We start from the raw sequence: 60,948 nt of genomic DNA, 5'->3' as shown, positions 1-60,948 counted from the left end.
TGTGTGTCAGCCTGAGGGTCAGGGGGTGGGTTATGGGGGGGGTGCTCCTGCGCTCTCCGCGGCAGGTGGGGGGGTCTGTCCTCACCACACCCCCGTTCCTGGGGGGCTTCCCCCCCATGCAGGGGCGCTGGCGTGGGGGAACGGCATCTTCTCCAACAGAAGCCCTCCTGAGCCCCTGGGAGCAGCGAGCGGGGCTGTGTTGCCCCTTTCCCCTCCTTTCCCCCCGCCTTCCCGCGGACCGGGCGGCGCTGTGCCGGCGGGGGCGGGCCGGGGGCGGTGATGGCGATGCCCCTCCCGGTGCGGCGGCGCGCAGCGGGGCCGGGGCCGGGGCCGCTCACACCGGCGGCGGCGGCGGGGCCATGAAGGTGAAGAAGAGCGGCGGGGCCGGGGCGGCGGCGGCGAGGACCGAGGAGGAGCTGGGCCGAAAGGCGCTCATCGGGCCCGACGACGTGCTGGGGCTGCAGCGGGTCACCAGCGGTGCGTACCGGGGATGGAGCGGGGGGGGGGGGTGTCTGTACCGGGGAGCCGAGGGGTGTGCAGGGGATGGGGACCGTGTCCCCGTGGGGCTGGCGAGGGGGTTAATCCCGGGGGGAAAGGGAGAGCCGGTCCCCCTCTCCCCTGGGGACAAGGAGTTGGGGATGCAGGGGAAAGGGTCTGTGCCGGGGATCTGAGTACCACCGGAGGACCAGGGATGCCCGGAGCTGGGGATGCAACCCCAGGGATGCGGTCGATGCTCCTCGCTGCTCTCCCCATCACCCCTTTCTTGTGTCTGTGCCCTAAGTGAAGCCCCCCCCCCCTGTGCCCGCAGCAGTGGAGCAGGCTGGATCCCTGGCCACAGCATGGGGGGCTTCACTGCAGCCCATCCTTCAGCCCCCCTCCTCCAGGATCTCCCTCCCCAGTGTAGTACCTCTGGTCTTAAGAGCATCCTGGGGGCTGGTGGGTGGGAGTGTGTGACTGGAGGGTCTGTTGTGCTTGGCAGAACAGCTCAGTTGGGACTGTCTGCTGCCATGGACCTGCCGGGATAGCAGCATGCAGGGCTGGGGGAAGGCCAGGACAAGGGGGAATGGCTTCATACTGACAGAGGGCAGGTTTAGATATTAGTGAGAAATTCTTCCCTGTGAGAGTGGTGAGGAACTGGCACAGGTTGCCCAGAGAAGCTGTGGCTGCCCCATCCCTGAAAGTGTTCAAGGCCAGATTGGATGGAGCTTGGAGCAACCTGGTCTAGTGGAAGGTGTCTCTGCCCATGGCAGGGGGTTGGAACTACATCTTTAAAGTCCCTTTCAAGAGAACCCATTCCATAGTAACACATGTGCCTAAGGTCAGCCTGGTCTTAGTGATGCCCAGGGACAATTTGCCCTGGTTCCCCAAAAAGACCTTTTTACATGTCCTGGGACCTTTAGGTTGTCTCTCAGTAGTGGCAGGTTGGGCAGGAGGAGGGGGCTGGGGGTCTGGCCATGCTCCCCTGTGTCTCACAGCACTCTGTGATGTGGTATCAGAGCTGGTTTTGTGTCACAGGCCAGGACTGTGGGGTGTGACAAGCCCCAGAGAGGAAGGATGTGGCTGTGGGTGCTGGTGCGTGCAGGCAGCCCTGTGGGGCTGCGTGTGTGAGCAGGATGGGAGGGGACGTGGTGTCAGCCCTCAGGAAGGGGTTAAAGAGGCTCCTCTGAGAGAGGGGCTGCTGGTGCTGTGGGGTCCTTGGGTCCCCTTCTCCAAGCCAAGCTGCTGTGCTGGGCTGCAGCAGCGTGATTCACTGCCCAGGCCTAGAAATCCCCTGCCTGTAGCAGGGAGAGCCATGCAGCAGGCACTGAAGCATCCTGCCAGCATCCCTGGAGGTGCTGCTGTTGGATGGTGAATCCAAGCTGTGTTAAGCGCTGTGTGCTCACTTCATGGTAGCCTGTGTGTCCCTACCCTCATCAGTGCTGTCTGGAGAGGACAGGGCCTCCCTGCACCCTTGCTCCTGGGGTGTGCAGACCTCATGTGGCATCAGTGTGCATGGTGCATGGCTCTTGGTAAGCATCTGCATTCCCAGGGCACAGAGAAGGCTGATCTGGTCAACCTGACTTCTGAGCCAGGCTGGGAGCAGAGGTGGTTGTTTTCTGCATCTTCCAACCCTGGGGAAGCACGCTCTGGAGCACAGGGAAGATGTGAAATGCATGAAAATGTTTTGTTCCCCTCCTGCTGTGAGAGTTGCTGGTACCAGGGTAGTGCAGGGGTGCAGATGGGTCATGTCAAACAACAGCCAGGCACTGTGAGGATGTCCCATGTCTCCCAGGGGAAATGCTTTCTGTCCTACTGAGTACATGGAAGCCAGCAAACTGCACCTGAAATCCTCCATGTGGATTTGGGGATACAGGTAAACAACATATCTGCGTTGAGCATATGGTATCTTATCACCTGGGAATGCTTTGCAGCTCCCCTTCTCAAGCTCACTTTTCCACCTGGTGGGTTTAACAGGGAGCAAAGATACCAGAATATTTTTCACGTCTTTAACACCTAATGATTATTTGGGGCATTTTGTGACCTTTTCTCATTTCCACGCTCTTAAAAACAGATGGCCAAAAATACCAACGTGAAACTGTTCCACTCTTCTGCTCTGAGCAGCAGGGAAGAGGAAGGACCGGCTGAGAGAGCTCATGGCTGCCCCAGGCCCAACCTCTCCCCTTGGAGATGCTGAGTCGGAGCAGACACCACACCCTGTTGCAACAATTCTGGCTTTGATGCCCAAAATTGTGGTGCTTCACACAGTTTGAAGTTGAAGGAGGAGTTGGTGGTGGGGCTGCAGCAGAAATGTCCTGGTGCCCTGGGTGTCCTCTCTTTTTCCAGATAGAGGATAATCCATCTTTATCCAAACTCATGGGCCAGTGGCACGGCAGCTCGCGCTGTTGAGGGACTGTGTAGTTAAGATGTGTCCTGCCCAGGGTCCTGGGGTGGCCTGGACATGTTTTAACATTGCTTCAGGAGGGCTTGGTACCACAGGAACATGTGTTTTAAGGATGCTTATGCCATGAGTAGCCTGTGTGTTTCTGAAAGGCCTGCCAGCCTGTGTGAGGGGAGGTGGAATGCTAGCTACAGCATAGAATGGTTTGGGTTGGAAGGGACTTTAAAGACCATCTCATTCCAACCCCCTGCCCTGGGGACACCTTCCACTAGACCAGGTTGCTCCTAGCCCCATCCAACCTGGCCTTGGAGACTTCCAGGGATGGGGCAGCCACAGATTCTCTGGGCAACCTGTGCCAGTTCCTCACCACTCTCACAGGGAAGAATTTCTTCCTAATAATCTTTCCATCAGGAAGCACAGCTGGTCTTTCCTTTCTCACTAGGTACAGCTGACAAATGACCAAATGTGAGATGGCTGGGGCTGGGAGGGTGGTGATGCAGGATGTGGCTCTGTGGCAGGACACCCTGTCTGTGGGCAGCCAGGGGAGCCAGCTGGGCTCTGCTCTTAACGTGCCTCTAATAAGCTTAAAGGAGGAGTTGTGCAAACTGCCCTGCATATGCTATGTCCTTTCAATATTAAATTCTCCAGCATCTCCAGGCCCGTAACATTTCTGGGTATGTGGGGGGTCCAGCCTGACAGTTCTGGGATGCTGCCCTGGGATATCTGGGCCTTTTGGCTGGGCTGGCTCTGGCGCTGCTCCAGCTGGATCAGGTGTAAGGCGAGTGGAGCATTTCCTTTGCAATTAGCAAGATTTGTTACTCGCTCACACAACTGTGGTCAGAAAAAGCGGAAAAGCCTTATGACGTGATTAATTTAAGATTAGTAAAGGAGTGGGGCAGAGCTCAGTTCAAATTGTAATTAATTACTGAAGCAACCAGAGGATCAGGGAAGTCAGATACGTAACAAAAGACAAGCTCTATCCTCTGAGGCTGCCCTGCTTATCACCTGCACACTTTGTCTGTAATACAGGATTAAATCGTGCATTTTAGGTTTTATTCTAAAGCTGATTTTATTTTAGCGAACCAAGGGGTTAAATAATGGATTATATATTTGGAAACAATTTCAAAACAAACCTTATTTTTAAATAAGGAACACGTACATAATCATTTCTGAAAGTAATCTCTTCCTCGAGCTGTCATTGGGGATTTCTTTGAGACTTCTCTAGGCAGCTTTAGCTAAAGGCCAGCCTTGGCTGCCTCAGTGGGTTGAGCAGAGTAGACCTTTCCTGTGTGACTTTCATACCAGTTTCCCTGTAGTCAAATAACCAAAAAGCTAAATAAACCATTTCCCTGCCCTCTGCCTCAGCAGTTCAAGTCCTGTAAAGCTGAACCAGCCAGGATCAAATCCATTTTTAAAGCCATAGGGTTTGGGTAAGCAAGGACCAGGAGGGTACACAGGGAGAGAGGCATTAACAGGAATGTGAGGCAGATGTGCATGAATCAATCTTCAAAGCCGCTCCTGGACCATGACTTCCCTCCCCAGTTAATTGGGAGAATGTATTTTATTAGGAGCTCTGACGAGCTGCGGGTGTTTGTGAGGATGTTAATGAATCACTGTTCTGACTTGTCCAGGGCTGTGATGTGTTGATCTGTTTTGATGTGCTGATTTCTTGTCTCAGAGTGATATCCCAGAGCTCTGCCAAGCTGCTCTCTCCATGACTCTTCCCTCAGCACCCCCACATAGGCTGTGAACCTTTCCAAGGCTGTGTGATGCTGCGTGGCTTGGGGTGTTGTGTAGATGAAGGGTGTTTTTGGAAGTCTCACAATACAATATGGGCTGTTAAGATTCTCAGGGGCAGCACACATGGTGTGTGTGTGTGTGTGTGTGTCACAGGATTCCTCCTTCTGCCGGGGTCGTGGGTTTGGGCCATCCCTGGTGGAAATGGCAAAGGTAAGAGGGGAAACTCTGGCATCCACCAGAGGAGTCTGGGCAGAACTGGATGGCTTTGGCTCAGCCCTGTGTAAGAGCAAAAATAGCTGATTTTGTTAATGTTGTGCACGTGGTTTCAGACTTTGAGTGCAATCAGCATGAAAAGGGGGCAGGAAAAAGTGTTTGGATGCTTTGGAGGTGGGGGAAGAACAGCTCCATCCTTCCTTAACAAGGCCTGCAGGGCTGTGATCAAATTAATTGTGAGAGGGTGAAGTCTGGAAAGCTCTAGCTAAAAAAAAAAAAAAAAGAAAAAAAAAGAAATGAGCAGGCTGCCATAAAAAGCAGAGCCTGGTGAGCTGTGCAGTAGAACTCAGCACTTGAGGGGCTCTGGGGACCTTGGAAAGTGCCCCAGCTCAGAGCCTGCTGGGCTGCACCCCTCTGCTTCGTTCACAGTGTTGGTCAGTAGATGTGCTTCTGTGGAAAAACCCCTGTGGGATCCTTCTAGTGCAGGATTTTTCCCCTGGGGCATCGCAGCAGCCTAATTCCAGAGCTAGATGGGAGGGCAGCTGCCTCCCTCCCCAGTAACCCCCCCAGTCTTTGGTTACCAAACCCCATGGCTCTAGAAATGGAGTGGATTCTGGATCCTGGATGGCTTAGTTTTACAGGACTTGAACTGCTAAGGTAAAGGACAAGGAAGTAGTTTATTTTTTTCTTTAATTGACCTCCTGTCGTCTGGGCAGGTGTGTCAACACCACCTGGAACCTGCCCTGCCTTCCCCTCGAGGTCCTGCACTGTGTCCTGCGTCACTGCTTGGCATCTTCACAGGGTTTGGGCTATTTTTTGCTCGCTTCCTTCTGAGACTCTTCAATCTGATAATCTCCTAATCTCCAGCTCCTGGCAATTCCTCTGCAGTTGTCTTTGCCTTATACCTGGCTTAGGTCTTGGGAGTTGTCTTCAAAATAGCTCCTGACCTTGTTGGTTAATGCATGTTAAGAAATAGACCTGCATAGCTGCAGGAGCCTTCTCATTCATTCCCTAAATTCTTGTTGTTGCCTGTGTTGGGGAGAGAAATTCCTGTTTCAAGTCACTACCCTTCCATCAGTCTCTTGTACAGCATCTCCTGGTTTACACCCATTTTCAAGACCAGATTTTGAGTTCTTTCTTACCCCAGGAGCACTCTGCTTTCCTTTGTGGGCTCTTGAGGTCTTAAAATAGGAGCTACCCAATCTGGGCTTAGACTCTGATGAGCACCACAGAAATATCCATGGTGTCTGTGAGAGGGGACACGTGCTTTCTCCTGATTGCAGAGAAGGGGAAGGGATCTTGAAAAGAGCACAACAAGGAGTGTGAACCCTATTGCCCATAAACTTCTCTTGATAAAACGTGCCTAGTGGGGTGGTTGCAAAGGAAATTTGAAAATATAGGATTGATTTTAGCTTTCTCTGATGAGGATCAAACACCTAATCTTATCCATTGGGTAACTGGAACAATAGGAAGAAGGCCAGAGGAGAAAGTGCCTTTGTTAGCTTTCTTTTTGTGTTATCTAGCCCTGTGTTATCCCTCACCTTTTGTGCTCCTCTGTAACACCAGCTGTTAAAATACATGCCTAGAAATATGCACCAGGGTTCAGGATGTGCCAGTGTTCACAGGCAGTGCCTGCTGGCATTGTCTAGGCTGTTTTGCTGGTTTAGTTTGCAATTTTGGTTGGATTTGGGATGGAAGGAGGGTTTCCTGGATGAGAACTGGCTCCTCTCTGGATTAGGCAGTGGAGGTACCACCTCAGAACTGGAACAGGGAAGGAGCACCCACTGAGTCTGAGAAAAAAGCTAGAGTCCTCTGAACTGTTTGGGGTGGTTTTGGAATAATTTTTTCCTCTGAAGGGAGTAGGAGAATTCATGAAGGAACTCATTGAGCCAGGCTCAGGAAGTCAATCACCTCTGCTGCTTCCTCAGACCACCATGGTGTTGTTAGCTGTGATCCAAACTTTTCAAAACCACAGTAGGTATTAAGATAAAAACCATCTCTAATAGTGGGGAGTTGCAGATCTTTGGGCAGGATCCAGAGATTATGGGAAAGAAGCTGGAGAGGCACCAGCAGGAGTAGTGATGTGTGAATGAGAAGTGGCTGCTAATGCTAGGCTTGGGCAGGTTTCAAGGCTTTGCTGTTTCCTTTGAGATCAAGTTCAACTTGGTGAATGATTTCCAGGAATAGTTTGGGGATGGAGGTCTGGGATATGGCAATTCCCTGGACTTTAGGAAGGAGTAGGAAATGCTCCTCTTTTGTGACCTGCTTTTGCAGTGGGTACTTTGAGACAAAAGCCAATCTGATGGGTTTCCTAGGGCAGTGCTGCTGTGTCTGTCCCTTTATCCCTTGCTCAGAGTGTGCTCTGTCATCCCTAAATCAGGTGAGTACTGAAGGCTTGGTCAGGAACATACCATGATTATTTGGTTATTAGTAGGGAAACAACACAACCTGCTTCAGGGGAAGTGGAAGAAATGAGGAAATATTCTGTCCTGAGAAACCAACCTACCGTTCTTGTAACGATCCCCTCCACAGGGGTTTGAGCTGCCTCATGCCTAACTAAAATAACCATGGATGCTGCCTTCTTTCCCCAAATTGTGGCCATGGTGAATTAGGATAAGGAAAGCAAATGATACATTTAAGTGAGTCATGAAAGTGTGGGCAACTGGGCCCTACAGTAATTTAAAAATAAGTATGGGATGAGATTAGCAAATCTGACAGTGCTCAGCTAAGCAGAAGGATCTGCCAATTGCAAGCAGCCCATTCCCAATAAGACCTTCCAGTGTAGCCGCAGGCTCTTGTTGTGTGTGGGGAAAAAACCAGCACGTGGCTACTTTGATTGATTTTTGAACAGGAATAGCAGAAACAAATATAATACAGACTGAGAGGAATAGATATTCCTCTGGTTTTTTTCCCTTCTAGGAGACTGGGCACTGCCAGGAGAGGAAAAAACACTTGATTGCAGTATTCTGGCAGCTGAGCTTCCCGGATGTCATCCAGTTGTATCCTGACATGTTGATTAAAAAAAAAAAAAAAAAAGGTTTTAAAAAATATTTTCGGGGCAAAAAGAGTTGGAAAATGCAGTGTAGGGGTGCAAACATCAATGAGCAGGAGCCTGGTGGGGATTCTACCCGGGGTTTACTCTTCTTTGGAGGCTCTGCTTGGCTCTCCTCTGCTCCAGATGAGTCATGGACACTGTTACTGCAGCAACGCTGCTGCCAAGAAGGGGGATAAAGCTGTTGCCATGGTGCTGGATGGGCAGGAATTCTGCAGGAGTAAAAACACTTAATAATTAACTTGCAGACAAACGTGGCTTCAGATTTGCCCGCGTGCTCTAGGGAAGGTGTCCCGGGCTCCCAGGCGACTGCCCCCTCTTCTGTACAGCCCCTTGCCTTCCCAGGAAGCAGCCTGTGGCCACAGGCCCAGGGAGGCAAAGCTGGACTGTGGGAAGCTGTGCCTGCTTCCATCAATTTGTATTTTGCATGTGGCTGCCCAGAGCTGGGAAGTTGTGGGACGGGTTAAGAATTTGGGTGGCTGATGTGTCAGAGCCTAAAATCACAGTGTAATTGCAGGACATCTCCCTGAGGAATGCTAAACATCAGGGCTTAAGGCAAGGGCTTGGTTTAAATGTCTGTCCCGTCTTCTTGGCTACTGGTAAAGACAGAAAAGACAATTCTGTGCAGTTCTTGGGCTATTTGGCCAAAAACCAGCCTGGTGTTTTCTTGTGGTAGTAGAAAAGTTGAGCTTTTAGCTTGTTTTGCCTGATAGTGTGGGTGCTGGTGTTAGTTTTTCCTTGTGCTGTGTTGATAGGGAAGGGAAAATCCCTGCCAAATGCCAGGGATGCTTTGAACACTGTCCTCTCTCTTAAAGCCCATTTATAGAATTGTAGAATCTCAGAGTGGTTTGGGTTGGAAGGGACCTTAAAGGTCATCTCGTTCCACCCCTGTGCCATGGGCAGGGGCACCTCCCACTGGACCAGGTTGCTCCAAGCCCCATCCAACCTGGCTTTGAACGCTTTCAGGGATGGGGCATCCGTAACTTCTCTGGGCATTCTTTTGAGCATTCGCCATATGGGGATGTTGGCGAGCAGTAAAACTGTCCAGAGAGGACATTTAACACCTCTGTTCCTTGTACTGAGTGTACTTGGAGAGTTCCCCAAGTTATGGAGATTTGGAAGGAATAAAAGGCTTCTAGGAAAATGTTCATGCTCAGCAGCCCAGGAGCAGTCGCTCAGAGCAGTCCAGGATTTGTTATACCTGTGCTGAAGCTGGATTGTCATGGGCAGATCTGAGCTCTGGGCACTTGTATCTTGTTTTTATGTAGTCAGTGACTAAGCCCAAGGTGGATGGATGTATTTGAATTTCAGAAATAGGAAAGCAGACAGAAATAAGTGATTAGCTCAGATTAACAGCAGGAATTAGTAGCTGAGAAAGTGCTAAGAATTAGAATGTTAAAGTGTTATTTTCACCTTGGAACCTCCAAAACCAGTCTCCTACATCAAGCAGATGTGCATCTGTTTGAAAGCTGACCTGACTTGTCTACATACAGCATTTATTTAGGTTTGTCAGGATAAAGTAAGTTATTGGAGCTATTTTCAATCTGTGCTGTATGTGCATGGAAATGAGGCACCACTGCTCCTTCCCCAGGGAGGAGGCTGATTCCCATGCCAGGAGCTGGCTCAGGGCACAGCAAGGCTGAAGGCTAAATCCATGGGGGTTTAGTAGTGGAATCCTCATCACTGGAAGTGTTCAAAAGCCATGTGGATGTAGCAGTTGGGGACATGGTTTAGTGGTGGACATGGCTGGGTTAATGGTCAGATTTGGTGACCTTAGAGGGCTTTTCCAACCTCAACAATGACGTGATTCTGTAATGATTTTCTCCCAAAGACACTGACTCTGCTGGAAGTGGGGATGGGCTCTGCTCCCTGTTTTCCTAATACAGGGAAAGGCTTCAATGCCATTTTCAGTGCTGAGGAAAACAAGTCCTTATGTGGAATGAGTATCAGTGGAGAGCAGAGGCCACCCTTTGTCTGCAGAGGGCTGGAGCAGGGAGGTGACACAAGGGAGGACACTCCTGTTCCAGTTAAGTGCAGTCGGCTTAGTGCTCCCAAAGCTGCTTAGCACTTGCATTCTGCCACAGGGCAGTTTTTAAAACAGGCAAAGCCTCTTACATTGGAAAGGCTGGGATTTGATGGAGGTGCTGACTAGTCTGAGTACCCTGGGAGTAAATGGGTGCAGAAGTTGCTGGCAGAGGGTTGGGAAAAGGTGATGACCTCTGGGTCTATGGGGGAGAGAGGCCTTTTCCCTGTCCTGTCCGAGTAGGGCATTCAGAAATTAGACTCTTCAGAGACATCAGTTTTGAATTAAAATGGGCAGTAGTGGGGATGCATTTGGGCTGCTCTCACTGCTTGTGTGGCCTCCAGAGAACAGCTAGAAATTTCTGGTATTTCAGGGCAGCCTTCATTCAAATTTTTTTTCCTCTGCAGATTATTTGTGCACTCCAGAGGAAAATGTTTACAAGATAGACTTCACCAGGTTTAAAATCCGGGACATGGAGTCTGGCACAGTCTTGTTTGAAATCACCAAGCCAGCAGCTTCAGGTGAGTGCACACACAAAATAACATTTTCATGAACAAACACATGCTGGTGTCTGCTTCCCTTTGCCTTTTCCCACTCCTTTTACTCTGTACATTTCCCAAAAACAGGAGATGCTCTTGACTGCAGGAGGGCTGGAGTGCCAGCTTGCAGCAGAAATGTTTTTCAGGTGTCTCTTTGTACCAGCACGGTGAGCAGAGCTCACTGCTGCTGTGCTCTCACGGTTGCCATCTGTGATGGGAAAGGACAGATGGATGTTGTAAACAGAAGCAGAGGAGGAGGAGCAGGAGATCACCGTGTGGTTGTTTCTTGGCTGTTCATCAGCTTGTGCCCCCCCCCGTGAATAGTTTTGCTGTTAATTTAACATCTTTCAATAAGGACCCAGGAAAATGATATTTCCAAAAGGGAGAAACTTTGTCAATTGGGCAAATTAGACAAACTGAAAATTTCCTTTTTTTTTTTTTTTTTTTTTTTTCTGAATTTTTAGATGGTGCTTGTAACCATCCAAGTGTTACCTGTTGCTGGTGGCAATAAAAACCCAGGGCAACTGTTTTTTTTCCTGATTATGCTCTTACAACCCTTCCCCACCTTCCTGCAGGTGAGAGGAAGTTTTCTGTAGCTTATAGGTAGCAAACCAGACATGCTAAGGGGAGATGGCTTGTTCAGAGTCACTCTGCAGTCGTGATCTGAGGTAGGAGCAGTGAATCACTTCAGAAGGTGAGCAGTGACTCAAACTAAAGGTCCATCTTCCAGTACTCCATCTCCAAGTGACCAGCAGTGGATGCCTCAGGACAGGAGGAGGGTGAGCTCACCATCAGGCTTCCTCAGGGTGGTTTCCTGGCTTATGTTACTCAGTAACGTGATCACGAGTATTTTCGCCGGGTTTCTGTTTCTGAGATGACTCTGACAGGGTTTGCCTTGCCCTTTTCCAGAGCGTGAGCACAATGACAGGAAGGACGTGGACCCCAACGCCGGACGCTTCGTTCGCTATCAGTTCACCCCGGCCTTTCTCAGGCTGCGGCAAGTGGGAGCCACGTGAGTAACTCCCCTCTGCTGCTTGTTCTAGCACAGGAAGCAGCTGAAATCCTAGAGAAAATGCCTCTTCCATTTTGATCCTGTCAGGAAGTTGATGTAATAGGGATCTTTTGTTGTCGTGAGGGTCTCCAAGTCTCTTTGCTGGATGCCTCGCTTTCTCCATCCCTGTAGTTTGTTTGTTTACCTCAGGAATGGTGTCGAAGAGATTGATGCTAAAAGGGGCAAAATAAGGTGGGAAGAGTATCCAGAGAAGAGAAGGCCCTGGAGAGACCTTAGGGCACTTTCCCATGCCTAAAGGGGTTCCCAAGAGAGCTGGAGGGGGACTTTGGACAAGGGCCTGGAGTGACAGGACAAGGGGAAATGGCTTCACACTGACAGAGGGCAGGGTTAAATGGGATATTGGGAAGAAATTCTTCCCTTTGAGAGTGATGAGGCCCTGGCACAGGTTGTCTAGAGAAGCTGTGGCTGCCCCATCCCTTGAAGTGTTCAAGGCCAGGTTAGATGGGGATTGGAACAACCTGGTCTAGTGGAAGGTGTCCCTGCCCATGGCAGGGGGGCTTGGAATTATATGGTCTTTAAGGTCCTTTCCCACCCAAACCATTCCATGATTTTATATTCCAGCTCTTTTCTGTGCATTATAAGTTTATTAGTCAGAGGCTCCTGCCAGCTTCAGAAGATTTGTCTTCAGCTTCCACACTGCACTCCCCCAAAAACATCGATCCACAGATACATGTGAAATGATGAGGTCATGTTTGACCTTTGCCGTGTCTGGCAGTGCTGCTTGCATCCTTCAGTAAACCACCACAAAATCTGACACCTAAAGAATTGTCTTGCTTGTCTCTATTTTGAGTAAAAAGAAGGAAAATATAGTATAAACTATGGTTTGTAATGCTGTGTTTGTGTCCCTGTAGAAGGCTTTAATGAAAAGAGGAAATGATAATTTAGTTAGTGACGTGGATTTGTATCTTTAGCTTTCTTTTTTTTTTTCAGAGCTCTCTTCTACTTTTCAGGAATGGTGCAAATCTTATTTAGGCAAGAAAGCTCACATCAATCTCACCCTTCTTTTTCAGGGTGGAATTCACAGTAGGGGACAAACCCATTAATAATTTCCGTATGATTGAGAGGCACTACTTCCGCGATCAGCTGCTGAAAAGCTTTGATTTTGAATTTGGCTTCTGCATCCCCAGCAGTAAAAACACTTGTGAGCACATCTATGAATTCCCCCAGCTCTCGGAGGATCTCAGTAAGCTCGCTTTCATTTCTGGGTTATCACACTGTGATGTTCATCTGAGGTGGTTTGGGGGAGCCCTTTTTTAAAAGCTGTCATAAAAAGGCTATGTTGGGTAGAATAATTCATACTTTTAGATCTGTGTTACACTGATTTTGTTTTTTGGTAGCTTGCATCCCATCACCCACCAGAGTTGCTTTTTTAGTGTGTTTTTTTAATTCGTAAAAAGGAAGCTTCATATCCGAGAGAAAAAAGATAATTGTGTTATAAAACAACCAAAAAATGGGATTAAAAAGGCATCCAATAAATGGATGACTTAAATGTTATGTTCTGTTTTAATGTTTGATGTGCTATATTGAGAGCTTGAGAGGTTTTAGTATGAACATAACTTTTATTGTCTCTCCTCTCTCCCAAGACACAACAGCACAAGCACTAAATCTGTGTGATCTTATTCTTTACAACCCCTAATTGTGTATGTCAGCACTAATATTACAGTCTGTAGAAAATACAGTGAGACACTTGCTGCCTGCTTATTATCAGACCAGAGCAAATTTCTTTTGAGTTCACTGTTAATCATGGTTTTCTTTTAAAAAAAAAACCAGCAAAATAAACCCTGGAAACTGTAGCGTGATCTCGTTTTGAGGTTAGGTGGAGCAGTTACCCTTTTATGGTGCCTTGATGTATTTGGATTATGAACATTTTTCATCTCTGAAAGTATTCTTCAGGGATGAAAGATGAAAAAAATGTCTGGATGTGGCACTTGGGGCTGTGGTTCAGTGGTGAACATGGCAGTGCTGGGTTAGTGGTTGGACTTCATGATCTTAGAAGGCTTTTCCAACATAAATGATTCCATGGTTCTATGATTCCGTGATTGTGTTTGAGTTGTCTTAAAGATACTGTCAGCAAATAGTTTGGGTTGGTTCCCATTTGGGTTTTTCACCTGAAGAGTTTGCTGCTGTCTGAGCAACTCTGCGAAACCTGCCTGAAACCCTGTGTTTCCTGAACATATCTGCAGTGTGACTGTTAATTTTGCTTGTTCTGTCCTTTTTTACCCCCTGCAGTTCGAGAGATGATCCTTCATCCCTACGAGACACAGTCGGACAGTTTCTACTTTGTAGACAACAAGCTCGTGATGCACAACAAGGCAGATTATTCATACAGTGGAGGACCTTGAGCGCAGGATGGGCCGCGCTGGCCTCCCCTTTCCTATGGAAGTCGTCAGGGATACCAACACCTTCAGTTCTGCTGCCTGCAGTGTCAACTGGACAAGGATCCACAAAACCAAGGACTCTTTGCCACAGTAGGAGTTTCATGACTAAATTTGCCGGTCTCATCTCTTTTGAGCTTTGAAGCAGACCCAGTTCTTCAGAACTTTAGGCTGAATGATCTTTGGATACCAATTCCCTAAGTTCTTTAAGTGTCTGCTTCGAAAATGGCCTTGTGGGACCTGGGGGATTTTGCCCTAATTCTGTGAATTTGTGTTCTCGCCCTCAAGTATCTTTTAGGACATGATTGCTTTCCCAAAGAATGTAATCAGAGAAACCACGTGAGTGGATGGATGCAGAGACAGGTTTGGTTGGTTGCTTCTCTTTGTCAGTGCTTCAAAGGCCAATTTAACTTGTCCATCCCGTCAAAAATGTCGAGCATAGCATCTCACAAAGACAAGTTTCATCTTTAGATTGGCTCTCTCCATAAGTATTTCATCCTTTAGTTTTGGTCCTTCTATTTAATGTTCTGTTTAATCCTGGAAATGCCGAAACTCACAATGAAGACCAGTAGTTTAATGACAGAGCTGTTTTAATTGGGTACTGTCCTTTCACATTTCAGATGAAGGTAAATTAGCATTGTGGGTCTATGAATCTCCGTAAGTACCTTCCATTCATTTCAGGTTTTGCAGAATAATCAGGAAAAATGGAAGGATTTTAGCTTTATTTAACATTTTCACATAGCTAACATTCAGCCTATTCATGCTACACATTTCCATGTCTGGTTTTTTTTTCATCTCTGCTCAATACCAAGATAAGGGCTTCAGCACTGCTTGTTAGAGCAACACTTTCATTTGTCTATGGCAGCTGGAGTATGTGGAATTTCCAATTTTCTATTTATATCTGCATTTAAAGAATGTTATGACAGTGCTTTCCCTTTGTTAAAAATGTTTCACATCGATAGTTAGTACAGGTGAAACAGTCTAATAATGTACAACTTAAAGGCACAGGAAAAAAATTTAGCAAGAGCTCTCTCTTCAGACTCTGGAAGAAGTTTAAGACCAATTTTGCCCAAGAAGTAGCAACACCAAGAATAAACCAGTATGGGGTGGCCTGTTGTCATGAAACCCCTACTCTAAAGGTCAGTTCACTGATACTTTAAAAAAAAAAAAAAAGGCAGTTGAAGTTTGTAGATATTTCTATAAATACTTGATGTCTCCATGTCTAATTCTGTGAGTTGAAGTGGAACATTCTATGTTAGCCTCGGATAGGTGTGATTGTAATAATTTTTATAAAATACCATTTCCAGTTGTGCTGAGCATCTTTTTAGTCGCAGCCCACGTCAGACAGGACTACAAATGGTTCCAAGTGTAGCCATCTGCCCAAGAACAGGGAGGTTTTTGTGCTCTTGCTGGGGTTGTTGTCACTGTTAAATGTGTCACAGGTTGTATTTGGCATGGCTTTCTTGAGTTCTGAGAGAGGATTCAGTTTTCTAAAGAAAACACAGTGAATTTAGGTTACAGCACAGAGTTTTTATTAAGCTTGGTAGCTACAAAAGTATATAAAATTCACTGATTTTACACAACTAGTAGTTGTAGTAATTCTTATCACAATGAGACTTGTATTTATCACTATTTTTTGTCTCTACTGTATTAAATCATACAGCTAGCCTATGGCTGACTGATCTGTTTGAGAGATACAAAGAATTTTCTCCTTATTTGTATAATGCTCTGAGCTACTGAACATTGATTTTACAGCACAATAATTACTAAAGGTGAAAATAGTTTCAAAAATTTTGTCATTCCTCCTCCCCCTTTTCTTTTTGCATCAAGGCTGTTAAACTAGCCATATATACAATGACATTTTGCAAGTTTAAGTATTTCTGAATTTTGTTTCAACTCTTGAAGGAGAAAATATGTTGACTTAGAGACAGAAGAGAGTATGTGTGTTTGTAATTAGCACCCTGCACAGAGGTTTTTTGGTGGTATTTTTCACCTGCTGTTCATAATAGTCACTTCTGTGCATAAGATTTTTAAAAGACTGTTAGGAATGGTACTTGCCCAGAATAACCAGCCATATATTTAATATGGAAATATACATCTCAGTATGTCTTGGTGAGATTAGTTGTGCTTTGGTGTGGACCCTTGGGTCATTGTACAGAGTTTCCTCTCTGTACAGCACATTGTTGCCACTTGCAGTAGTCATGTTCTGCTCCTTTTAAGATTTTGGACTTCAAAACCAAAATAATTCCATAAAAATATTACTGTAGTCAGTGGAAACTTGAGTGGTAGACATGCCCCTTATAAAAGAACCACGAGAAAATCACCCTGTCCCCAAGAGGGCAGTGTGTTGTTGGATGGACTTTCTGACACTGTATTTTAGGGTAGGTTTGAGGTTAAACACAACAATCTGCTGCTGATCTCCTGAAATCTGGTAATTCAGATTCCATGGGCAGTAATTCCAGGCTAACAGAAAATTTGGTGTGAATCATATAGGAGATACTTTACTGAGTCAATTTGTCGTCTAGTATTATTAGGAATATTTTAAACCAGAAACAAAGATTGGACATTTTCAATAAAATTAATTTCAACCTCTTGTAGCTTTAGGTAAAGTTGGAGGAATTTTACTTGTTTTAAAAGTCCCCAGAGTTTGCTACAAATAACAAATCCTGATTCTTAAACCATGACAAATAACAAAACTTTCTGTGGGAAGTGTAATGAAGGTGCTTTTTTCCTGTGTTCCACTGGAGCAGTTATCACTGTTATCTCCCTGTTTTACTTGGAAACGCCTTGTTAGCATTTCTTTAAGGTCATCTGCATCCACAGTCTTTACAAACTTGTGGGAATCAGATAAGCTGTAAAGTGAAACCCACATTTTTTCCCCTTAAATTGGCAGTTGATTCTTACTATGAACCGGTTGAAAAATTAAATCTTAGCAGCATTGTTCACAGAAGAATTTGTTAATCTCCTGGTCTAGTTAATTATTTGCTATTTTAATATTAATTATTTGGGGTTTACTTTGGAATTTCATTGCGAAATCACCAAGTAATGGCTCTGGAAAAAAAGAATTCTTTTATTTTCTTCCTTGGGCCCATTTTAAACGTTGCTTTAATTAGCACTGCAGCTCTATTTTAACAAGCCAGCCTGGCAATTCAGGATGTGACTTTCCGAAAGTGAAAGAAAACATCTAAGAGCTAACCAAGATTATCTGCTAATAATGCCTGGCTGTTTCCTGTCATAAAATGGGATTATGTGTGGGCTTTACAGAGTGACTTAATCTTGGAAAAAGAAACTAAGTCTCTGTGAGTGCTAATAGTGACATAATTTTTCTGAGAGACAGGGAAATTATAGCTCAACACGTTCTTTCAAGGAAATTATAACTCGACACATTTTTTTCACTTTGTCAGCCTTGGATCCCTTGAAATGTCAGGTTTTTTTAAGAAAAGCAGCAGTAATACATTGGTGGTGAGCTGCCATGCTGCATGCTCTATTTATTCACACTTCCGTGGCAGGAAGAGAACAATTTATTTTTAAAATTAACACATCAACTGTGGTTTAAATTCTAGAAACTTTTTTGTGGCAAAAGCCAAAATTGTTTCTGTGAATTATCCTCTCTGTGGTGACATTTATGAAATAACTGAATGATCCACTCTCCCTGACTCCGAAGAATTTATTTATTTATTTAATTTAATGTGGGAAGTCTCTGTAGGTTTGAAAACAATGTGTTGGGGTTTAGTTCTTGCTCACAATCTCTCTCTGTGTCTTGTTTTTGAGCAGGTCAGTAAGATGCTGTTTTCCATCTCTGTCCTCTGTTTGAGTTTCATTCCAAAATCCTGTGTAGAGTGTCACAGTGATGGCTGGCTGTGTGTGAAACATGCAGGCTACCAACTTCCAATACCTTCAGTTTGAGAAAAGACTGTTAAGGTATATTGAGAAATAGTGCTACATATCGACCCATAAAAATAAATTCCAATCTTCATAACAAAAATTATAGAGAACTCTTAGTCATGCAAAGATGGGGGGCTATTTAAGGTAAGAAAATGCTAATATCCAACAGCTATACTTAATAAGTATTATAAAAATGCTGTATTAATTATTCATAACCTGCAAAAGATGGTTAACAGCTCAATTTTAATTAGATCTGGTTAGGAAGGAAACTATAGAGATGATTGCTATTGTTAATAGAGGTGTGGGGGAGCAAATAGAAATGTGTATGTATGGCACAAAAGCTGGGCAGATTTATGTGCATTGACTCTTTGTGGGGGGGGAAAAATGAGGGGAGAGGGGGACAAGGACAGGAAAAGAATTAATTTCAGCTATTTGGACCCAAGAGATTCAAGGCCATGGTAAGTGTAAATGGGTTTTCTCTTGAGTCTGAGTCAGCTGGGAGCCTCATTTCGTGGTTCTTCTCTATACCCCCAGCATAAGCACTACCTAAATTTATGGAAGTGTTTCAATACTAACATTAAATGTCATTCACAGTTCGTATCATTTTCTGTACATGGAAATATTTGAAGTATTTGGAGAGTGTGATGCTCTAGGTCTCAACGCTGCAGCTCAGTTGTTTTCTATGTCACTGGTCAGTGTGACCCAGCGGGTGAAATGGTGTTTGTGTGTCTGTAGCCTCCCTCCAAGCCCTGTGTTCATGCCTGCTGTGATGTCTGCTTGTATCTTAATACACCCAGCAAACCTGTTTGAATGTGACATTGACTTTTTTTGGCATAGCAGCAGAGTTGTCTGTATTAAAATGTATTTATAAAAAAATATATCTATTTTTTGTGGAATGAAAGTAGGATTCTAGTTAATACACCACTGGGAAAATGTTAGAAGCATTTTTACCAAGTTAATTTCTAATTCTTTGTACTTGTTAGTTACCTGATTTGTTTGCTAGGAGAACATCCACTGTGGCCCATCCTGTGGCAATGCAATGCACTGTCGTGCAGAGAATCTGGTTTTCAGAAAACTGGGAGTCTTTTGTTTCCCTTTGGGACAGTAAGGAACTGAGTAGATCACCAGGAATAAAAGGAACCTTGGCACGGAATCCACTTCTGTGGCTTTGGCTTCAGTCCCTAAACTGACTTGTTGCAGATAGATGTGTAGAGAGAGCAAAGACTGAGACTTCAGGATAAAAAAAAAAAATTAGATGCTACAATTTAGTCTTCCTGTAGGAGAAGGAGAGTCCTAAAATTAATTTATACAAGGATTAAATAGGGACTGCACTTGCTTAAATTGATTTCATATTGGCAGCTTAGTCATCAATGTGCATACTAGGGAATATGCTTAACTTTTTCCATTACCTTGGAAAATGGTTCAAAAACATGTCACATCCGTTAGCAAGTGTTTCTTCTCCTGTAACAAATTGCAAAATGTAAAAAAAAAAAAAAAAGAAATAAATTATTGATCCTAGAAATGAGGGTGATTGTCTGTTTTGTTTGATTATTTATATTAGCACACGAAAAACATTCAAACTTTCATTTCAGATCCCTTCCATCAATATGTGAAGTCCAGCTTTGTGCAAATGTATGTAACCAGCTTCACTTTTTGGTGGTTGTAAACGCGGGGAAACTCTGCAGTGGTTTGGGTTGTTATGTGAGTAAAACCATCACATTAAAAGTGTTTAAATGGGATTCAGCTTTCAGATTGGGAAAATATCTTGGGGTGTAATTAAAAGAAATTAATATTGATTACATTAATGGAACCAGCTGCTCAGGCTGTAATGAGGTGTATTGGGGTAATTCCACCTTGATGACTTTGATATTTCAGTCAGAAATTCCTGGGAATATCTCTGTATTTCTCTGTGAGCAGAACAATTTACCAACTCTCAGAGGAAAAGAAGTAGAATGTTTTTGTTTGAAAACATCTTCTATAATTAATTTTGATTCCACAGGATTACTGGGGACTCCTTAATAACACAGGATCCCGCAGTGTGTGCTGAAATTTGAGGAAGAAATTTATTAATCCAAAGTTTTACCTTTTGGATTATTACTTGGAGCTGCATGAAACACTTGGACTGAGCTCTGAGGTGAGGTGGATACCTGAGCACAGGTTTGTAATGTGACTTTTTCAGCTGAAGATACACTTTGAGTCTGACATCAGTTCTCTTACAAGCTCTCCCAAATCAGAGGCTTTGCCTGTACCTGTTCTCTGTGATGAGATGTTATCTCCTGCTTAAACTTCCTCTTGGAATTACCTGAACAACTGGAAGCATCAGGTCTATTTTCTTAGAATTCTTGATGCTGATTTCACTGAATACCTAAAGAGAAGAGAGAGCAAAATCAGTGCTGGTAAATCTAATAAGGCAGGTTAAGCTCTCTGATTTTCATGCTCAAGTATAATTACCTGGACTTGCTTAGAAATCTTCTGAGATTGAAAAGAACCTTAAAAAAAAAAAATCCAAATTTTATTCCTGTGGAAACTCCTCAGTGTTAAATGTCTGCCAAAAATATATTACATTATCAATGCTTTTTCTTTTTTTTTTTTTTCCCCCTCTTTAGCTGGTATGTCAGCCTCATTTATTAATAAATATGCCTAATCATCCTGGAGATGTTCTCTGCTTTTCCTCAGATTCTTATTTCTTATGGCATTTGCTTAGTTATTGTGGCAAATCTTAAGTGTTCACCCCATGTTTCTATTTTATTTGTCATTGTTCAAGGGCATTCATCTATCTATAACTTGCTTTCCCTTAACATTTCTTACTTGTAGGAAGAACACTTCTCAGTGATAAAAGTACTCCAAGTTCCTCAATTTTTCCCTGTAGAGACAATGTATCTTATTTTAGAGATTACTGAAGTCTCTCATTGCATGCTAGGATAAACCGAAAGTATTTATTCTCCCTATTTAAGTCCACAAAAAGGAGTAATTGCTTTACAGAGATAATTTTTTTCCTTAACCAGTGCTGTACAAGAACTTAAAATAGGAGGTGAAATCATACTGGATAATGTATTTTAATTAAAACTACAAAGAGAATTTAGGTAGGTAGAGCATAATTGCAGTTGGATGATTCCCAGCCATTATTTTGAAAACTGACATGGGACCTTAAATAACAAAGGCCTGTGTTATTTAAAAATAATTTAATTATTCTAGTGGAGGGCGTAAACCATGTTAATGAAGCTGCATATGAAAGTAGCAAGAAATAAAAACAGGGAAGTTCCAAACAGCAATAGAGAAAACACATAATTAAATTTACTTTATGAAAGAAAGATAACACAGATGGGAGAGAAGAGTTCTAAACATCTTCAATTCTTCCTGTGGGATGACAGGATGAATCAGAAAAGGGGGATAGCAAACTGGATAGATTAATATAAGGAAGAAATTCTTCCCAGTGAGGGTGGTGAGGCTCTGGCACAGGTTGCCAAGAGAAGCTGTGGCTGCCTCATCCCTGGAAGTCTCCAAGGCCAGGTTGGATGGGTGTTGGAGCAACCTGGGATAGTGGAAGGTGTCCCTGCCCATGGCAGGGGATGGAATGAGATGAACTTTAAGGTTCCTTCCAACCCAAACCATTTTATAATTCTGTACATATTTTATAATATTTCTATTTTATCTATAAAACAGTTATTCCAGATGACAAATTATTGGGATTTGCTGGTTTTACTGTTTTTGCTGGCACAGTTATGCTCACAGCTCTACTTCTTGCACTTCCTTGGCTATAGAAGTGTGTGTAGCTTTTGTTTATCCAGTGAAGGAAAGGCAAAAACTGGAGTAGAAAAGCTTGGGAAAGGGGAACATCTGGCAGTCAGGTGTAAAGCTTTCTGTAGAATCTCAAACCGGTAAAGTGCATTTCCTTGCCCACGCAGCCAAGTGGAGAAGTGGGTGTACAAACCCTGTTTCACCTATGAAAGGTGCTAATGTGCCAGACCTGAAAGCTAGAACTATCTAGAACCTCTTTTTAGTTAAAAAACTCCCAACCACCAAAACCAAAGCTCAACCCCAAAGCCTGTTTTTATGAATGATGTGAAGGGCACTGCGCACCATCGTTCTGCCAATGTTACTCTCCACACTGGCATTCAGCTGGCTTTGAAAATCATGTTTTTATTTCCCAAATGCATTCCTTACCACCCTGATCTATAATTAAGTGTCTAATTAAGCCTGCTGACTGCTTTGATGTCTGTACAGGTTCATAAGTCAGGAGAACAGAGGGTTCACTATAACCCCTAAAATTAAAGTGTGTGCAGAGACCTGAGTGTAAGTTCAGAGGAATCAAACTCTCTGCCCTAGACACACAAGACTCTCTTAGCACTGAGATCTCACATTTAAAGGATGTTCCCCCACTGGAATTCATCAGCTGGCATTGGTCACAACCTAAATTTGAAATGACAGTGCAGAAGTGTTCTTTGCAGCTGACAAACACATGGATATGCTTCCTGTGGTTGGCTGGCAAGATGTTTGGAGGAAACACAAGTACAACTGTTACCACTCAGATAACTTTAAAAACTATTATTTCGGCCAATGTTTAAATTTCTGTAAGATATGTGAAAATGAGAAAGATAATTTCCAGCCAAAGCAAAAATCTGCACTTTTTTTTTGGCTTTTAATGCCAAATAAGCATCACGGTTTTCTCCTTAGATTAACTGGATATTTGGTACAAAATATTTTTTCCATCTTTTTTTTTTTATGTTTTAAAGTTGGTCTAGAGGGAAGGGTAAGTATAATTAACGCCTTAAGTAATCCTTTAGGCCTGGTGCCTCCAACAGGCCCAAACACGTTGGGCTTATTCATGTGGTTGAAATTAAATTCTTCAGTTGCTTCCTGAGGAGAAAGATCTTGAATTCTTTGTTCATCCAAATGATGTGAATTCCCTTCTGCAGTGTTTTTGTGACCGATGTGCTTCTACCTGAGCTCTCAGTGGGTCTTGGTGCATCCCCTCATGACAATCACAATCCATCTGCCCTGCCTGGGCTGCTGCTGCTGTAATTAATTTCCTGGTGCCAATTGCGTGAGTAAGGAATTTGAGTCATGTGACTAATTAAGGTCTTTGCTGCTCAGCCAGGCCTAATTGGTTCTGTCAGGAATAAATCTTTAATGGTTTCAACTGGGCCTCTTCTCTACCCAGGTCAAAACTGGATCGATTCAGAGCAGGATTCTTCCATTCATCTGAGCAGCAACATGGCTCTGGGGTGAACTTACTGTGGCCTTTCAGTACCTAAGGGAGCAACAAGAGAGCTGGGGACGGGATTTGGACAAGGGCCTGGAGTGACAGGACAAGGGGAAATGGCTTCAAACTGAGAGAGGGCAGGGTTAGATTAGATATGAGGAAGAAATCCTTCCCTGTGAGGTTGATGAGGCACAGGTTGCCCAGAGAAGCTGTGGCTGCCCCATCCCTGCAAGTGTCCAAGGCCAGGTTGGACAGGGCTTGGAGCAACCTGGCCTGGTGGAAAGTGTTGTAATGAGATGGTCTTTAAAGTCCCTTCCAATCCAAAGCATTATGTGATTCTGTGATAACAAAAGGCAAAAAAATCATCATTATAAAATGCTGAAGTTGCTCACCCCTGTGAGGGAGATGGTGTCATGTTGGTGGCTGTTTGCTGGGATCTTGCAGTTCATAGTCCTGTTAACATTTGTTACATTGATATCTGGTACCTGAGATTTTTTATGTACTAGCTGAATGAGAGCCCCTAGGGAAATAAATCCCACGTGCTGATAATTTTCAGTAATTTCAGTATTTTCCATGCAAACAAATATTCTTTGTGCCTGTTTGTCTCTTTGAACCAAAAAAAAAAAAAAAGGCACTTTTCTGCTTCTAAACAGACTGCATTTAAATTTTGTTCTATGAACTAATTCCACCATTCCTTATTTTAGTAGTTCTACATTAAATTTGTGCTGTGACCACGCATGGGAAATGCTTCATTAAAGCTTCCTGTTACGTCATTGTAGGGAGGGAATGGATGGTGAACCAGACAGTTCTTCCACTACCTAGTGTTTTGGGTTTGTTTGTGTTAGACTAGAAATGGATTAGTGGGTCAGAAAAAGCTTGTGAAGTGTTTTTTGGTTTCGATGTTTAATATTCTAAACACAAACATTTATACACAGATCTGGATGTCTGAAGTGTAAAAATGAAGCAGCAGTCCTGGTAAACTAAATTCTGGAATCCAAATATTTGTTCCAGACAGTAATTTAGACTTATGTGAAAGTGCCAATAGGTCAGTTGCACTTTTCAAGCTTTGTGTACGAAGCTAGAGATGCAAAGTAAAACTGATGTGATGTTTAGTGGTTTATCTGTTCCATAATTCCTGTTAATAACTGTTGGGTTTAAGTAGCTCAGTGCTGTGCCAGGGGTGTGAAAGACTGAGCAGAGAGATGAACGGATCTGAGAACTGTCTCAACAAAAGCAAATGAATGTTCAGGGGTGATGGTTGTATAACAAGAACAGGAAAACAGGGGAGGCAGAAATCTTTACTTTAGCCAGAAGTCTTGTCATATGTCCAAATTGACCATTACAAGAGAAAAGAGCTTCAAAACATTGTTCCAATATAAACTGTTATTTGAATTTTTTGAAGTTTAAATTAAACATGTAATAAAAAAAAGGTTAAATTAATAAATCCTAAACTTTAGAATGCAAATTTTTCCTAATCATATGTTGGAGAGGGCAGCAGTGAGCACTTTCTTCTGTTTGGTAATAAGATATTTTTATGGTAATTAGACTTAAGGTTATTTTTTTCTCCTAGACAGGTTTGCATAATGTGTTTAGAAGAGGCTGATTAAGCAAACACCATTAGCCTTGGACTGGGAAAACTTCATTCTTTCCTTCCTTTCTCCCTCTGTTTTCAGAGTGCTACTTAAAATGGAATTTAATGCAAATGTGTCTGAAATAGATTTGCAGTGTGTGCAAAATACTTATTTTATGGTAGGTACAAAGTAAGGTGTCACCAGCTCTAGGAGCTCTCAGAAGATGTGCTATCAGTCTGTCAAAAGTTATTTTAAAAGTAAAAAATAAGGATTGCACAAGATGAGGGTTATTCTTGTATATAAAATAAAAGTAGATCAATTAATGTATTTGTTAGCTTTCTCTTTTTTTTTTTTTTTTTTTTTTCAATAATCGTTCCAGAATTGTAATGTATAGTATAACTCTTTCCTCATGGACCCATATTTCAATGTTTTGGATTTTTTTGTCTCTACCTAAACTACTAATGCTAAACTGAAGCAAGACAATAAAATTCCAGATGTAGGAGCCTGGAGTGGAGCAGGAAGGGAAACCCAAACCCAGACAATTTATATTATTCAATAACTTGCAGTCTTGTTTGTTTGTTTGTTTTAAACATGACTCTTTTCTAATAAAAGTCATCTTATAACTTCTGTGAAATGTCCAACCATTAATTTAATTCCATTAAATGTGGAATGCATTGGAGAAAATACTTTAGGGTGCTTAGATAAATAACTTTATATAGAGGGGACAAGCCTTTCTTGTGTGGATACAGCATGTCACGAAATTCAAGCAAAACACAGGAAAAAAAATGTTCTTCCCTATGTCTGATCATTCTTCAGAGCCTTATCAGCAAGAAAAATATAAAATGCCATCTGACACTTAGATTTCTCCTCTGTTTCTTCCTCCCCTTCCAGCTTGTGATCATGTGTGTGGTCACAAGTGTGGAATATATTGGTGCCTCTGAGGGAATGGCCGTGCCTGTCAGTCACAGGCCGTAGAGGATACGAGTGACACACAGGAATTAACAAATCATGGATGAGTTGCTATGCCCATAAATTATAAATCTTTAACATGGAAAAAGAAGTTTAGCTTTTCTTGCTTTAAAATCCGCAAGTCTGGAATTCCTTTAGCAGATATTTATCTCAGCTTGATAACGTGTTGTCCAGATTCATACTGTCAGTTTTGATGGATTTTTTCACGTGCCATGCATTTGCTCTAATCATAAATATTTTATTACAATTTTGCCATGTTTTTGGAGCAATGAACTATCCCAGTGCTCTTTGTCTGGTGTGTTCTCATGCGTTTTCTTGTTGTCTCCCTCTGCCAAATACAAAATATTGGGAATGTTGTTAATTCTGATGGGAATATCTTGCAAAGGCCTATATTGTTCTATACATTGGCCATGGTGTGGTTCATTGTGTGCTACTCGGGAGGGGTTTCTATAAGGAGTTTAAAAAGGGTTTAACAAGAATTTGATGCAAATAGTGATTGAAAGTCATTGAGAACTGAGCATCTTGCTCCCTCAGGGTTCTGAAAATGTCGATCTGTGTCACAACTGTTTGGTGTTTGCAGTGAAAGGCTTCTAAATGGAGACAGTCTTATCCAGAAAAGTCTTGGAAGGTGTAGGTTGTGGAGTGCAGAATTCCCTCTGGCATCAGCATGGCTGTTGGCTGAAGTTGTGTAACTGAGTTTGAGGAGTCTGAGAGGGTCTGGGTGGTCCTGCCCAGCTCTGGGGGTTCTTGGTGCACCAGTGGGACCAGTGTTTAAGGAAGTCAGAGCTTAAAAAACACACAGAGCCAAGGAAACCAACCCCTCAGTGCAAGCCAGATCTTCTGTGAACAGTCAAATATTTGTAGAGAACCTTATTTACCAATTATTATTATTATTATTTTTTTTGGCTTAAGGGTGATGTTGACATATTTTAAGGCATCATAGTAGCTGTGTGCTGCAGGGCCACAGGGGTACAAAACCACTGCCTGAGCACAGGGCATCCTGTATTAGGATGAATATTTATTTGATGCTCTCTTTTTAAAAAAAAAGGTACCTAGGATAATATTATCCCTCTTACAGTTTATATTTGGTATTTATTTTTAAGTTGGTAATCCTTAAATTACGCTGAAAATATTATATATTATATATTATATATTATATATTATATATTATATATTATATATTATATATTATATATTATATATTATATATTATATATTATATATTATATATTATATATTATATATTATATATTATATATTATATATTATATATTATATATTATATATTATATATTATATATTATATATTATATATTATATAATTATATATAACACAGTGTGTATGTATATATATGTGTTGTATATATAGTATTATATATATATGCTGTTACATACATAGTGTTATATATATACACTCTGCATATAGTGTTATATACATATTCACTGTATTATATAGTATTTTATATATGCTGTATATAATACACATATATAGTGTATATAATACTATATATAAAATACTATATATACACATAGTGTTTTATATACATATAAATACTGTTTAGCAGCTTTACACTTACTGTGTGCTTTAAGTTTATCACTTAATATTCACATTTATTTTGACATGGGATACTTAGTTTTTTCCTTATTTCTTTACCTAAGTGTTAGGATGGTCAAGAACTGATTCCCCAGCTCTAGTGTGTTTGTATAACTCTCATCCTGCTGTTTTTGGTTTTTTTTTTCATGGACCAGCTTGGCCAACCTGACTGTGTTTCTTCAACTGGGTATTCTCTTTGCAGGAGGCCAAGGAAGAGGAGCTCGAGTCAAGTGGGGATTTCTTGGTAGTTGCGTGAGGGATTACAAAGCTGCATCACATGTGCTCTTCCTAAGTCGTCTTTATCCGTCTGCCCCTAATCTGATTTTAAGTCTGGGCTAGTAGGCACAGATGAGGGTGTAGATTTGGACCTGGGTTTGGCACTGGTCTGAGCAGGCAGTGCTCCCACCTTGCTGCGGGACAGCGGCTAATTAAACCCGCATGTCTATATTTTAGCAATTCCATCTCTCTCTTCTATCCTTGGTAATTCCTCCCCTGCTTTTCCAGAGTGTAAATGACCCAATCTGACCCAAATCTCAACCTCCTTGTTTCAGTTTGAATTGACATAGTCTGTGATTGGAGATCATGGAATCACAGAATGGGTTGGGTTGGAAGGGACCTTAAAAATCATCTCGTTCCACCCCCTGCCACAGCAGGGACACCTTCCACTAGGCCAGGTTGCTCCAAGCCCTGTCCAACCCATCCCCAGGGATGGGGCAGCCACAGCTTCTCTGGGAATCCTGCCATTCAAGACCCTGATATTTTTTGGCTTCTAGACTGTTTTCTTCAGAACGTTCCTGCTCCAGATCGCTTTGGGTTTAGATTGCATCACTTGAAATAAAACTGGTTTATTTTGTTTCATAAGCAGCACCTTTGGAAAATCAGAGGGAGAAGAGTGTTCCTGAGAAACTGGCTACTGGAATGCCTTACTTTAGTTCATGGTAGGAAGTAGACATTATCCTAATGCAAGGGCTGGTTCAGCTGGTTCAGTATTGTAATAAATCATATTGGATATGTTGGATGCAGCTGGAAGTTAAACTAGAGATGCTCTCTGGATGTGGATAACTGCAGCAATTATTGTTCTCTCTTTTTTTATTAGCATTTTTAAAAATCTTCATTTAATGGTTGAATAATGCATGTTACTGTTCAGCTTATGAGGCAAAAGACAGAAGAATGAATAGGAATGATTTCCAGCCAAGTAAAAATTCTACTAAATAGTTTTTTCTTTTTTATTAAAAAAAAGCAGAATTTAAAATTTCTTTTTAAATACAGTAAAACTTACATATTTTTCACTGAAGTATATTTGTTGCTTTGGTTTAGTCTGTCAGCAGCTTGTCCTCTATCTTCTAATACTTACAGAATTTTCAGTTCACATTCTTGTTTACCAAAACCCAGAACTGCTTTCAAGGGGACTATACCTGTTTTAACATGTAGATTTTTTTATTTTGAGTGGTCTGTGGTGGATGATGTTGCCGTCATTGGCTCCAAGAAATAAGTTAGATTGTTGTGTGCTGTGAGTTCTGTGTTCATTTGCAAGCAGCTTTCATTAAAGAAAAAAAGAAAAGGAAAAAAAAAGTCAATAATTTGTTTTCCTCTTAAGAGTCGCTTGTTTCTGGAAGATGCAGAAGATGAGTGACTTGATAAAATGGTGTTGACAAGTTCAGCTGTTAACAATATTATCTTTAAATAGTATTTTAAATTTTTTTTTTTAGTGTCTGTCTGTAGAAAATTATTATAGTAAAGCTACATATCCTGCGGGCGAGTTCTGGAAAAAAGATTATTCTTATTCCCATGGACACGGTCTCAGCTGACATCAATCAGATAGGGAAGTGTGTGATGGTTAGGACTGGATTTTGACAAAATAATAATAATAATAATAATAATTAGGTTGGCACGTGGTTCACATCAGTGCTATAGGTTTGGATCCAGGATTACTTAGGTAGGCAGGAGACACTGTATCCAATTCCATAAAGGCAGAGTACAGGGTGGTGAGCTGGAGGTCGGGTACATTTCCATGTGGAGTTCCGTTTGGGATGGGGATGTTGCTGCTGTTCTCCAGCTGGCAGTGAGAGGGGAAACACTGGGAAGACACTGGGGATGATGAAATGAGGACAAGGGGATCCACAGCAAGGCTGTCGTCTTTTAGCTCCTCCCAAAGATTCCCTACAACGAAACAAAACATGTTGATTAATGGAATGATTAATATCTCTTCATATGATGTCTGTATACATTTCTGTATATTCAGTTTTTTAAACATTGTGTTGCAGGAGAAGTTGGTAATTAAACAGTTGTGTGTGCTTTATGTGTAGGTGCTCTTAAAACCTTGGGACTGAGGAAGAAAAAAGGTTGTTTAGGTAGTTTTTGTTTGTCTGTCTCCATAATGAATTTAAATTTGGGAGAAAGCAGCATACATTTAAGAAAATTATTTCACCTGGTAATTTGCAATATTCTGTTAGAAATGTATATTTATGAAGAATAACTTCTACTTTTTTAAAGGAAAACATTGATTTTGGATAAGGAAAGTGCCTCTCATCTCTATAACATATGGAAGATATGGGATTATACTTAGCCCTGTTGCTAGAAGTAGTGTGCAGGCCTTATCTTAAGTTTTAGGGCCTCTAATTAGAGATCTGATAATTTTATAAAGAAAGAAAGTAAAAAGCATAGGTAAGGTTAAATAATTTAAGATAAAGGGCAAGGCCAGAGGGAAGGTGGAGTGGTACCATACTGATGAAGCACAGAGAATATTCACACTACCAGAGCATGTGCTTCAGATTAATTGAATAAAATGGAAAGAGGTCCCAGGAAACGAGTGGAGTGTGGTGTCAATCTCACTAGAACAATCTGGGCATGGCAGGACTGGGAAATATTTGTGACAGTGGAATGGATGGCACTGGCATTCGCTGAGTCATGTAGATTATTGAAATGGTGGTTTTTTTTTGCTCTGTCTTTTAGGTTGATTTATGTAACCGCTTTTTGTTTGTGCAGGAAGAAAATTCTGGCATGTTATTTGGTGCAACAGGAGCTTTATAATTTGGAACCCACAGGATTTGATTTATATATATGTGTATATATAAATGTATATATATTCATTATAAATTTACATATATATTTACACACATATACAATGCGTGTATATATATATAAAAATACATGGTGGGTTTTTTCCTTGGTTTTGCATGAAAAGCTGTGTTCTTAACGTTCAAAATCCCATCCAGCCAAGATGATTCAATTATTTAATATATAAAAAATTACTGTCAGCATTACATGATTAAGTATGTGAGAACACACCTCAGGAAGTATAATTGTTCAGGGCACAAGTCATATGATGCCTCAGGAAGGGGGAAATAACATTTGTTGGAGCAGAGATGTGGAAAGTGTTTGAATAAATATTGATGAAAGAAGTTAACCTGTTAATTTGATAAACATTATTTCTCTTATTTCCCTTCACGTGACAATTCTTTTGTAAGAATTGCACTGAATAGTTGTGCTTGAGTACTTTCCAGTGGAATATATATCTGAATTTAAAAAATACATTCTAAATACTGTATTGCAATACTTAATGTTGGCAATTGTAGCCAAGAGGAAGCAGGAATGTTTTTTAAACTCTGGATGTAAATAGGTGGCTTTCTTGGGAAACTTTTTAAAGATTTAATGCAATATTGCATGTTGTGTATATAATGTAACCTAGTTAAGGTGTTTTTTGTGGCAGTGGCAAGAAGTAGTATTTAAAAAGAAGGTCACGAAGGGTTGGTAGGTGATGGGTTGGGATGTGATGGGAGGTGATGGGATGTAATAAACCTGACTCTACAAGATAAAAATACCTTAGATACCAACCTTGGAGATCAAAATCAGTTAGGGATGGATTAAGAGCATCGATGTCATTGCTGAGGTCTCCCTCCGGCATGAGCGTGTCCTGCACTGTCCTGGCTGTGGAATGCTCCGGCAGCATCTTCATCCCACAGTTTGGGGGGGTCTGCGCCGGCAGCGGGGAGTCCTGAGTGATGCTGGGCTGAGTTCGGAGCTCGCTTTGAGCCTCCCCAGAAGGAAACAGGCTCTGAGCGTCCGGTGTCTGCTGCATCAGTGCATTTGGGATTTGGGGGAAGCCCTGTGGGGATGTGTAGCACGGAGGCTGCTGCCCCCCCAGTAAATTGGGTAAAGCGTTCTTGGCATGCAGAGCTCCCGAGGCGTGGATGCTGTGTAATGGCTGTGGGATCCCGGAGGAGAGGGAGGGCTCGCATAAGGAATGGGATTGGGCTGCCATCTGCCTGGAAAGTGAGGCACCTGCAACGCCCGTCGGGCTGCAGGACATGAGGGAAGATCTCAGCTTCTCGCTCTTGTCGCCTATCAGGGTGTCGAGTTCTTCTGGAAAACAAGAAAAAAGTCCATGGTGAAACTTCTTTGCTTATTTGGAAATATCTACAAAACGAGGTCTTGTTTAATTCTGCTTTCTGATTTTTGTTTTCTTGTTTTGCCAATCACCTTATAACCAGGAAAAATCCTGAAATGCTTTCCTAAGTCACGTATTAATTCTCTTATACAGTTTGGTGCCTGCTACAAAGAAAAGTTCTCGGCCGAACTGTTTGAGAAGTGACACATTACTGACCTGGCTTTGCCATACTCTTCCTTACAGCAACTGGATCTTTCCTCTTCCATTTCTGTAGCTCCTCCTGCATCTTATCAATCTTGGCTGGATTCAGAGCCCACAAACAGCCTTTCCGAGAGGAATTGCCTGACTTGTTTTCAACTTTCTCAAAGCACTTGTTCAAAGATAAGTTGTGGCGCACAGAATTCTTCCAGCCATCTGGAGCTGTCTGGAGAAACAAATCCGGTGTAAGAATGGGACTTCAAGGACAAATAAAATAATAAATATGTATATCTCTGTTTTGACTGGTGAGGTTGTAAGAAATGCTGTTTAGTTTGTACCTTCTGCCATGAGAAACTTGTACGTTAGGAGGAAGCCACAAAAATGTTACCGTCATGTTGTGTGGGAAGAGAGGGATCAGATAGAACAGTAACTGATCTGAGCAAAAGGGTTGTCAGAGGCCTGCTGGATTTTTAAGAGTGAATTTGAAAATCACAGGAATTAAGTGTCTAAAGAATTATATTCTAGAGCTGTGAGCTAACAGGATTTCTATCGGAATCTGTTTTGGAACACCGAGAAATATTTCAACATTTAACTAAAGCACTATGTGCTACCTGGACTCTAATTCAGTGTCCAGGCAGACTTCAAAAGAATTTATCATGCTCCTGTAGGTGTAACTTTGTGTGCTGGCCAATTACATAACCAAATGGTTTAATCACAAGCCCTACAGACGAGATACAGGTTTCCACATCTGATCACTGCATCTCTGTGCTTTGCATTTATTTTTAACTCAGCAGTGGCAGCTGGGAGGTTCTTTAAACTGAATCATTAAAATGATTATTTTCTTATTTCAAAAAAATATCCTCATCTCTGTGTCATAAGAATTGAAAGAAATTAAACAACTCTCTGAAAGGTGGGTGAAGTTGTCTTTGTCTATTGATTCATATTCATGGTGCAAAATATTTGTCATCGTAACTGTTTATATCAACCAGAGAATTATTGAACAGAGAGCACAAGAAATAAATATGGTTTCCATAGTATTTTTTAAAATGTTAAAAATTAAAATTCCCCTTTTAAGTGTATTAAATTTTCTTTGCATTCTTATGCTTTATTAGTAGGGATCCATCTTGCATAGAAAGTCAGATTTTGGATAGTTTGATAATCTCTTTAATTGTTGCCTACTACAAGAAACTTCCTCTAAGACTATCTTTTATAAATGGAGTTCTGTCCATTTTTGCTTTCACATGACACACTGTGAAATTTTGAACATACTTTGATAGAAATTCTGTAATCAGAATTTTATTTTCTTATCTACTTTTATCAGGAATGTAGAGTCTGTTCTTTTGTAGCTTGTAAAGAACTATCATGTGAGTTAAGCATTAAAAGCCTTATTGAAGGGCTGAGGGTCAAATTTAATATTGATTTCTTCATTAAAAAAAAAGATGTGGAGTTAAATATGTGTTATTTACTAAAAGAGAAACTGTTCTCCTTTCATAGCAGCACAGTTTCTACCCTTTTGGCCCACCTGATGTCAGCATTTCACTATTCTGTCTCAGAGGTGAGACAACATAAATTGTATTTAAAAAAAAGAAAACAAACTCAAACCCTTTAAAACCCTTTCTGCCATAGGGTCATACTAAACATGATGAATCAGTTTTTCTCCCTTGCAGGTCATATTCAAGTTGCTTTCTGGCAATTCCAAAAGTGAATAGAACTGTTCCTCCCAGGTAAGTTGTGTGTTTAGCTACTGAATAAGCTGACCTGAAAGAATATTCATGTTTCTTGCCCTGCACACGAGGCTACACACACCTCTGTCTGTATCTAGACGGGATAATTAGTGTTTCTGCTAAGATGGGAGCGGCACGGGTTTCTCAGAGGTTTTCAGAACATGTGGGGGTGTAAACTGTGAGATGGTTTTAGAAACGTAAGAGCAAAAAGTACATGGATTGATTTTTAGAGGCTGCTCCCAGGAACCCAACAGGTTCTTGCATTAAACTTGGCATTGCTGACCTGTGAAAAGTTTATCCAGGCAAGGCTTGAAGGATCACTCAGTGTGTTTGTGCTATGACTCTGACACTGGTTTTTTTTAAGTGAATGTGATTGTTCATGAGGGAGCTTTGGTTACTGAAGTTGCTCTTGTGTAGTTGGAATCTCCTTGCTGTGGCTTGGTTTTGATGTTGCTGTGTTTCAGCACAGTGTGGACGAAGCTGTAGAATCATAAAATCATAGGATCACAGAATCATTAAGGTTAGAAAAGCCCCCTGAGATCACTGAGTCCAACACTGCCAAGGCTACCACTAACCCAGGTTCCCAAGTGCCACATCTGCAACGCTTGAATACTTGCTGCTCTAGGTTCCATCAGACCACAGACCTTTCTGGCCTCTTTGACCACTGGCACTAATTCCAATTAACAAGATTAAAGCTTTCTTTTAGACCCACTAATCACTACAAAGAAAAAGATGACAAAAAATATTTTTTGTCCAGCCCCACGGATCCTGACCAGCTCTTGAAGTTTAAAGAGTTCAGTCATCTTGCAAAACCCTTTCTCTTTAAATCTAGGTCTCAAGAGAAGGGAGAGGTACATCAAAGGGTAATTCAACTTTAGCTGTGTAGATGTTTTTTTTAGGACGTAGGAGTTGGATTGCTCTGTTTCAACTAGAAATGAAATTGTTGCATCACAGAAACTAAATTTGCTGTGGCAGCGAATACAAGTTAATTTGACTCGGCTTGTATCATCTAATGTCTCCCAGCAAGATTCTGTGTACAATTGCACTCTCTTTCTCTCCAACTTAAATTGCTTCCTCTCTCCCTGTTTTATCCTGCTAGTTAGTGACTGCTGGTAACAACAACAAAATGTTCTTTGCCGGTCTTTATATTATTTTATCTTGCTGAAGACTCTCCAAAAAAAAGGATGATAGAGGGTATTAGTTTTTGCCATATATTGATAATTCTGTGGGATGCTGTAAAGGCCAGAGGTAGACAGGACTTAATGCCTGTAGGTGTAATATTCGATTTTTTATTCTCCCTTAGTAATTTTAAGGATGTTACTGTCAAATACTTTTGACTATTTGTAAGTAAAATGCAAAAATAAATGCAAAAATAGTGAATGTTCCCTTTGTACCTGCTGTACCAAGTATTACCCCCTGCACTATTCTTTCCCTGTAATCCATATGACAACAGCAACCTCCTTCTCATCTACTTTAAAATGAATTAAGAAAAAGACAGGGAGCTCTGAAAAACCACGAAGGACCAGGATGGTGACACCTGGCAGAGCCACAGTCCTGAGTCTGAAGGATTCTGTCCATGTTGGCAGCAGCAGCAGCAGCATTTTGCTTGAAGCTGCTGATTAACTTTTATAATCAATTATGTTGTAAGACAACAGAGAATTAATTTCAGTTTGGTCTGATGAATAAACATGAACGTGCCTGTAAAAATTATTAATAATATTCCCATCTCTCTGCTTGAAACTCTTGCTGTTTTTCTGTGGATTCCATTGGGATTGAGTACTTCTGATTTCTGATGCTAGGTGTCTTCATATTTTCTCCCTTCTTTTGCTTGTAAAAAATGATGGAGTAATTAGTGATTCTTCTGTGAGGAAATCTGGGAGTACAGAAGTATGATGGATCCTGACAGTTCTTCCTCCATCACAATGTGTATTTTTCTCTGATTACTGACAGATTCAACCTTATTATTTTTTTTTTTTGTGCACAGAATTTATCCTCAGTTAGTGCCCAAAACCATTGCAAAATTGTATCAGAACATTTAGCTATTCTCAGTGTTCTTATTATAAGTGTTTGAATTGCCTTGCTTTAGCTGTTTCGAATTTGGTTGAATTGCTGCAGGGCTATTTGCAAGAGGAAACAGGACAGACTCACTTGCTTTATTTTAATTTTTGGGCCTTGCTAACAGCTGAGGTCACCTGCTCTGGACTTCAGCGAGACGGTTTTGAAGAATCAGCAGAAATAAAGCTCCATGTAGATCAGCAGGTGATGATTCCATTACAGCTCTTTTAAAAATCTCAACTAATCCTCCTGCTCTTGGATCATTTGCTGACTGAGCACTTTCCACTCGCATTCCAAGCCCAAGGAACCATTCCCTTATAGCATGGATTTAAATTTCAATAGTGCTGCTGCAAACCATACACCCTTCCCGTCACCAACGTCATGGTGTAATTATGAGCTTAGTACCATTTATCATATATTAGACTTTTCTTGGTACAGGGCATGCAAGTGATGCTGTTGCCCAAGACGGATATCCCAGCTCCAGAATGCAGTGAGATAACCTGGAACCTCTGCTTCCACACCAGTCTGGAGGTGCTGCTGATGGCAGAGGAAGCTACAAGACCAGTTCTGCCTGTATTTGAGATCTGAGAGGAAGGAGTGAATGTGTTTTGAAAATTATTCACCCTTTTTATGAGTTGTTAGTGAGGAATGGCCACTGTTATACACCCAGACTCACAGATGGAACAGTTCTTAATATCTTTTTGAGTTAAATATTACCACATTTCTTCCTGCATGTAAAATGCTGGGTAGTTTGTGATCATGAATGTATATAGTGTTTAATTGATTTGATATTAATCTTCTAAGAAATTATCCCTTTCCATAGCTGGAATCCCATCCCTTATTCCCTCTACTGACAGGTAAGCTTAGAGGGATATTTCCCCCCCCCCCCCAGTGGAACTCACCTTAAAGTAAGGAAAGTGTTCCGTCATGAAATTGTAAATCTCACTGACTGGCAAACTCCCTGTCTTGCTGTTTTTGAGAGCCATGAAGATCAGGATGCTTTAGGGAGAGAAAGAAAAGCATTTTAGCCTCTTCTGCTTGACTCCTCAGAACCAAAAGTAGACTATTTTCCAAATTGTGTGTAATTACTGCAACTTTCACTGCCATAGCACAAGTACAGTGATGCTTAAAATTTCCACTTAGTTGTTTATAACAATCTCCTTACACTGTGTAACTTCTACAGGTAATTCTCAAAGCTCATATAGAAGTTCTAACCTGAGTTTCAAATAAAGTAATATAGAAAGTGAAATCAAGACCTTCAAATCCTGCTGGTGGGTATTTATCTAAGGTGTGTCTGAAAGCTTAAACTGGTGAAGGCCACACAGAGTATCAAACTGACAGTGACAGATGGGTAATTAAAATTTAATTGTCTGATCTACTTTGTTAGATTATTTGGGGTCCAAAACTGTGTGGTGACTGACATATCTGGTGTGTTTTCTAGGCATTTCCTTGCCTTAGCAACTGGAAAAAAATAGTTTTAATACAGGTGCTGGGAAAGGCAACAAAGTGGGATCAGTCTTGTGCTGATGGCGTTCGTAAAATTTTGTATTAAAGAAACATTTAGGGGTTTTTTTGGGGGGGTGATCAAGACAATGCTTTGCAACATTTAATTTCTCTGTGCCTTGGCCCCAGACTCTGGATCACCTTGATTTGTGCGAACAGGACAGAACACACCGGGAACAAGACAAATAAGAGTGAGCGTGTTATTGCAAACGATGCTGGAACCAGGCCATGGGTAAACAGTGCATTTCCTGTAACATGAGGGCTTGAAGAAATATTGTATTACCTGTAGGAGTAGATGGGCTTGGGAAACAGAGGCTGCTGGGATTCTTGACTGCTCTGAGGAGCGATTCTTTGGTAAGGGTAGTGTGAAGAAGCAATGTAAGTCACAGGGTAGCTGCCTCCTGAGGGATACTGATGGGACAAGAGAGATGTTATTTGGCTTAGCAACAAGCTCCCAAAAATATTTCCTAATAACAGTATTAAACTATGTATTTCTGAGGATATTGTGTGGGGAAAAGAAAAAGTACTTTATTCTTTATTGCCTGCCATGCTACTGAGCTCTTGTGAAAAATGTGAGGAACTGTACCCTATTAATTGTCTCCAGATAACTCTTAATTTTATGGATCTAAAGCATGTCTCCTTTCAACCATCTCTTTTGAAGTTGAAGTATCTCAGTCTGCTCAGCCTCCCCTGAACATGCAGACAAGTAAATTAATGGTGTAAACTTATTTACATAAAAAACCCCAAAACCACCAGAATAAAATACTTCAAACAATGTGCAATATAGAAGAATGATCCCATCAAGTAAAGCTGCTAAAAATATAGGAAGAAACATTGAAGTTTTGACTGAGCCTTGTTTGATTTTTTTGTGCTGTTTTATTGTTGTTTTATTTTTTAGGTGGAGAAGGATACAGCAAGGTAAAAATCTGAAGTGAATAATATCTAATCCCAAGGGAATAGCATCCCAAAATCTCTGTTAAAATTGCTGTTATTATGCAAGGCAGGGATAAACCTGGCAAACAACAATGAAAACTTTAGTGGATGCATCAGAATATATAAAAAATGAATGTATTATTATGGAATAAGTTAGTAAGATCATTCCAGGGGTCAGGAGAGCAGCATGTGAGACATTTTTGAGGTGGTTTCATGTTGCCTGTCTCATGCTGAAGCTGTTGGGCTACTCCCTGTCTGTACCCTCATAGTTAATGCCAAGGAACAGGCATCTCCAAGAGGCCAGGAGTTTGTGTGCTATTCACCACCACCTAAAGTGACTCTTTTTTTCCCCTCTCATTTTCTGCATCAGAAAGCTAAAAATAGCCAGGACCCCTAAAATCAGGCACTATTTGTGCCACCCTCACCCCTCCCAGGGACCAGCAGCAGAAGCTACTGAGATGCTGCCCTATCTCTTAAGGAGATCTCTAAGTTTGCCCACCTCCCAAGACATACTAAAGAGGTGGGATAGAAATATGCCAATGCCAAAAAGTAGGTGGAAATAATCCACATAGATAACCTGGATTGCACCATAGTGTCTGTAGACTTGCTCTCAATTTTTTTAACACACCAGTTGGTCTTTTTCTTTGCCAAATATTCCATATTTTTTCTTTTCCAAATTACAGCTTAAGTCTGCTGGCAAGAGACTTTCAAGAACAAAGGAGCACTACCCTGCTCAGGTAAGATAGCATCAGTTGGCTCTCTGGGAGGCAAAAGCTCCTGCTGAACTCAGAGCTCCCTGTGAGGGGAATTTCTGACTCTTACAGATGAACCTTTCCAGATGCCAGGGTGAGGGCATGGCCAAAATTAGGAGGCATGTCACATGCTATTGAAAAATCTACCTGCATGCCTTCCCTGGTGCTCAAAGGTTGCTGAGCCCTTTTCTGGTGTTTTACTGCTCAGCTCCAGCAGTTCTGTCATGAGGTTTGTGTGGTTCCTCTGAAAAATTATAATGTAGCTCTTGAGACTTGTTGGGAAAAATCCCTTTTTAATTAATTTATGCACCTCCTTAGTTTCTTACTGTAATCCCTTTTTTTGGATCAAAAAAAAAGCTTCATTTACTCTTGGTCTTTGTCCCCTTAAAACACGCTTGAGAGGTTGTCATGTGCTTGCAAAATATTCATAGTTTATTTATTTATTCTGGATTTTTAATAATTTATTTAAGTTTCTCTCTAATTTTATTCTCATTGCTGAAGTTTTATTGCCTCTTTGCTTTTATCTTTCTGACACTGAACTGCCCGAAATGGAATGTGGAAAACCAGACTGAATATACTCTGTTGTTTGCAGGGTGAAAGAAATGAAATGAACATAATTAATTAATATTTTTGAACTAAATATTAGGCAAAAATGGAGTCTCCAGAGGATCTGTGAACTAATTTCCATATGCAGTTCTGTGCTTCCTGCTTTGTGCGTTGGGTGTAGATTTTTCACCAGAGCAGAAAACTGGGCAATTCCTACAATAATTCTGATTTTATTGGTTTTGGTGGCTCTTTGAAAGGAAAGAGTACTAAGATGGGACTGTTTTTGATGTCATCATGAAAGGCAAGACCGGGGTGTTTTAAGGATTATTTCTGTTTTATTGGTTTCATTAGTCCTTTTTGAGGGAGCAAAGGCTGAGGAATGGTCTGGAATGACAGGCTCGAGCTGGTTTTACAGTCGCACAACTGGCATGAAAGGTGTCCGTGTTTTATGGTGGGTGGGTGAGTGACTCCAGTCAGTGTCTGCTACTTCATTCGGGTCAATAACAAGTAATTCCTCTCATGATTCATCACTTGTGTTGTGTCCAGCAAAGGGGAAGGTGAGGCCGTTTTATCATCTGGACAAAATTAATGGAAGGGGTTGATCCCTCTCATCCCTCTAATGAAAACCGAGGCGTAGTTTGAACATCCTTCACTTCAGGCTAAAGGGCCCGTTCTCTGGAGTGTAACTTCCATGGAGATTTAACTTGCACTGCTCCATTCCAATTTGAAATGTAAAGCATTAATCACGGAGCTGCTTCATGCAGAAGATGTTATTCCACTCCTTCTCAGTCTTGTATATCCCACGTTCTTCCATTTTCCAGTATCTGATTGCGGCACAGGGACAGCAATTCTACCTGTTGGGACTTTGGCTGCTTATACTTATTGTTTTTTTTTTTTTTTTTCCTCTGAGTAGTAGAACACATTGCCAGACTTTTACCATAGTAACATTCAGAAGCACAAGTATTGGAAAGTCCAACAGAAACCTGCTGCACGTAAGAGATCTGTCACGGTGCCAGCTTGCAGGTGGATGGAAGACTTTCCTCTTAGTGCCTGTTGTATCTTGCCTGGTGGCTCCCAGGAGGCGTATTTCAGCTTTAATTTTGGAGGTTTTTTGAATGTGGTTAGTGCCAATGTATAGTAATAGCACTGGTATCACATCAGAGGGGACAGGGGAAAGGTGCCTGCTTCAGAATGAATAAAGAAATCAGAACTATTCAATGAATTAACAAGCTAAGTGGAGTTTCTGCTAAAGCAGCACACAGAAATGGCATTTATATGGTGAGTGAGATGTAGGGTGCTGTGGCATACCCACAATGTCTGTCCTGTAATCCCAGTGGGGAATAGTTTATATTTGCAGCAGGGCTTTTTTTGGCAAGTCAATCCTTCATCTGGGACAATTTTCTTCTAAAATAACAATAATCAAATAACTGGATTTCTAAGTTAGGATGGTAGTGTAATATCACCTTTCCTTTTGTTCTATTTTAATTTTATTATTACCTTTTATCACTTCTATTGAGTTTTGGGCTAACAAGAAAAAAAACACAACTAAATTAATTATGGTGGTGTAAATAAGAATTTAAAGATAGTTGCCTTTTTGCCACTTGATTGGGAAAAATAAGGTTCAGTAAATTCTGGCTAGAGGAATGTCAGTGTGGTAGGTAAAAGAAAAAAGCCAGGAGTAATGACTGTTTCAATGACTCAGACATGTAACACCATACAAATTAACAACCCTAATGAAATATCACAGTAACCTGGGTTTTGTTTTCTTTGCCCAGTTTAAATCACTGCTCTGTCAGTCATATTTTTTATACTTCTTGAGCAAGTTGAATGAGATGGTAGAGCTGATGCCACAATATCTGTCATCAGTCACTGAGATCAAAGGAGATGTAGCTCAAGTGTGAGCTTTTATCCTAAAATAGTTTATATATACGACTTTCCCGTAAGTTCTAATGGTTTAACATTTGAGATTTGTGCTGATTTTATACAGGGATTTCTCCCTATAAGTCTGAAAAATCCTTGTTACCTTAATTTCACCTCAAGTTTTGGGCTTTTTTTTTTTTTTTTTTTTTTTGGTTTGGTTTTGTTTTGTTTTAAATAGAGTGTTTCAAGCATATTTTTGTCTTGAAATAAACACTACTGAAAAAATTACTGAAAATTTTATAAGCTGCAGGTAATCGAACATAAAAGGGGAAAAATTCAAAGCATTGAACAGCACCACCGTTTATATCTAAAGGAAATTATTTTTAGTGCTAATAATATAGTTACATGCAGAAGAACAACCTTAATATTGCACACTCTCCTGCATCATCAGCATTACTGTCAATTATGCTTCAGCTGAATAATCTTTCACTGAGGATGATGTAAGAGGCAAAAGATTGTGAAAGAGATGTGTGTGCCGTCAAGCACAAGGGGAGTGAACATCATTTTGCTGTTCAAATTTTACTTCAAAGTGCTTTCCTGTGTTTGATCTGAATTTTAAGTGTACAGTCACATATATTTAGTTTTTTATTCTGAAGTTAAAACACAGTTAATTCCCTGGGATCCTGAAATGCCAACAGTTATGTGAATAATTTATCAGGCTTCAAAACATGTTTTTTTGAGCATAATAGTGAAAATATAAATATGGAGTACCAAGATTGTTTATACATTCTTTTTTTCTTTTTCTGAATGACCATTTTAAAATGCATTTAGCTGTGGTTCTTTTAAGATCTTATTCTCATAAATCTGTATATATAAACATGGCCCTGAAACCCCACAAATTTAAAGGCATTATTTAATCTTTTTTTTTATATTAATACCAAAACTATTGTACCATTAGAGTGTTAGAAATATAGGGATTTTGATGCACATATTACACTGACCTGATGGAAAGGGTGTGAGGGGCAATACATCTGCTGCACTTGAGGCTGGTAGCAGTACAAACCAGGCTGCCCTTCCAGTGGGGATGTCCTAAGCTTCATGTCTGAATCCTGCTGGAAAATATTTAAGAAATGAGTAATTAGAGAAAACACCTCAATTTAAAATAGAATAATTCTGTTAGTCACTGTTTGGGTTTGCCTTCATTATATTTGCATTTTTGGACTTAATTCTGTCACAGTAAGTGTTACATAGAAGTTGTTTTATATTCCAATGGTACGAAACAAGGGGTGACCCCCCCCTGAAAGTGTTCAAGACCAGGTTGGATGGGGTTTGGAGCAACCTGGTCTAGTGGAAGTTGTCCCTGGCCAGGGCTGGGGGTTGGAATGAGATGATCTTTAAGGTCCCTTCCAACCAAAACATTTCCGTGATTCTGTGAAGACCTTAACCAATTCCTGCATTTCTATAATCACAGCTTTAAAAAGGACATCCCAGGTCATGTTCAGTTCAAAGAGCAATTCAGAAAACGTCAGTCTCTGTTTATAGGTTGAGACGCAGGGAATGTGTAGGAAAAGAGTAAGAATTTTACTATTTCAAGAACCTAGTAGCACTTATCCTTCTGCTTTAAAGCAAGGCCATAATGATCAGCTTTTATTGTATTTTAGTATGTCTAATATATGTTAATAAGTATATAAATTTATTTTAGTATGCCTACTAAATATTTTTATATTTAGTGTTTTTATGGTATATTAGTAGGAGCACGTGTTAGACTTGATTTGATATCCTGACTCCAAGCAAATGCCACATCCAGTATTAACAAATGTCTGTGTTATTTTGGTGACCATCAGATAAGATTTACAGAAATCCCAACTTGCCAGAAGTGTGGAAGTGATTTAGGAGTTTGACATCTCTTGCTGACAGAACCATGGGAGACACTGACAAGCAGCCACTCTGCTCCTGAGTAGTTACATGTACTTGTAAAGGGCTCCTGCAGTGCTGCCTCTACATTTTGCACATCTTGCAGCCCAGGGATTTGGGAAGACAATAGGAATTTTTTTTCATCAACTGCTCACAGGTTTTGCATTAAACTGCTCTGACCTAGATGAGTGTTTATCCAGGAAATAAGAGATTTAGATCAATTTCCTCCTTAACCTGAATGGCTTCAATCCCCAGGTATGTTCCCTGACAACATCTCTCCATTCCCTGGTCTTAATCCAATTAAGAATTTTTTTTCTTTAATCCTTTTTTTCTTTTGGGAGCCCTGAAATTCTTTATCTCACAGCCATTTAGAACCAGCTTAGGGCCCTCTCCTGGCAGGTGGAGTCATTGTTTTTGGCTGCATTAGATGATGAAGATACACTTTACACCTCAGATCACAGTAGAGGTACTGTAGAGACACTGGAGGGTAATTTAATTTGCTTTTCAGGGATCTTTGCCGCCCTCTCTAATATTAAAATCAGGTAACTTAGCACTTCACATACCATAAATAGGTCTGATATTTAAATTTTGATAGTACTGATATCTCAGAATTTCTCTTCCGTTTGCACCAAGAAAAGTGTAGGTCTGCTGAGGGGTTGTAACAAAACGTCCTCATGCTTGAGAAATACTGTTTTGTGAACTTTTGTATCTTGAAAATACTAGCTGATGACAACTACTGTTGTCAGGAAGATCTTGGATATTTAGGATTCATGTATGATGTATGATGGAAAATCATTGTACATCTTTCTGAGGATTATTTTCCAGTAGGGAAAGGCCTTAAATTAGAGACTTGGACAAATGAATATGGATATGTCTAAATATGTTTTTCCTGAGCTCTAGCCTACAACTTGACAGGAGACTAAACGTCCACGTAGTAATGTTAAGATAATAATTTGAAAAGTATATTTTTGCCATTGAAAACAGGAAAAAGAAGCATAAAAAAATACTGACCATGACTTGTGAGCTGTGATCCTGACCCGTGGTGCTGTACTGGAGGCTGTTACACCATGGTTGCTCCGTGGAGATGTCCGGGATGTGCGTGGGAAATGACTCTGACTCGTCAGGACCCGTAGATCCTGATAGACCCTCAAAACCATCGATGCTTCTATGATTTTTGAAAGGTGAAGCTTCTGGTGGGAGGGCTTGGTGTGCTTCCTGGAAAACATCTTCGCTGATCTGCCTCTTGTAAGGGTGGAAGGGGTTCCTGCTGCTCTTGAGGAACCGGTCATAGTTTCCTACAGTGTTTTCCTCGTAACTGTACCTCCTGAATTTTTCTGTGCTGAAAGATGCTTTGAATTTGTTCTTGCTGCAGTGAATTCCTTGGTTTGTAGGGTATCTCCCATGAATTTGATCCTGGGCTGGGGAAGCAGGGCTGGGGCTGTGAGAAGACTCTGAGCTCTTCCTTTCTGTCCTGACGTCTGACTCATATGGTTGGCAGCTGTAACTGAGATTATCCTGCAATGAAATATTGGCATTTATTTATTTAGGATTCATGTGAACAAATTTTTATTATTTTCATAATTTACTTCATATATTTATATAAAATGTAAATATTTTAATTGTATTAAGAATACATCGCTGATAAGTATAACATTATTAGTTCTAGTCACCTTCATGCAGAGAAGCCCTGAAAGATCTAAAGGGTTTTCTGATTGCTTGGTATCCAAACCTGTTCAACAATTAATTAAGAAAAGTGAGGCCAGGTTGGACTAGCCTTTGATCAGCCTGGTCTAGTGGGTGGCATCCCAGCCCATGGCAGGGGGTTGGATAATCATTAAGGTCTTTTCCAACCAAACCGTTCTGGTGTTCTATGAGAAAACTGAACTATCCTTGAAAAACAGGGTGTCTTAGGTAACCATTGACTAGTTGGTCTGACAATTCCAGAGAAAAATGATGTATGATCAAGTGATGAAAGATTAAATGACAGGAATGTGATAAGTGCAAGTCTTGTTGTATGCAAGTTTAGTCAAATAAGCTTGATCTCATACTCTGGTGGTGTTACACACTGCCAGATAGGTTGGTGGTTACATCACTTCCCTTCATTAAGGTGGCCACATTCATTCTAAGAGACAAGTAGGCTCTGGGCAGACGTTTTAACCTTCTGCCTGTCTCATCTCCTCCCCTCCCTTTTGCACTTTAGCAAAAAGAAAATAACAGCTACTGAAGTGCTCTTTAATCTAAAGGAGAAAGGCTTAACGAGAACTGGTGTCTGGATCCTGACACTGAAAATATGCATATTTGCCCTGACACCAAGGATGAGTAACTACTTGGATGCCTTTGAGAAGACATGCGTCAGTCAGGAGCAGGTTGTTGTGTTCAGGGAAGGGGGAAATGGAATGTTCCGTGTCACACAAAAACTCAGACCAGATTATTGAGTGCTCCCTTTGCTCCTTCCCCCCTCCAAATCCGAGTTGGTTTTACAGTGTTTTAGAACAGCTTAAGGAATATGTGCCTTTATGGAAGAACCAGCTTTCAAGAAGTCCCACAGGGAAGCCAGCATAAATTTGGTGCTTTCTGCAGTGGAACATGGCCCAGATTTTCCAGTCATTTGCATGTGTGTTAAAGCCATTAATGTTTTGTTCTGTCATGGATCCCTGCAGAAAGCAAATCTGACCTCATGGCACTTTTAGCTTCTCACATGAACACAAACTTGCTTAGTTTATGACTTCTTAATTCTTTCTTCCTTGCTCTCCTCTACATTCCTAATACACGCGTTTATGATATCTTTTCTTAGATTAGAATTAAAAAATTCCTCCTTGTATTTAGTTCCATTAAGCTGTATGAATGACAGGGCTGTCAATTCTCCACTTGGAATTTTCATAATAAAAGGATGACAATGGTTATTTTGCTGTTGTCTGATGAAAAACAGTACTCTCAGCTGTACTTTTGTTATGAGACATGATGAATATACAGGCAACAGGACAGAGATCATGTTATTCTAAAAAACTCCCAAGGAATTGTGAAGTCCTTGAAGTCATCCTTTACAGGCAGGGAGGAGACAAAAAGGCTCTGATGTCTCTTTGTCTGCGTTTTATTTATTTATTTATTTTAGAAACAGAATGAGAATTAACTTTAAAAGTAGCATTTTTCCAGGATTAGGAGTTGGATAGATAGATTCTCTGTTTTGTTTTTAAAGAAATAGGGGGTTTAAGCAATTGAATAAGAGATTTAGCACAGAGCTTAAGATAAGCTAAGGAGGATAACTCAGGTTTTTACTCTTCAAGAATAAAACTTTCAATGTTTGCTTTGTTACCAGTAAGTTTGGTGAGATTTAGTACAGCAGTAGCTGAATATTGTATTTGAACTTTGAAGAAAGAGAACAGGCCTGGGCCAGCTTACTCACACTTTGCTGAACTGGGGATATTGAATCCCCCTGTGTCTTCATGAAGTCTTGTTGATCTCTTTCCAGAGTGTCCGAAGATGAAAATTTAATATTGGATTGATCTTGGAGTAGCGAAACCATCACCAAATCCACGCCAGACACAAATCCTGTTACGACAAAATCAAATTACAACAAATATTTTTTAAAACTTAAAGTGTAAAACAAACTACCCTGTCGGGTGCTGATGACTAGACAGGGTTAGAAATGCAGCTGGACAATAACCCATTCTAAGAAATTCCTGATATAGCTGAATTTTTTTTGTTAGCTCTTAAAGAAATGTTCTGTAGGTACAATGACAGTGAAGATGTGATTTGGAGTTACTGTGGATTCACCACAAAATTTTTATAAAAATAAGTAACTGTTTTGTTTTGTGTAGGAACATAAGTTAATGAAAATGTATTGCTTTGGAGTTAAGACAAGTTTAGCAATATCAGTTTATTGAGAGATTGTGGTATAGACACACCCCAGTTGCTTTCAGAGGCACTATACAAAAAAACAAATCTTTTTCTATCATTAGTCAGACTGATGATTACAACACATGTATATTTTCGCTTTTTCTCTTTTATAAGTCCCAATCCCTTCAGTTTTTCCACTCTGTTTTGCAAGATTAAATGTATCTGAGATATATAAATTACTTCATCATTCCATACTCATTTTTGTTAGTTAGATCTCCTCTCGAGTTCCCAGTCTTTGATCTTTGGATATATGAGACATATCTGATGGTGTTCTTTGGATTAAGAGGAATAAATTTAATCTCCTAATATTTTGTTTTCTACTTTTCTACTGACTTTTTCTCCCAATCCTTGTTCACTGTTGCCATGCAGTAAAACAAAGGTAGAACTTGCATCCTCTCTCTAATGTCATGCACAGAACACTACACCAAGTGTGTGCCTGCTTAAAAGTGTTTGTGCTCATAGTTTAAATTTCAGGTGTACAAGTTGGAAAAAACCCCCACTTTAATTCATGAGTTAATCTGCCAGGTCTTTGCCACGTGTTGAAATAGCTGTTAGGTAAATAACTGAGGGGTTTATTAGGTTTGGTTAACAAAGATATATCACCTAAAAATGTGGAAACCCTCTTTTGCTTTTATAGTTCAAAGAGAAATCTGTATTTATGATGAGTAAGACTGCACTGCCCCGGGGGGATGAAGCACAATGGGGCCTGGAAATCAAGCATGAGACCTATGGTAGTGTATCAGGAAAAAATGATGTTAGATAAAGTTCAGAAGTGTCTCAGGCACTGACTCTTCTCCCAGTGGCTTAACTGGAGGCTGATGAGGAGATATATTTCTCATCTTGAAAGAAGCAGGTGGGAAAACTGACAACTAGGAAATATATGTGTGTGTCTGTTTGTAATTGTGAGGGATCCAATTCTTGTCCTTCCCCTCCAAGACCTCTTCCAGGTTCTGTTGATGAATTGCATTTTGGTGCCTCATGGAGGCTGGTAGGAAAGGAGGAGTCTTAACTGTCATTTTATCCTATAAAAATTCCCCACTGCGTAGGGAAAGTGTGGGGTTTTTTTGTTTTGTTTTGTTTTTACTGACTATTAAATGAGAAGCAGCCTTGTACTAAAACCATGTTGGCCTGATAATCTGCCTTCAATGGTGGTTGTTTAATGACTTCGTTGAGAATCCATTTCAGAGGATCTCTCATATGGGGATAAATCCCAAGGCTACAATCAAAGCACTGCTTTCAGTCTTTTTTTCACATTAAGATTGGCACCAGCAGCTCAGTGATAACTGCATCTCCAGGTTATCCTAATCCTGGAAATGGCATGCTGTGGATGTGTCGTGCTGTGAGAGAAAAACCTCTGGCCAGGTACTTCTGACTTTCATTTTTTCTTGGCCCCCAAACTTCTCACTCAAAAAGCCATTTGCAACTTCACTCTCACTGATATGTCTCAAAGAAGGCTATGAACATAGATCAGTAGAAACTGCCAAATCAACATCCTGAATAATTTTTGCTGTTACTGTTCTTTAAACCTCTTCCTTTTTTTTTTTTTTTTGCTTCTAAAATATCCCTTAGAGATGCTTAACTTTATTTTGTAGAAAGAATATATAACAAAAAAAAAAAAAAAAATCCAACCAACTCCAAACCAATTTGCATTGTTAATATAGATTTTAGCAAAGAGAAATCAGACCATTTACTGACAAACCTTCTTTAAGAGAAGAAATTATGGTCAGAGGAGGCTGCCAATAATTCAGGATTCCAATAAATCATTTACAATAAACTGTTCCTGGGAGACAGAGCTTAAGGAAGTTGTGGGTTGCCTGGATGTAGGATGTGTTAAAGAAAACAATGATGCTTTGATTTGGAAAGAGGTATCTGATTATCCCAGATGTAGCTGGAACCATTTCATGTCATTTTGACTGTTGTAAATGTTGCATGACAATCCAAGGCTCCTATGATGAGATAGCTATCTCTAAAATAAGAAAATAGTGAGAAACTGTAACCTCAGCTGAGTGTTTGGGTAAGCAAGGCAGCAGCAGCTGATCTATTAGCTCTGCATGACTGAGTCCTGTGGCAGTAGTCCATGGTTTAAACAATTCCTGGTTTTGTGTCTCTTGGAGGGCGTTTTGCTGGTGATACACTTCACCAGAGCTCGGCACTGGGCCGCCTGAGCAACCCGAACTGCTCTGAACTCTGCATGTTACTGTCAATGCCCTTTCCAGGGGCTGTGATCAGTTTTCCTGAGAGGAAGGTGTGTTTGGATGTTCCCCAATTCGTAATTCATCCCCCAGGCACTGCCTTGAGCAGCTCCCTGAGCCCTGCTCAACACTACCTTGTGTTATCACTCCTCTGCCCCCTCCCCAAAACACTAAATCATCTTTTTCCTCTCCAGATCACACTGATGTTTTCAAATGCAAGGGAGAAACACCTATTTGGGAATTTTTTTTCCCCTGAGTCTTTTTTTTAGAGAAAGGAGTCAACCCATGAAGTTTCAGAATTCCATTTTTCAGTTTATACTTAAAAAACTGTCATATGTCAGTCAATTATGTCATGTTCCAGATATTGTAGAGGTGTCCAAAATGTTGTGACTAACACTTGCCGTGTATACAGGAATATTTCTACACATAATTATTTATGGGAAATGTTTGGAAGAAAAGGAATTTATTAATGAGAATCAGTTTTTCTGTTATGGCTTTCAATGAATTCAAGGCCTTTCTAAGGTTATTCCTGCCAGACTGACATGGAAGGTTTTGCTGGCTCATGGTTGGTGACAGCTATTGTTGCACTGTTGATCTCTAATATCCTTGTCACTAAGGCTTGCCCTATTTTTGGGAGACATTTTCGGGACCAGGATTTTAATCTGCACAGCCCAGCACTAAACTCTGTTTTACCCACATGAATTTCTTACTGCTTCCTTGCTTCTCTTTACAGGACGTATTGGACCTTGATTACAGGATACTTGAGTAACTTTACAGATCTTCTAAGGATTGCAATTTCTTCTCTTCTAAATTTAAATCTGGTGGTGAGTTTGTTTAATTCAACTATGCTATTTTTGCTTTCTTATTCAAGGGATCTGAGCTCAATTCTCTCATGGTTAGCTAGTGGTAACTGCCCATATTTCATTACCTCTTGAAATAACTTTTGCATATTTAGTGGAAAATAAGGTTAATTCATCAGGGCCGTGATAATCTCAAGTATGAGTGAAGAAAATTTGCAACCATGAGACCCTTTCTGCATCCAGTTACATGGGATGTGTTTGCTACCTGCTTAATAGTAGCTGTCAGTGAAGAAAGAGGGTTTGGATTCAGCTGGATTACAGTTTTCCTGATGTTACAGCTCCATGTGAATCAATTTCTATGGAATAGTTATTCTGAGAGGGATATAAATAACCTGATTGTTACAACACTGAATGAGTTTATGTGTATGTAATTGGTTTTCAAAACTCCATAGAAGTGTAGATTTGACTCTAGATCTGGGAGGGGAATAATTCCATATGAGTTTGGGTTTGAGACTTCTTGTGTGATCTGGCACTTGACTAGAATGATGATGAGCTTAATTAAATACATTTAACCAGGATAAGTTGTCTAGTGGGGCACTTCAGGGTTTAGAATCAACTCTAATTTCATATATTTTTCTCACCAGAGGTTTGAGAGAAAGTGAATTGGTTGATGGCATTCACACGTAGCAGTAAATTAAGATTGTGTGTTAAGACAGATATTGCAGAAGGGAATTGGGCATTATGAAATGGCAAAAGCCATAATGGCAATTGGGAAAATGATGGAGAAGGAGCCTGGATCTAGCAATTCTCTGAGAAATTGAAGCATGATAGACAGTGTGGTGGCCTGCAGTATCATGGGCCATAAAGAAGTCTACCAAAATTTCAGGTCACCTACATCAAGATACTGAATTCCTGTAAGAGGATGCCATTTTTAATGATATCATTCCTAAATTGTCAGGGTTTATTTCTATTCATTAAGGGCTACCTGCAAGCAAAGGCTGAATACCAGGTGATCACTGTGTACTCTATGGACTGAGGGTAATTGCCACCATGTCCAAGTGTCCTCTCCAGCAGGAGTGGTTGGGAACTCTGGAACATCCAGGTGCCTCCCGAATGAGAAGGTGGAGAGAGTGTTTGCAGCAGGTGTTTAATCTGCTGTAGGAACACATTTATAAAATACCACAACTATCTGTATAAACAGTTTCCAAAAATAAGAAAGGCATTTGGCCTAAGTCTATCGTATGGAAAAAAAACACTTTCAGGAGAAGAAACAAGACATTTTTTGCATGGCTGAAGATAGTAAAATATAGAAGTGATATTCCTCTCACTGTGGTCTTTGGACCAGGCTCCCACCCTTACATTAATATTCTAACTTTTCTTCCTTACTTATATTTTATCCTACATCTGTTACTTTTGACACCAACTGTGAGGATGCAGGAGCACATTTGTCCCTGCAGAGGATTTTGTGATTTGTTAAATCTTTCTAGTATTTTCCTCTTTTCTGCCTGATACTTAGTCATTTCTCATCCTGAAGCCATTCAAGACCTTTTGTTATACCTGAGCCCTTCCCTGAAGGATTTCTAGTTCTGCTAAAACCTTCCTTGGATAGGAAGACAAAACTAGATGTAGGTACACATGATGTTTGCACAGCAGATGCTCTCCAAGTACACGGCAATTCACTCAAAATAGAGGCAAGCAGATCATAGGTCAGCTGCATTCTAAGTCCCATTAATTGTGATTATGTATTTTAACTCTAATTTTAAAGTATTAATTTTTGCAGAAATAGAAAATATGGCAAAAATGCATGCAGTGGGACTGACATAACAATGCTATAAGAACTTCCATATTTCTTGTAGACTGCACAGACCCATCATTTGGGAAACCCTAGACAGAGAAAAGTCCCTCACAGGCATTGAACCTGTATAATTAGCTCAGCAAAAAGGGAACTCAGCACTGAACAGAAACCAAACATGGAAAAACTGAGCTGAGGTGAACGAGCTCATCATGTGGACTTGGCTTTCCCCACACCTCTTCCTCATCATCCTAAACACCAATACATCTTTCCAACTCCACCAGTTAACCTAATAAAAAAGATGTTAGCTCTCCCTACCAGCTTTGCAACTCTGCCAGTGTTTTCAAACCCAATCCTTTGCATACTCTGTCCTGCTTTCTGGATGAATGGTTGTGCTGCTTCCTGAAGGAGGAGTATGAAATTTCATTGCTTTACAGCAGACATCTAAGCATGAAGTCAGACACGGTTCCAAGGGTTGGAGCAGTTAATATGATAGAGAAACTGTGTGATTCTGTCATGAATAACCAACTTGGCTGGCAGGTCAAACCAGCAGAGGAGATAACGGCGTAGCGCGTTCGCGGGCCGATCGCAGCAAGCGTGTAACTGAATTCTTCGTGCTGAATTCAGAGCAGAGTTTTACTCTGGGCCTGGGGAGTGGCAGTGAGTAGATGCAACAAGTATAGCAGAGCTAGCAATACGATCATGTGACTTATCAAAAAAAAATCATAGGAAGAAGTAAAGATAAAACAGCTCTAGCCATTAAATTGAACGGTAGGTAAGGAGATTGCTCCTTTGGCTCAGAAATTCATTAGCTGCAGGTTGCTGAAAGCCAGGAGGATGTACTAGGGATCCCAGTATCACTTGTTCACTAGATTCTGGTATCACTAGAATCACTTTGTTCTTCTCCAGGTATCCTTCACAGTCCCTGCACCTGTGCTTCACTCTTACCTTTTTTTCTAACCATGTTTCACATCAGTATTTGTTAACTTCAGTGTCCCTTTCTCCTATAATTATGTGTGCTGTCTCCTATGTATTTCTTTATCCATCCTCTTTCCTTTCCTCTCACTGCAATGACAGTTCATGTCACTTTACTTTCTTCTATCACATTATAAGCTCTTCTGATATATTCCAATGTATCTCTTTCCCCTGTATGGCTATTCTGGTTCCTGGTTTCCAAAGCAGTCTATGGGCCATCCACAATATTTTCTACATCCATGATATTTTCTATAAGATATCTTTTTTTTTTTTTTTTTTTAGAGTCCGCCATGAAATTTGAATGGAAAGGCAAATATCAGTTGGTTTTAAAGACAGGTGCTAAAAGGTGAGATCGGTTAATGTTTCAAAAAATGTGAGAACCACTGAATGATATAATAAATAATGTGGGTCAGGGATGGTCAGCTACTCCATAGCCAAAATGTAACATGTCGTGGCCCTGTTCCTTGCTGCTTGTGTTACTGTAATAATAGATGATTAATAATAAGCCGTTCCCATGAATTACCTATTGATAGCTCTAGGGCTGTATGCATATGTGTACCCTATTAATCCTCTCTGGGGAACATCATGTAGGGGGAACGTGGGGGACACATGGTGTAGGTCTTCTGGGAGCCTCGTAATTTGCTTTACGTTCCTTTTCTCTCTGGGTGAGTCATGCTCATCTCCCTGTGACTTGAGAGTTCATCTTGGGATCTCATGCCATCTTTCTGTCTTTATGAGAAGGTGTGGATGATGATCCACCCTAATGGTTTCTGTTGCTGGCTGTGGCAGCATGTTTTATGACGGGTGTGGTACATTCCCATTTTCTCTGTTGTGCATGTACAGCCCCACCCGTGGCCACTCCCACCCTCCCACTGGGAATCGCCCACAGTAAGCTCTGTAATTACCTTTATTTGATCTGAGGAATGGATTTGGGAATCTTATTTGCACAGTCGTAAGCTGAGTATGTTAAAAAAAAAAAAACAACAACAAACCAACCAGAAAAAAAAAACCCAAAAAACCCTTTGAATGGCTGATTCACCGAGCAAGGATGTGTTAAGTGCAGAAACAGCAGAGACACCAAAAACCAAGCTCAGAGGCTGTTTAACTGAAGGGGTTTTTTAGTTTTTCTTTGGAAATGTCAGGCTACAATTTGTGTAGACAGGGAGAATTTCACCTGTTATCACCTGTTTTGAGTTCTTAATGTTAGCAGGCAGAGCTGCCCTAAGTTACAGTTTTCATTTGAACACATTCTGTCGGTTTTAAGTGGAATTAAACTGAATCAGTGCAAACTACAGTTTGTTTTCCATATTTACTCTGGGCTATACAGTGTAGTTTGCACAGCCTCTCAATGAAGAAAAGACATTGTATGCAGTCAGTAGTGCAGCACCAGTTCAAGCATTTATTTTCTGGGGAAACCTTTGAAAAGGAAGAAGAAAAAAGAAAAAACCAATACGAAAACCCCAAGACTAAAGCTCCTACTCTGACTTCATAAGATCAAAGGTCTTTCAGCATCCACCTAACAACTAGTGGCTAATCCAGCTGGCTCACAGAAGCACAGCTGATGTGGAGTGATGTATTCTGCTGACACCTATTCCTAGGCATGCATGAGAAATGGTGCATATAAAGTAGGAAAGATGGAGGAACAGGTCATGGAGAATGATATTTATTCTTCACTTTCCAGTCCTAGCAATAACCTTTCTGTCCACAAAACTACAGTGTTGTTTCTCTGCCTGCAGTGGTCAATGCTGGCTCATGTTTAAAGATATACTGGGGAAACTGGGCTGATAGTTTGCTTAGGTGACCAGGAAGAACTTTTGACAAGATGCTTCAGCACAATGTTTTAAGGGAACTAAATATCCACTGAAATCCTGAATATACATGTAAGGAGTCTTTGCATGGATGAATATTTGGTTAAAAGAGCAAATGAAAGGTAAAAATGAGTGAGGAGGTCACCAGGGTGATCTTTAGGGGTCTGAGACTTTGTGGTGCTTGATGTGCTCACAAAAAAATAAAAATGGAAAAAGGGGTGAAAAGCAGCATGACAAAATGATGTTGATCTAAATAGTTATGATGAAGATTAGGTGGGAGGAAAGACAAAAGCAAAAAGACATGATGAGATTCAGTCATGGGGCATTTAACCTTACAGGCAAACCTAAGGAGAAGCACAAAAACATCATTTACCAAAAAAGGGCTGCAAGTGTGATCCAAGGTCTGGACCAGCTTCCATATGAGGAATGAGTAAGTGGGCTTTGGCCTGGAAAAAGGGTGATTGGTGATGGTGAAAGAATGGAGGAGATGCATTGAACCACAGGTGGCATGGAGAGGGTGAGCAGGCACTGAAGGCCGTCTCCTTCTGACCCAACAGCTTCCTGGTAGGGAGGAGATTCCAAACCAACAAAGTGAGGTGGTTCCTTACACAGGGTGTGGCTGAGCTGTGCAAGCCCCCACCACAGGGTGCTGTAGAGGTAAAAATTGCTATGGATTCAAGGACAAGGTCATGGAAAGGAAAATCCATTGCAGGTTATTAACCAGATGGACACCAGCTCTGATATAAGAGGTCCGTGACTTGCAAACTATGTTTGCTTTTCCTAAGCTTTTTCTTTGAGAATTTAGTCTTGTCCATAGCTGGAAATAGGATACTGGGCTAGATGGGCCTTTGCTTTCACCCAGGATGGATGTTTTTCAGTACCATGTCACTGCATTACACACTAACACATAAACCCAGAGAATATTTCATGTTTCAATGCCATGGATTCTCTGCAGTGTGAAAGGTGACATATTTCTGGAAGGATACAGTTATTTGCCTGCAGAAGCTAAATACTGGTTAGGGAAAATATAGAGACAGAAAAAAAATTGGAGGTGAAGAAATAAAAACGCAAATGCCCAATTATCCCAACACTCTTGTCTCCCTGCCCCCAAAATTACAAAGTCATTCCCACCCCAGCATCAAGTTGAGAACTTGATTTTGTACTTTAAAGCATTGTCTTTGGAATTCCAGGAAAAACACGAGACAGACAGACTGAAGAATAAATGAGGGACAGTTTGCAGACTAAAGAACCTTATGGGAAAATATGGCCTGACATTGTTTTGCAAAACGAGTAACATACAAATATGGTAATCCTTTAGGGAGGAATAACTGCTGGGAAGAAGATGAGATACAAGTGACTTGAAGTTAGGAAGACTAAAAGAAGAGAGTGGGGGGAAGGAAAAGCAAATCTAATATGGTGAACAAAACTAGAGGTCGTGCATGAAGGCACTAAACTTCCCAGGAAGGATTTTGTTCACTGCTTGTAAGGACTGGAAAACTTTATGTTTGCTGTTAATGTCAGTACAAAGGAAATTCCCAGGGTAGGGGACAAGACCTGAAAATGAGGGAAAATATGAAATAGGCACAGCTAAAACCATCTGTATTTACAGTTATGAGATGCAAGACCAGCATAAGGATCTCTAAAAACTGTGAGTATGGCCATGTTGTTCCTTCACCCAACTAACCCTCCCTCCCTTCACTGCCAAGCATCCAAGGCTTGTTCTTCCCCTTTTCCCTACCCACTTCCCAAGAACTCATGCCTCTGCTACACCCACCTGGTTTCCCAATGCCTAATTTATTCCTCGAGCCTATTTTTGTCTCATAAACACTGTGTCCTTAATGTTAACAGGAAAGGTATCAAGAATACCTATTTGAGTTTTAATTGAATTTCATTTAATTCTTCATCTACTTTAGCTCTTTTGGGAAAATTCTCTCAGCTTTGTGAAAACTGTTTCTTCTAAAAAACCAGCAAAACAAAGCTGAGTTTCTTTCCCCAGTTCTCTGAATTGTGGGTTGTTTAAAAACACATTGTTCAAGCCAGTGTGATTTAAATATTTGATGCAAAATTTTCCCAAAACAGTGGGATTTGTATGTCTAAGATAAATTTTTCAGCCAGATTCATCTGTCTTGTGAAACCTGAGGGGCTTTTATATTAATTTTAATTTTTGCTCAGCAAAACCAGTGAAAAGAAAGTGCCCACATTTGTGATGTGCAGACCCCCCTTCAGGGGATATATGAACCTCTTCAGGGTTTCAGTCTCAGAAGGATTCTATCAACAGGGTAGCTAAGAAATGGAAACCATGATATAAGTATTTTCCATGCTTAAATATCTTGACTTTTTTAGGAATATCTGAAGGAATAGAAAACCTCCTTCAAGAGCTCTGTATGTATTCAAAATAGCATATCTGCTTTCCACTGTTTCCTAACAAATTCCAAGTTTAATGTTTTTGTGTGTCTGCCCCTCTACTGAGTGGTAGCATGTCCACTATATTGATAATTGAAATGACAAATATGCTTTAATTTTTTTCTGACCCAAATTACGGTTAATTAAAATATCTTATGGCAAAGTATGAAAAGAAATTTAAAACTGGATTAAATAAACCACAAAAACTAGAAAATACGAAGTTCCCACTTGATAAGGAGGAATTCAGTTCTATTACACAGCGAGCAGCTCTCACTTACAGAAAGGCCCTGATGACTTTAGAAAACAGAGATTTCTTTCACCACAAAACATGGGGTAATAACACTCTTGAAATAAAGGACAGGAATTTCACAGAAAGAAGCAAACATCCCAAAACTGTGTGTGCAAAAACAGTTTTGCAATAAACAGCCAGAATAAACAGTCCCTGTTTCGTTGAGGAACCATCATTTAAGCAAGAGTACTGAATAGTGTACAAGTCCTTGATGCTGTTACAAAATCCTTAATAGAGATGAAAATTAGAAGCAAGAAAAAGGCTAAAATTAATTAGGAATCATATAAGTCCTGCATTTCCCCCCTGTATTCCTCTTGCTTTCGATACACATCATCGTGCAGTTTATGAAGCCTAAGAGATTCTTCCTGGGAGACTCATTCCCTCTCAAACAGGGATTTTGTCTGTTCCCTCCTTAGTGTGAAAAATTAATTCCTTTATTGAAATGGAATTTAAGATTTTTTGGGAGCAGCTGGCTATAAAGAAGTTGAAACTATGCTTATTTCTTCTTTAAAATATTAAATTTCAGTGATACATAAAACATAATTAACTGATCTAAGGGGATTACCACATTAAAGGCCAAGATGTAAAACTAAACCTATTACAAAAGCCATTCTGTTTTCTTATACATAAAAAATAATGCAAATTAAATTTTTTATAGGTGTTTGTTTCCAACACATAAAGCACAGCTGATAAAGAATATTCATTAAGGGACTAGGAATACAGTTTTATATTATTGCTGACTAGGTCCTCTGACTAGTAATTTCAGGAGGAAAAAAAGAGAATTGATATTTTAATATATATTTAGATTTTGTAAACCCTCACAAATCTGTATCGAGGTTGATAATGGTAACAGCTCAACAATTTGCCTCCTTTTACAGACCTCTGTGGCTAATACAATTTTTCGCTTGTTTTAGTGTTTTAGTTTCCTTAGATTGACTAAACAAGTATGGGACTAAATTTATAATATTATAGCATTCTGGGGAATCTAGAGTGTGATTAGCTTGGGATGAGTTTTATCTGAGTCTATGTTAAAAGAACTCCTATATGAGAAGTTTTTGTCAGCTTTGGCTATTCTTTGCTGGTGAAAAAGCATAAATTGCTCCTGGAAGCAAACTCCTACTTTGCCTTTTTTGGTCAACTCTTTTTTTTATGACAGAGGCTTCTCATGGGTTCTCTTATTTAGTTTTCTGTATAGTCTTTCTTTCTTTCTCTCTTTCCAAATTAAATATTCACTGTTATCACTTTTCTTATTGTGATCCTTGACATATCTTTTTTTTTTTTTGTTTTTTTTTGAGAAACTTGGTGCTTCTGGAGTGGGGAGAATTGCAATTTTTGTTTTATCAAGGATTCATAAGTTTGCACTGGTAATCATGACTCTTTCAGGTTTCTTATAAAACCATGGGCAAGTGTTGTAGATCCATCATATGCTTATTTTTCAGAATTCCGTGATGATAAAATTTGATTATCCATATTGTTAAATTCAAGGAGTGAATACTTACTGTCAGTTCCAGTATTTACAGTTCCCACATCTTTGTTCTCTATTGAAATTCACTTTGTTGTTCTTTCTCAATTTTTTTTAGCTTAACAGTGTCTTTATATGCAGGAAAATATCCTCTTCCTCTATACCTGATCTTTTATTACTTTTTTTGAATAACTTTTTAGAAAAGGCTGTTTCTTTGGAGGCTTTCAACAAGGAGGAACATCATCAGTTTAAGCCAAATTTTGCAGCCCCTTTTGCAGTCCTGTTGAGCCTTTCTGTACATTGATGCATGGATCTGACTTCTTTCCCCGTTGAAAACAGTTTCCTGTAGTATATTTATAGAGTCAGAGAGGAAAAAGGAGCAGGTGTGACTGAATTATGCTGTTTTTTAGCTGTTAAGTTTATCTGATGATCGCTACTGCTGGCCAATGCATGTCAGACTGAGCTGTAGGACACACACACCTGTGAAGATGGGCAGAAATCTAGGAAGCCTTTACTAGATTTCTGATGAGGCTTAACCATTAAATGAAAATTCTATGAGGCAGAGAGCTTTTCCATATGAGTACAAGTATTTTATGCTGTGTACTGAACTGATACATACCCAGAGACAGTGAATTTCCATAGATTTAAATAAGTAGTATTATTGCTCAACACCTCAGAAGGCTGTGTGCAGACTATCCCCAAAAAATTTACTTTGCATTAATGGCTAATCTTGAAGATGTTGGTCCTAGTATGTAATTTTTCAGTGCTTTGAAAGGTTCTTATTGAAGTTGTTGGACAACAGTGTTTTTTGCATGTTACGAAAACAGAATTCAGGGGTCACAAAGCTGACCCCAAATCCATACGGCAGGTCAGGTGCTCTCTAGACACTCTGCATTTCAAAGAAAAAAAGAACCCATCCCACATCTATTCCTGGGTGGAAAAGTAGGGCAAACATTAATTACTGACCTTAAAGCACAATGGAAAACTAACGGGGCAATGCCAAGTCAGAGGATGAGAAATTCTGGAATATTAATGATGTTTGCCTCTGATCTCATACCTGGAAGAATACCTGTGTTCTCACCTCCCAGGAGGACAGGGCTGACGTCTCCAGGTTCAGTGGCCCCAATTAATTTCGTTCTAGTGAATTTAGAGAATCAGCTGAAATTACTGCAGAGCTGCAGGTCTTGGTCTGAGAATTCGCTGAGTCCAAGTGCATATACAAGGCTGAAAGGAGGTAAATAGAGTCCCTGTCTTGATACTAGAAAGTATGAGGGAATTACAGGTGGCAGATTTAACTTTAACTCCTGGAAAAGCACAAAATTTAAAAAAACCCCACCAAACTAAGGGGGGAAAAAAAGGCAAAAGTAGAAACCATTAAGAGTTTGTTAAGAAAGGAATTGTGCTGGCAGTGTAGTTTCCCTGGATACTGGCCTTGAAAGGAGAGAAGGTGTACAGGTAATACAGCTGGACATTAGTGAGGCTTCTATGCTTTTGCTCGTGATGTTTTCTCATAAGGAAGCTAAGGAAATTTATTTGAGGTAAAACTCTAGCAGAGAGGAGGTAAAGCTGGGTGGAACAGAGCATGAGGAGTAGTTAGTGACTGACTACTGTTGGAATGAAAGGGTATTTAGAGTGGATTTCTCAAAGAGCATGATACTACTTGGTATTTTCACTAATGACTTGGGTGATAGACTGGAGAGGAGCACTAATCCAATTTGGAGACAGCTGAAGGTGGGAGGCTTTAACTATGTATATAGAGGACAGGATTAATATTCAAAAGGAGTCAGGAAAAACTATCTGAAGACAGTAAAATGCAGTTCAAGAATAACTGAGTTCAGCATCTAGCCAGCAATAACAAACCCTGCAGATAGAGAATGAGGAGAAGTGACGAGGTAAGAAATTCTGCATAGAAAGACCTTGAGGTTTTAATGGGCTGCAGGCTGAGCCTAAATCAGCCACATCATAGCATAATGAAACAGGCAGACAGGCTGGCAGGTATGAGGTGCTGACAGAAATATATTCTGTGAGACCTGTGAAGTTAAATCCTCTTGGTAAAGGTTTGTGATTTTGGCCACTGTATTTTGAAGCTCTGCACTCCAGTTTGGAGTCCATAGGAGAGGAGGAAGAATGGCCAGAGCCTAGAAATTCTGGCTTATGAGGAAAAATTTACAGAATTAAGATTGTTTGTTGAAAGGGAATTTATACTGCATGACATTCTAGCTTTTTTTTTCCTCCTCTTGCTTGCTCTTCTTTGCTGCAGCTTGGGAGGACAATGCCTGGCTGTTTAATTATTCCAGCTGGGAAAATAGTAAATTATTTCCTTCTATGAATTACTTACATTCCT

At 40.7% G+C, this 60,948-nt stretch overlaps 2 protein-coding genes and 1 long non-coding RNA gene across 3 annotated transcripts; 1 reads left to right on the top strand and 2 right to left on the bottom strand.

The window, feature by feature from the left end:
* Nucleotides 1-275: 275 nt before the first annotated feature.
* On the top strand, nucleotides 276-19,299 carry UNC119 (unc-119 lipid binding chaperone). The gene is made up of 5 exons (XM_064677908.1): nucleotides 276-477; nucleotides 10,314-10,427; nucleotides 11,355-11,457; nucleotides 12,528-12,700; nucleotides 13,747-19,299. The coding sequence occupies exons 1-5, from the start codon at nucleotides 360-362 to the stop codon at nucleotides 13,857-13,859; spliced, it is 621 nt and encodes a 206-aa protein (XP_064533978.1). The 5' UTR covers nucleotides 276-359; the 3' UTR covers nucleotides 13,860-19,299.
* Nucleotides 19,157-22,816, bottom strand: LOC135425538 (uncharacterized). The gene is made up of 4 exons (XR_010435622.1): nucleotides 22,720-22,816; nucleotides 20,229-20,266; nucleotides 20,080-20,142; nucleotides 19,157-19,238 (listed from the first exon to the last, which is right to left on the bottom strand). It is a non-coding gene; the product is annotated as an uncharacterized LOC135425538 (long non-coding RNA).
* A 5,393-nt stretch (nucleotides 22,817-28,209) lies between these two features.
* FOXN1 (forkhead box N1) lies at nucleotides 28,210-46,512 on the bottom strand. Its single transcript, XM_064677905.1, has 8 exons — nucleotides 46,390-46,512; nucleotides 43,998-44,501; nucleotides 42,074-42,184; nucleotides 37,265-37,392; nucleotides 36,381-36,477; nucleotides 31,718-31,925; nucleotides 30,949-31,476; nucleotides 28,210-29,274 (listed from the first exon to the last, which is right to left on the bottom strand). The coding sequence occupies exons 1-8, from the start codon at nucleotides 46,507-46,509 to the stop codon at nucleotides 29,012-29,014; spliced, it is 1,959 nt and encodes a 652-aa protein (XP_064533975.1). The 5' UTR covers nucleotides 46,510-46,512; the 3' UTR covers nucleotides 28,210-29,011.
* Nucleotides 46,513-60,948: the final 14,436 nt, after the last annotated feature.

The sequence above is a fragment of the Pseudopipra pipra genome, chromosome 21 (assembly GCF_036250125.1).
Source record: "Pseudopipra pipra isolate bDixPip1 chromosome 21, bDixPip1.hap1, whole genome shotgun sequence".
NCBI classification, from domain to species: Eukaryota; Metazoa; Chordata; class Aves; order Passeriformes; family Pipridae; genus Pseudopipra; species Pseudopipra pipra.
Note: the sequence above shows the minus strand (reverse complement) of the source record. Positions and strands in the feature narration are given on the sequence as shown.

What these genes read in the sequence shown, in the direction of transcription:
- UNC119 (XM_064677908.1), top strand. Translation starts at nt 360, where the DNA reads ATGAAGGTGAAGAAGAGCGGCGGGGCCGGGGCGGCGGCGGCGAGGACC. An exon ending in GCTGCAGCGGGTCACCAGCG is followed by an intron (nt 478 to 10,313) that starts GTGCGTACCGGG and finishes TTTCCTCTGCAG; the next exon opens with ATTATTTGTGCACTCCAGAG. An exon ending in CTGCGGCAAGTGGGAGCCAC is followed by an intron (nt 11,458 to 12,527) that starts GTGAGTAACTCC and finishes CTTCTTTTTCAG; the next exon opens with GGTGGAATTCACAGTAGGGG.
- FOXN1 (XM_064677905.1), bottom strand. Translation starts at nt 46,509, where the DNA reads ATGGTTTCGCTACTCCAAGATCAATCCAATATTAAATTTTCATCTTCG. An exon ending in ATCACAGCTCACAAGTCATG is followed by an intron (nt 42,185 to 43,997) that starts GTCAGTATTTTT and finishes AATATTTTCCAG; the next exon opens with CAGGATTCAGACATGAAGCT. An exon ending in AAGCCCATCTACTCCTACAG is followed by an intron (nt 36,478 to 37,264) that starts GTAATACAATAT and finishes CTCTCCCTAAAG; the next exon opens with CATCCTGATCTTCATGGCTC.